This window comes from Sylvia atricapilla, chromosome 10 (genome assembly GCF_009819655.1).
Source record: "Sylvia atricapilla isolate bSylAtr1 chromosome 10, bSylAtr1.pri, whole genome shotgun sequence".
Lineage (NCBI taxonomy): Eukaryota > Metazoa > Chordata > Aves > Passeriformes > Sylviidae > Sylvia > Sylvia atricapilla.
This window is the reverse complement of record NC_089149.1, coordinates 24,429,472-24,501,560: the sequence shown is the minus strand read 5'-3', so window position 1 is coordinate 24,501,560 and position 72,089 is coordinate 24,429,472. Positions and strand designations below refer to the sequence as shown.

Here is a 72,089-nt window from a genome sequence, read left to right as displayed (position 1 = left end):
CTTTTAGAGGACACTTTACACTGGGGCTTGCTCTGTGATCACCAGACTGTCTGTTAAAGAATGGAAGAATGATTTGACAGGCTATGAAAGACGAAACCTTCCTCTATTGCAGTTCCATTGTTCGGTTTTCTAATTTACAGATCACAGTAGTAGAAAAGGTAATTCTATTCAAACACAAAGAAATGTGTTAAATTGTCTGAAAAAAAAAAATTAAGTGTTCTACAGAGAAAGGGAAAGAGGCGTCTGCTTGTCTTCTGAAATGGTACCTGCTTTTGAAACAGCCACAGAGGAATATTAAGTGAATCAATATAACCAGTACATTTATCTGAAAGAGTGGGGACAGCCAGGGTCAGCATTATTACCGATGTTGCTAATACACAAAAAACAGCAAAAGAAAAATGTTGATTGATTGCTATGAATTTCTGGCAGCTGTAGCTTTTGAAGCATGAAATACAGTAGCATTGTATTCTAATGTCTTTGATAATTTTTCAGAATTGATGCTTGTCTTCTGAGCAAGGCATATTATTTATTTACTAAGAAGTCACTGGCTGTAAAAAATTAAACGTGTAGGAAGTAAGCTGACCTCCATTTTTACCTCAAAATGACATTTCTTTGAAGGACAAAGGAGAAAATAACTTACAGTGTTAGTGAATGATACGGGTCTAATTTCATGTTCATTGTCCAAATACCTTTGCCCTTTACAGGTTATTAACTGTAACAAGCTCCTGGGTGAATTTATTGCATCATTACACAGCAACTATAGAATATTTCTAGTAGAAAAACCTGCAGTGAAAGAGCAGCTCTGTTAAGAGGAACATTTTTGAAATACAATGCCTGGTTTGTAAGCGTAATTAAAAGAGTTTCTTCAGACCAAATCTTCACATGTTACCATAAAGGTTCTCAAATGCCATGGCTTTAACTATGCTTACATATTTATGTCTTAATATTTTTTTGTTTCCCCTATGCGTATAACTGCTTTTTCCTCTATGTATAACTGACTACTGAAGAAAATAAACCAAGTGATTTTATTCTTCTCTGATGATCTAATGTTTGTTTCTGCTTGAGCACAGAGATTACATTGGATAAAAGATGACTAATAGAAACACTTTTAGAGGGATTTAAACATTCAGAGCTGAACTGATGGTTCTTTTCAAAACGTTCTGCATGCATCTCAAAAGAAGGAAAAACTATAAGAGAAGCATGACAGAGCCAGATATCCAGCAAGAGTAGGTGCTGCAGTCATTGTCATACCTTAAGCAACAAAGATATCAAGAAATAGCAGTAACTCCAGTTCCTGACCCTCAGCAGGGTTAAATGCAGCAGTATAAATTTCAAATCAGTAGAAGAACCCCCAGCTACAAAGACTTTTTTTTACATTGATAAGGACTCTGGTTTATGTCTAAGATTTGCACTACAAATAAAAGCATGATTAGTGTGACAGAACTTTTGAATTACGAATCAATACAAATTGTATCCCAGTACAGAACTAGCAATGTCTCTGTCAGTAATATTAGCTTTATAATTAGCCTTATTGGCTAATAAATATTAGCCAATAATTAGCCTTATTGGCACTTAAAGTCCCTCTCTGCCCTTATGGTATTGCTGACTAATGTTTGTATTCACATTATTGGCAATCCAGGCCCTTACACAACCATTGTTCCTGACCTCTTCTGTACCAAAACTCAGAATTATCTGACCTGAAATTAATGGTGCTTTAAACTGCTTGGCCCAGGTAACAGCTCTAGTTGGAATGCTTGCCCATTCTGCCTGCAAGAAGGGAAAATGTTTGTAGACCCTCACTGCCCATAGTTCTTCCACTATTGATAAAAGGATGGACAACTCCCACAATTTATGGTGAGGAAATCTGCATGGCTCAGCTTTTCTTGAGAAGAAAACAAAATGCCTGCGCAAGGCATTCACATAAACCCTGCACAGCAGAGAAAGGCAGAACTGGTGATAGCACTGTTCAAAAGGGCACAGCTTCTCTGGGTGTTTGCCAACACTCAGGTCTAGAGAGCCATCACCACAGCAAAGACATGTTCATGAGGGGGAAAAAAAAGCAACTCTTTGGTGAAGTAACAAGGCAAAGGCTACAGCTTCTGCTTTTAGGCTCCAGTTTTTTAAAAAAATTGCCATTCTTCAAGCTCACCTTTAAGGGCTCTGGAGGGACAATGCCAAAGCCAGATGTCTCAGATGTGCCTCTTGCATCCTTGCTCTGTAACCAGTAAAGATTTATTTCCAGCTTATGTGGCCTCTCATGCTGGCAGAATAAAACACAGCAGCACTCATCTGAGTATGACTAATTCACATGCCTCCACCTCACCACCCATTTACAGCAGTGTAAGAGACCCTGGGGTGGGATCCAGAGAGTGGTTCACGTTCATGAACTCATATCAATATATTTAAACCTTGTTGGTACATTCTGAATCTTGTTTAAACATATGAGATTAGACTATGAGGCTAAACAGACATGCACAAGAGGGACAGAAAAATGTTAATGGAAAATAGTTTTATTTCAAAGGAAGAAATGTACATTTTGGCTTGTAGCACAGAAGCAGGTCAGCTAACATTAATTTCATGTTTTGTTTTTTTTTCTGTTTCTTCTAAACTTCTGCACACACATCACCCGTGCTGCCTCTCTCTTGAGGAAAACTGACATGTGAGTAGGTAAAACAAATTCTATAAATTCAATGCTAAGAGCTAAAATTGCAAGCTTCACTACAACCTCCACTAGCTTCATGCTATGCATTGTGAGGGGAGAATCAAGACAATTAGTATCACAGTGGGATTTTCCTTTTAGCTTGACTAAAGCATTGCTCAGCCAGGATGGCTCCCTTGCAAAAGGAAAATTTGGCTGTCATGGCATGACATCAAAACAACCCAGCTGCTGACCCTGTGGCTCCTGGGACAGCCCTCTCCCAGCCTCAAAAAAAGGGAGAAAACTCCTCTTTGAAAACATTTCAGTAGTCACTGCAAATCCCCACCATAGATTTCAGTGTCCTGTAGGACACAGAGCAGCAAAGCTCGACGTGTACATTCTGGAGGAAGGAAACCACACACTTTGCAATAGGGCACTTCTGAGGCCTTCAAAGAACTTCCTGCTGACACCAGTGAAGACCTGCAGGGTATTTGCCTTCAGCTCAGTCCCAGCCAGAGCCCCAGAGAAGCCAGGGCAGGTATCTGCAAATCTATTCCGCTCCTCCAGAAGTTGCAATATCAAACCACATACCCAACCTGTGAACAAGAGTGTACCTTCCACAGCCTAAAGGACTCTTAAACAAATTAAGCCAGCTGCTAAGAAGGTCATTTGTACTGAAAAGTCTATAAGAAACAGTAGGAAATCACAAACGATCTGCTATGGTCCTTCCCTGCCTCCTTCAGAGGGCAGGTTAGAAAAAGATTCACACCCAAGTCTCATCCTGGCTCTTCCAGGGCATGCTGGCAAAGCCCTCTGAGACCAGGAAGATCTTGCAGGATTTAGACAGGTTTGAAGCTGCCCTTGACAGTGTTGCAGAATAATATTCAGGAATTTTAATTCACAGCTTCTTGAAGTATTCAGGTGTAAATGACAAAACAAAACACGAGATAAGGAATAGGGCTCACCTGACTTCTCACACTGACTTCAAGAGGAGGATTAGATTTCATAAATAGTCCCACTTTTCCCTGTTCTGATGTTCACAGGAAAACATGTCTGAAATCATTCATGCAGGATCACAAGGTTTGTGACACTTTAATCTAGAATGATCAGTTAAAGAATTGAAAATTTAGGAAGCCAGCCTTCTCCAGGCACTGACTCCCCTATTTCAATATCAGCAGTAGATCCTTTAGATACAAACAGCCTAAAAACAAAAATTATATTTAGCTTTTAATCAGAAGATACTTTTGTTATTTCAGGCTGTAAAAGTCTAGTAGAAATAAAAACATCACGGGCAGGGTGTTATTTTGCTGTTGTTTTGTGGTGGTTTTATTTTGCTGTTTAGTGGTAGTTTAATTTTGGCATTTAAATGCTTAGATGTTGCCGGTTTGTTTTTTTTTTTTTAATAATAGAAAAAAGTTAAAACTTCCAGGAAAGGTTTGATGCTTATTTCATTTGCTCTAATTTTGCATCTCTGTAATGCCTTAAGGCATATCTACAATCTGTAAATTGTTCTGTAAGTGTGGAATAACTTTACTAAAGACAGCAAACTGTAATTTACATTTGTGTAACTAAGAGCTAGGTATATCTGCTAGTTTTTAATGGCCTATCAGACTTATTCTAAACGCTATTAAAATGACAAAGTAAAATAAACCAAAACGAAATGGAGAATTCCTCTGTCTCAATCTGCACATTACAAGCAGATATTCCATAAAATATATTTATCAGCACTGTGACCAGCTATAAAACGTCGTCAGTGCGGAATGTTTATGTACTGTAGCACAGTAAAATTGTCCCCCTGTTAACTCTAAATCAGCTTCTGAACAGGTATTGGTGCTTCTTCATCTGCAGGCTTGCTCAAAGGGAAATGTCATTTATGATGTCTGGAATATCATTTTTGCTATGAAGGATGTCACAGTTGACTTGCAACTTCTCATAAAGGTAAAAATTGCTGGATTTGGTATTAATAAATCTCAGAGACAGATCACAGCAATATTTACCTTTTGCTTTTCTAAAAAAAATGTTTAAAGTGAAGAGCTCAAGACCTGTAAACTTCAGTTTGATTAATATAGTGCATCATCTGCATAGTGCAGCAATAGGAATTCACGCTGCTGCTTCACCAGATCTCATAAACAAGAGAGTGCCAGGACTTATCTGTGTGTCTTCATCACATAGTCTGGGTCACTGTCAACTGCATCCAAACATCTCAATTGGCTTAGGCCAAATCCAAGTGAAAAGCAAAAGAATAACTAGGCCTCAGTCTTGTCGTTATTTCCCAGCTCAACCAAAGTTTAGGATACATTGCCAATACTGAACAGATGGAAAAAAATAGGTGATAGGGTTCACTTCCTCCCTCCCCAAAGCAAAAACTAAAAGTATCAGAGATAAAAAAACTCCTCTAGATAACAAAATACTCTTTGTGATCCTGAACTGGCTTTTGGCAGCACTGCTTTTTCTCTGGCATTCTCCATGCTCTCATTGGGAAAACTAAAATTCAGCAGTAAAGAAAGCAATCTGTGTCCTACAGTTGCATAAACACCAGCTTCACAAAACTAACAAGTTCAAATGCTCATTAATGTTGCATCAACAACAAAAAAACTTCCAGTAGCAGATCCAGATGCAAGCTGACACCTCAGTTTTCACAGTACATTGAACCCTTGGGGCTTTGCATCAATAATTCTTTGGGAAAGAAGTCAAGATTTTAATTGAATAAAATTTTTTCCCTTTATTTTGTATCAATTTGAACTAGCAGCTGTAACAAATACTTTAACTCTCATAACTATATCAAAACAGTAACAGAGCCTTAATTCTTTAAAATTTTGCCTTTTTCAGTCATGTAATGCTTTTAAGTACTAGATTTTCAGTCTTAGTAACCTTCCCTTCCTTCCCCCTTCTTTTTAGTGATGAACAATATCTTGTTATTCTTTCTTCCTCAAAGCCCTATGGATAGAAATTATTTTAAGCTATATAATCTCAAGAATTTTTCTAGTGTGGTATAATAAAGCCAGGTTTTCCCTCTCTATAAGAGTAACAGAAAGTTCTCTAACAGAGAACATGCTATTCTGTGCTAGCAGCATAAAAGCCAAACACTTTGATTTATAGCGAAAGCTGGCATCTCAGAATTAACTAACATCTTCCTTGAAAATGAAGATTACCATTGACAATACATCCATTTATTTCTGTGTCTTAAAATGCAGTCCTGTGTCTGAAACCCAGACCTGCCGTGCATTGCCCAGGCCAATTAAGAGAATACATGAACCATCCTCCTTAGCCAAGTTCAGCTGCTCAGTGTTCACTCACACTTGCACTGGCTGCCTCTCAGAACTGCCTTTGGACACAGCACCCCAAGACTTACACAGCCTTCAGTGCACTGAGGTACAGCCATGAAAAAAATCACTGAAAATGGAGCTGGTACCACCACTGACTTTGGCACAAAATGTAGTTATTAAATATTTAATGTCAATGTTACATAAAATTTTTAAAAAGGTTATGTTAGCAATCCTGATTTAGGAACTTCCTGTTGATTTTTAGGGACTTCATAGAAATAGGGTAGGGGTGTTTTTGATCATAAAGTAATTTCAAATATAAAAAAAAAGCTTGTGGCCATAATTGAAATAATTTCAAAAATAAAAAAGGCAGAATTAGTCGTATCACTTTTCTCTTTCTTTCCCAAAGCTTTGTTATGTATATATAAATAAACACCACAAAGCCTTGCATCACAGTTGGACAACATCTATTTTAGCTAGGAGGACAAGTTCTGACAGAAAACTGCATAAACTAAGAGTAACAGGGACAGTAGTTTAGAAAACCTAGGGTTTTTAAGGAAGCTAAACTAAGGTGGAGCTCTGAACTCTCAAAACCTTTCATCACTTTTATTACCTTAGGTAAGAGCACAATACATGACCACTACTACTCCCATTGTAGACTCGAGGCACAGTCCTGGGGTAATAGCAATAGTTTATCAAAAGCAAGCCTTCAGCACTTCCAAAAAAACCCAAAACAAACAACTCAAACCCTTACGAAAACCCCAAACAAGCGAACAAAATATTCAGGGTGTAGATACAAAAGAGACATAGTTCAGAGCAACCATAATTACTTTTTTTGTGTGAATTTTCTCTGACTGGACAAGCGGAAAGACCTTTTCTAGCTGAACAGAGCTTTTTACTCCACTTTAAAAAAATCGCTTCATTCTTTTTTCAATCTCACGAAGTAATCAGAAGGCATGAGAGTTGAGTGCTTTTTTACTAAATTAAGAAGATCATTTTCCACTTTTCTAGCACAGGAAATAGCATTTCTGTGAACTGTAAGCTTCCACAGGACAATGGCAATAAGCACTCATGTCCCTCCTCCAGCAGAGGGTCCTGGAGGCACATTTCCCACCAGGAGGCTGCTCCTCCTGGCTCCAGGTGCTTTCAGGGACGAAGATGTCTCTGCCAGAGCCGCACTTGTTCCGGAGGGGCACAAGGGAAAGCGTGGCAGGTTCCCTGTCAGCCTGCACGGCGTTCCCCATGCCTTTCCTTCTGTCCTGATTAAAATTTTATGTGACCTTTGCACAGCAAACACCATTCACTACACCCAAGCAGGCAGAAATAACCAGCTGGTATTTCAAGCCATGATCTTCTCCCAAGAGACTGACGTGGAGCACTCCCAGCTCTACACCAGCACTTCCAGCAGCAGGATCTTACCAAAGGAGGTGTGGGCATCGCTTTTCCCCCTTTGCTGTTTTAGTTCACCTCATCTAAGTTTTCACATTAACTCCACTTTTTCTGGTCAGTTGGATTTTTCAAGTGCTAATGAATTTTTCTTTGCCTTTAGGAAATTCCCTGTGAGCCTCAGGCAGATTCACCTCAAAGGCCTCTTGGCTGAACAAATGAAGCCAGAAGGGTTCACAGTGCCACCAAATTGACTGTACCAGATGTGACACAGCACAAAATGAGCATTGCAAGGTTGCTCCAACCAATTAGACAGTTATTATGATTTTTTTTAAAAAAATCTTCCTCTGGCTACAGAGGTATATTCTCTTCTGTAACTAATGAATGGACTGCCAAAATCATCTATTTTACAGCAAAGGAATTATTTTAATTTAGTAGCCATTTACAGGTAGACTGATGTCTAATTTCTAGCTTGAATGTGGTTTATTTATTAATAAACTAATTAAAGTTAAGATATAAATGTTAATTTTGAGAACAGGAAGAATTACACAGGGAGAAGGAGAACTGGATGTTGGTCAAAGTGCTCAAGTGAATCTTAATGTTAGCAGAGTGAAAGCAATTACATTGTCAAGGTCTGTGCTGGAAAAACTACTTTGTTTCTTATTTTCATTTGGAAAAGTCTCATCTGTCACATTTTCTGTCTTTCTTTTCTTACAGGTGCTCATAAATTATGAGCTGTGATGCATCTTAGACCTTCAGCACTCACAGTACTCTTCTGTGACCTTTTCAGTCACACCATTGCACTGATAAATTAATCCAGAGCACAACAATGCAAAAGGAAGTATTAAGGCAGGCATATAAGGTCATAAAAATAATTGGCATGCGAAGTGTTACGTCTATGACTTGGATTATTGAATCTGATATCAGGATTTTTCAGATCTGCAAAGCGCTGCACTACATAACTGACTTACGTCCACATACACACAAATGGCCATTGTTTGGGGGGCTTTAATTAAAAAATTCCATTAACTGCAGTGCCAGTCCAATCCCAAAATGCTTTGTACTCATTCTAGATCAGAATCATACACTCAGACATGAGCTAACTTCTCTAACTCCATCCAGGACCAGCAACAAGGGTATAATGTTTCAGTAGCAACAAAGTCACCAGCAAAATGTTAAAATAAATTTTCAGATAGCTTAGTTAATAAATAAAACTCATTGTGAAGATTGAAAATTGGCTTCCTGTTTATTCTAGGCCCTAGGTAGATCTGATGGAGCTAAGCCTTTGCTGTATTTCAACAGCATATTCAGAATTGTGCCCACAATTCCTAGGAAAAGCAAAATCTGCAGCTCTCCAAAGATTTCTTATGAGGTGTATCATAAGTCAGTTGCACTTACTTAACTAGCACATTTTCAGGAATGGTGAGCTTATGATCTCCATGATTAATAGTGATATGCTTACCAAATACAAAGAAAGGAAATTAACTGCTCTGTCCCTGAAGAGTCGCTGGCTTTACCAGATAATTAGGAAGTTCTGCATTTTTAGCTTATGATTAGCTGCAATCAAAAAGATGATCTTTATTATCCTGCTTTTTTTTTTTTTTCCCATCAAGACTTCTGCAATAGATAATGAAGACAGCAAAAGAAAGAGCAGAGCAATCCAAGGAAATGAGTACATACAATGCAACAGAGCACAGTGATACCCTTGTCTAGTTCCAGAAAGAAGGTCTAAATATTGTAGTATTCTAATAACTACTTTAAACTGCACACAGAACTCTAAGCAAAGATTGTACTTCAAAATCAATCCTCCAGGAATCAATTTTCTGGCATCTTTTATAATTCACATGAAATCTAAAGGCAAGGGTTGATTAGGAGATGAGGTACAAATGGAAATGAGGTCAATAAAAGAAACTTGAAACATGAAATGCTGTATGACAGATTACTATTTGGACTGTACATGTTGCGTAGCAATTCTATGAAATGCTTAGATCTTTGCATTTTCCCGGTACTAAAGAACACCCTTCACTTCCAGATTTCAGCAGTACAGGTTGTTGGAGGTTAGTTCCTTTCAAAAAGTTATTGCTGCAAAATGCAGTTCACAGAGTACAATAGGGAATAAGCCTTTGTTGTTGTTAATGTGTTTCTTGCTTCAGGGAAGACACTTAAAGTCCTTAGTTCTCAAGCATTACTTAAATTGGTGACAAAAAGACATTTTAATTGTTTTCAAGACTGGAACATAAGATTTTAGAATCTCTAAATGTAACATCTCTGTAGCTGGAGGTATGCATTATTTAACCAGAACAATAGTTCTCATTAAAACTTAACTTAGTTTTTCAGCTTTCTCAAAACATCTGCTACTCATGGGATCTGGTTTGGTGACTATAATAAACAAAATTTCTCTAGTGATGCTCCTTTATTGCAAAAACAAGAGGTTTCTAGGACTTCTTCATAGCTTTGATAAACTAAACCTTATTACAACAGAAAGAATCAGTAGATATTTGTTGTTATTTTAAATCTATTAATTTAAAGGTGGATGCCACAGCTCTTGACTTAGTTACCATAATGCTGTCATTCAAAACAAAATTCTGGCAATCATGTCTTTAGAGAGGTTTAATGAAAACAAATTCTTTTCTAAGGCATATTTAAAAATTAATACATGACAAGTCACAAGCATAATCTGAAAGGTGTACGTGTGCCAGGGACACAGAGGATACAGATGACAAAACATCGAAAGATTTGGGACAGTTTGTAATACTTGACAACAAAACTATTTGAAAAGGATTAAATACTCTGGAAAGAGGCATCATAAGCATTTTTTATAGGTTTTGATAGCAATTTTCTGGATTAGCATGTTTGTCAGCTTGCCAAAAATATAAAATAGAAAATATAGTGCTGATGTGGTGACTGAGAGTTGCTGCCATCCCAACGTGAAAGTTTCCAGAAGATACAAGCCAGGCCTGCTTTTTTACCTCAGAACTGATTTACAGCAAAAGGATGGAAACTTTTACCTGTGAGTTTTGGATACTGCTCTCTTTCTTTTTTGCTAACAATAAAAACCGAAAACCAGCATCCATGCTAGGGAAATTATAGGATAATGGTGTAAATGTTGATTCTCAACCACACAGTTTTCACTGATAGTCCCTGTCCCCAGTTTCAATCAAGGTAACATTAAAAACCATCCAGATGACATTTTGCCTACATAGTACCTGTACAGCCTAGGTAAACTGATCCTGCCTGTGGAAAAGGACAGCAAGAAGCAGATATTTGTGATAAGAAACACATCCACATCATTTCTGGCATATCCCAGTGCCTCTAGACTCAATCTTCAAGGAGCACAAACCAGCAGACATACTCACATCCATATTGGATGGAAATTTCCTATCATTATCTCTTAGTGAAAAATGAGCTTTGATGAAACAGGATGAAGTGTTTTGCTAAAAAATCTTCAAATACAAAGCTGATTGAACTTTTCCAAATGAAAGGAGTTCTACCATATTTCCATTTCTTTTTCTTTTTTTAACAGCATTTGAAACTGTGTGCACATCTTTTAATCTTCTCAAACTGAGCTCCATCGATTCCTTCATCTGTACTTTTCACTGGTAAATAAGGTTCCATCTGGGCTGTAGAAGTAGATGAGGAGGGCCCAGTGGGACTGAAAGCTTCCAGCTACCAATTGCCCTGAAATGTGCTTTGGTCTCTGAACACACTGGACCCAAGCAGATAAGAAACCAGCTGAGGCAATAATCATCTTCTTTTTATTATTTCCTTCTATTATGCTTTCTATTTCCATCCTGGGTCTCATCACCAAGCAACAGATTAATTCTATTTATTTTCTATTTCATTTTATAGGCAAACATGCTATTCAGATTTAAATATTCCACCTTCCTGAGGTGTCTTGGTAAATATCACAAATGCCATATAGCAGTGTTAAACCTAATGGACAGATTACATATGGGCTTTAAAAGTGGATTAACAGATACAAAACTGTGACAAAAAGATAGCACTATCTGCACTATACTGGTTAAAGAGGCACAGGTTTACATTTCCATAATTATCTGGGCCACAGAGGCTGCAGCCACGCAGTCTAAATCTTAGAAACGCTGTAGTCACATTAAGGGAAAAGTCACAAGCTTCATTAACAGATTCAGGGGACAAGAATAAAATGTATGTGTTGCCTGTGCAGCAGAAGTTATGGACAGAAATCTTGCAGAAAGTTTCATGTTTTGCAGTGAGACTGAAATAGAGCACCACTTAGGAGACTCTTTCTGCTTGGCCTCTCTCCCTGCTCCCACCAGGATCAGCCAACCCACCAAGAGAACTGAAGAGAAAAAGGTCAGGTGGACATTTTGGGTTATATTTAGTCATTACCTCCAGTTCATCTCTTCCTTCCAGTAAAATCTCTGTTAGAACAGCTGAACTGAACTGAACTTCTCAAGCCTTTAGACCCTCCCTGGGGTCTAAACAAGAGGAAAAACAGCACAAAGAAATGCACAGAAGTGGCTCCTGCACCAGAAGCACCACAGTGGGAGTCGAGGTAGGGAGTCATCAAGAGCTGAGTGAGAACATCCCCTGGCTTTGGTACCCCAGTAGGTTGGTACTGACTATTTCTCTGCCTCAACACCTCCTGCTCCACATGGATTCCATAATTTGAAGATTTCCTAATTCTGTGGTACTTTTCTCTACTTCCTGTGTTGAGGCAAGTGAACAACACTTAAAACCTGCCTGGTCTGCTAAGTGTATATAGAGTTGCAGTATGTCACATTTAAAATCTTCAGTGGTTTTTTGTTTGGTTGGTTTCATTGGTTTTTGGGAGGGTTTTTGGGTTTTGTTGTTGGGGGTTTTTGGTGGGTTGTTTTTTTTTTTGTTTGTTTGTTTGGGGGGTTTTTTTGGGTTTTTTTTTTTTTTGTTTGTTTGTGGTGGTTTTGGGGGGTTGGTTTTTTTTTTTTCTTTTTTTCTTTTTTTTTTTTTTTTTGGTTGGTTGGTTGGTTTTTATAAAGTTATTTATTTGAAAATGTTTAAATCACTTGGAAGTTAAGCCAGGACTTGCTCTCCTGCCCCCAAACAGAAGTCTGTCTTTTTCTCCAGCAGCAGTCACAAACTGCCTCAGGACTCCCTCTGCAGAGCTATCAGAAGGCTGATTTTACCTGTGCAAACATGAAAGCTGCTGCTGCCCTGCCCAGAGGCCACCAGGAGCCCAGGGACTGCCACTGCCCAGGGGAGGGACTGTCCTCTCCCAGCTGCTGCCAGGGGTGCACACCCATGTCCTCAGCAGCACCTCTGGCCAGTGTGAGAGCAGGTTTGGACACAGCTGCTCAGGATGCTCCTGGTGAGCTGAGAAACCCAGAGTCCAAATCTTGCACACAGACTGCAACAGGATTTTGTGAGGCTGCCTAGAGGCTAATGAAACACCATCTTTTTATGCGAGCCAATACACTAAAAATAAGAATGTGTTTGTTTATTCTTTTTCCACCTACTGAAAGCTGAGTGGATGGTGAATTATGTTTGTACCAAATTGCTATTAGCTGTTGAAAGCTACTGTTTGGGGTATTTTCTTTAACAGCTTAAGCCAATATTAAGGATAAAAACAGAATAAAAATGGCTATGCATTCTTTCACATTGAAGTGAAGAAAATTATTTTGCACAGCAAGTATTGAGATCAATTAAAATCCTTTACTTCAGATATAATTAACAAGCCTCGCAAGTATAAAGTGATTTAATTTCCTGTATCAAACCAAATGCTGCTTTCTATCAGTAAATGACTATTCTCTTACAGCACTACACATTAATAATTCATCATTGCTGTATATTCAAACAGATGGGACTCAATGAAAACTTTCTAATAAAAACAGCATTAATTTACATCTAGTATGTAGAATCTTTAAAGGAATAGGATTTTCTTAAATGTTAAGGTTTTTCATTCCACAATTGCACAATTCCCTACTTAGAGTTAAATTGTTACATTACCAAAATAAACCAGTCTTATACTAGGTGAAAAACATAAAAAGCAATCTAATACAGCTATATAAAATGAAAACAAATAAACCTAAGGCCTACTCCTTCAATAAATAACCACAAAATAATTTTATGAGAGTTTATGCTTACTAATATTTATCTCTGCATTTAATTTTACTCTGAGGAGGTTCAATTAGTCTGTTGAGTGATGTGCACACTCCAGGATTTCACTCTGTGGCATGGGAGTGGAAAATTAGCACATAAACCTCACGGAGCCACGTGACTCAGATCTCAGTCACTCACACCCCACAGAGCAGAACAAGGCTGCAAGACCAAAGTTACTGCAGCTCACTTACTGCCCTTCTTTCTTCCCACCACCTCCTTTTTTAGTTCCCCATTTCCTTTTAAAATCTCAAAGGAGAGAAATAAAATGGGGGAAGTGTGTGTGTGTTATAACTCCAGTTCAATAAGGCTGAAAAAGACAGTGAGAAAGAAGAAATTTGTTGTCTGGTCTTAGGTATTCTGAAGTCAAAAGGAATTAATTGACCATAAATATTTACATTTTAAAGCTCCCTATAAAAACAGCAGCACTACTGGCCTCTAATACTATTTTAAACTTTTACTTAGGAAATCTTAGAAGACCTGCCAACATAAGCAGCAAATAAGCATAACAATTCCACAACAAAAACAAACCCTAAATCTGTAAAATGTCTATATTAACAATCCCATTTTGAAAGAAAAACCCCTCCTTTAGTTTTACAAGGGACATTCACCACAATGACACAACATGACGTGGAAACACTTTTCTCTCCTGAACATTTGGCAATGTAGCTGGCACCATTTGTTCTTACTGAGCACATTCATACAAAGAATGAATTCTGCTGCTGTTTTCTCTGTTTTCACGACTGAGGGCTTGATGCTGCAAAGTGCTGAATAAACTGACTGCTCCAAGGACATCCACAGCTCTAAATGCACCCACAGCCACAGTCGGGATGGAAGGAATATCCCATGGAAATGGTTGCATCCACACTGTGATCCCTTGCTGGCTAGACAGCACACATTAAGTACATTATTAGAGTAAGGACATAGGGCAGAGGATCTTATTTATGCAAATGGGATGAAAATATCACCATAGGATCCCCTTTCTCCCTGAGCAGTCAGAGATGCTGGGAGCAAAAATATTCGTGGTTTTCTCCATTACCTAGGATGCCTGAATTAGACATTTTTATTCTATGCCAAGTTCTTAAACTGCAAAAAGAAAAAAAAAAAAAAACCTTAAGGTAAATACTTTGCATTTTCACCAGACTAAAGAGCAATTGTTTATTCACATCTCCATAACATCTTACTCTGAAAGGGCAAGTTTTAGAACTCTAAAGGAAATCAGGTGAAATGGGTTATTTGAAACTGAGGGGAAAGGAGTGAAGAAGGAATAAATAAAGCTTTTAAGGACATGTTGAAAGTGCATATCACACAGCATTGTCTTTAAATATTATACACACAGAATGCCAAAAAAATACCTACTTTCTGTGTGGTTCTTGAAACACACTATAAGTCAAAAGTTTATTGTATTGCACTATGAGAATAAAGTGCCCTAAGTACTACAAAATATATTATAAATGCACTTTTAGATAGTCAGAAAGTATTTTTGATACAAAATCCGCAATGTCTTTCCTTTTAGATTTTTCTACATAACATAACAATGCATTTATTGGAGTTTTGCAACATGGCCCCAGAATTCCCTAATTGCTACTCTGGAAATAAGCCTCAAAGATTTGAATATCCTATCCTAAATAAATGTTTGGTTCTTTGCTTTGAAAAATATGATACTCAATCTGTGCTTTTAAAGAAAAAGCTGTAGAGAATGTGTGACATAATTCCTCTTAGTAATTTTTTTTCTAACAAGATTACACATGTGTATTTTTCTGACAGGGACCAGAAACAGCAAATAACTCCCTTTACATTGCTCCATCACAATGCAACTTCAAACAGAACAATAAATTAAAAAGTCTGTTGCCAAAAAATTGAGTTGTTTGTTTCTCGGCTCTCCCAGATGGAAAACACTTTTGTTAAATCATTGCAAGTGAAATTAGGCAGCTTGTTACTGAAGCTTAATCATCCATTAGCATTTTAAATCCTACAAAGGGACAAAATACTTGAGTATCTGACTGCCTGAATATTAGCAGATAATGTTTTCTGTTTATATGTAAATACCTAAAATCTGTATCAGAAGTCAAAGAACAGTGGGTAAAATTTTTGCTTTTTCAAAAGTTCTTAGAGCTCACAATGTTCTCTTCATCGTTATTCTTTCCCCTCATCCTTTTCATTATTTCTACATCATACCTATCTTATAACTGCCCAAAGCAAGATCTTTTTGCATTCCTTTGACATAGGTCCTGGTATTGGCTATAAATTAATACATTTCTTCCAATTCACTGATCCAAAATGGACAGACTTAGCTGAATTTGTACTATAGAGACTCAGCACATTAGTTCAACTATTATACAATAAACACAAACACAGAGACATGGAGAAGACAGAATTATGGATAAAGGCATCAACTCTTTATTAATAAAGTATAAGAACCTATTGTGCTGGTCTAATAGCAGGAAATAAATGAGATTCAATCAACTGAATCTGATTTTACCTGGTTAAATGAAGAACCCCAGCAGAAGTGGTTAAGCATCCTAATGGATAATCTAAGGAAGAAAACCCAATAACTAGTCTGTTCTCGACGCAACTATTACAAAGGCTTTGGCAAAAGCTGATGTTCCAAAAGCTGAAAGATTCCAAAAGAGTTTCTCAGAATTTGACATCTTTGCCAGATCATCTAAATTAAAGGTTTCAGTGACTTTGGCATCTGACACCTGGGGACAAGCTGAGCACCTATTTTGTATTATTCTCCTCTCTATACTGCTAAGCGAGGAAGGGAAAAAGCTTTCAACATCACAGCCATGTGTGGCCTTTGCTGATGGGGTACAAGACAATATGCTGTTTCCAAGTCAATGATGTGATATTTTTGCTACTTTCAGTGTGGGAGAGTGTGTCCTACAACAGAGAGGCAAAACTCATCTCCAACCATTACAGGCCTGTGAGGCAGAACTGTCAGACACAGCCTTTTGACCTGTGTCCACTGCACCATTAACTTTTGGAGGAATGGTTGGTTGCTGGTTAGTCTCAAAATGTACCAGAAGCTGATCAGTAAAGACTCCAGCTTCCACAAATTGACTGAGATTTCTAGGAGTGAAAGTGTGAATTGCAACAATGATGGCATTCCTAACTGAAACAAACATAATCCCTTCTTTCCTTCAGCTTCCTAACTTCTCAAGCTTTCGCTTGTAGCTTTTAAGAGATGTATGTTGAAAAAAGTCTATCACAGCAACAGCATAACCTGGTATCACATTGCTAGCAGAATCCTGGAAGTAGGAAATTGCAGCAAAATGTATAGACAAGAACACCACATATCACCCTCCTGCTCTGTGAGCAATCTTCATTTCAAGAGCTTTTTCCCAGTGCCAATACCACAGTGTTCTAAGTACTAATAGCCCAGGCAGGCAGGCTCCCACCATGGTAATTAACTCACCTAGGGGCTCGAGCTGCAGCCCACGTGCACAATTTCAAAGCTTTTCTCTCCCCTCCTACTCCTTTGTCTAATATATTTTCACTATAATCACACTCAGGAAGAAAATTTTAAAGCCAAGAATGACAAGTTTGTCTTGCCTCAGCTAAAACTATTCAGAAATAATAAAAGGGAAGATCGAGAGGCATAGATATAAACAGGTTTTTGCCCTTCTAGCAACAGAAAAGTCACTTAAACTGTTGAAGGCCACTTGATGAGGAAAATGTGTGCTTTCTGGTTTTCTGGGTGAGAGTCCCAAGGACTTCCACAGCTCATTTTCTGTAGAGGTCAAATCCAATCCATGAAATTCCCTCTAAACATACAGCCTCTTTACTGCAGCTGCACACCACAGTCAGCTCCCTCCTCCCCCTCTACAGAAGAGTAATCACCCCGGGGTGCAGCTTAATATAAACGGCTGTAACAAGGACTTTGCACAGCAATAGCAATAAAAGCCAGCCCCAAAGTGTCCACGACAAAGCCTGTGCTCAGATTGCCCTGTGGATGCTCTTTAAGTCAGGCTTATGTACACATTGCTCATAGTTCATTTCCGGTCTCTGCTTCCTAACAGGCAGGTGTTCAAAATGTAGCGTACAGTTTTCCTCCCCACTTTGCCATACAAGGATGTGGAAGTGGCTAATTTCATAAACTAGACAGGTTATAACCCAGAAATGTATATTAATTAGCTAATGGGCCTTCTGGAGCAGAGCAGAAGGCACAGCAGAAACCTATAAGTTTTCAGGTATTATTTTTACATTATTTGTAAGAGGAAAATTTCCATTTTTGTTATGTAACAGGAAGAACCCCATGCAAAATCTCTGATGATAAGAAACAGATGCCCTAACTGCAAAAAAATCTTGATTTGAAAACTTAAATTAGCGTTAGAGGAATAATTGAAAACCCAAGGCTAAAGAGCTGCTTTCATTTCCCCCCTACACTTTTTTTTTTCTGCTTTCCTGTAACACAACTGCACAGTTTAAAATGGTCAGAATTCATCACTCCAGAGAGAATAAATTTTAAAAAGTAATATCTCTTACCTCTGAGAAGTATTTCCTTTTGACTGCTTTGTGTTTCCTCCAGATGAAGGGGCAACTGGCAGGTCTTTGTTGATAGATACTGGCCATGAGTCATGTGAATCAGCACAGGTAAATCTCAGATTTTCAGCTTTCTGAAGCATCACAGAGTAGCACAACTATTGCATAACATCGAGAGAGTGAATTGGAAAAGAATTCAAGATTAATAACTTTCATATCTTGCTTTACTGTTTCAGAGAAAAATGCCAACAGTGGAATGGCACTAATTATTATTTAATCAACTTTAGTCAGTGAGCCTAATTTGTGTGAAAGATTGTGGGGCTGAAGGCAAAAGGAGGCAGTTTTAGTCAACCTCTAAATATGAACTTCAGGGAGCAGTTCATGCAAAAGCATTTGCCTTCCAGAAAGCCAAGAGGCATCTCTCCTCTATCTTTGATAACTCAGATCACTCTAGGGTGGCTGGCAAAAGGCAAACGAAGAAAAGTTTAAAATCATGAACTCCATTATGGGATTTTAAGTGGAGAAACCAAGATGGCAGTGGAAACAGTGCATCCTACTCAAACTCATTTTTCTCCTAATACAGATAAAAATTGCTTAGAGGTGTTTTAATACCACATATTTCCACTTATTAAATATAGCATTTAGTGTGTTAATACTATTGCTAAAGTTCTGAAGATCAAAATGTTGCTCATTAGCATGAATCCATTCTCATTGTGTGTGAAAGAGCAAAAAACTCATTCATAAAGGACACCTCTACATCTCTTCCCACAACTCCTTAGTATTATTTAGTTCTTTTCCAGATGTAAGAATATACTGTAGCTAAAGTCTCTGCTCATTAAGCATCTCAGTTCAGTTCCCAGCTAAGATGATCAATTATGTTAGGGACCAAACACACAGAAATTACACAAATATTTTCTTCTACTTAAATGGCAGAAAAGAAAAAAGAAAATCCACCCTAAACAAAGCTCTGCATGCGCACAGAGTTTTGTTTTCAGTAGAACTTTTCTCAGAGCAGTTTTACATTCAAATTCATATGAAAGTAGACAAAACAAACCAATACAGCCTGGCCTGAAGGCAAATTAAAGAAAAAAAATTTGAAGATTAGAATGGTTTTCCTGTTTATGATCACAAAATTAAACCAGCCACAAAAATCTCAAGAACACCAAAATATCATTCAACTGAGTATATTTAGACAGTATATAAAATATAAAAGCATCACAGATGTCAAGGTGGCAAATATTGAAAACCCAAAACCAAACTTGCCTACAGTAAGAAGGAATCGGTTCCCAGAGAAAATTAACTGAGATACTGCTATTTTCCTGCACTTTTATTGAATTTCTGTGTTTACTTTGCTGAACAACTACTGTTCATTAATTCAACATAAGTAGAACTGGAAATTTTTATCATAAAAAAAAAAAAATGAACTCAATTCTTTCCTCAGTGTCTTAAAATTTACAGTTTTACTCATGGGTATTTTTTACTTAAGTGAAATTAGAGTCCTTATTTATGTTGCTGTTCAAAGATTTGTTCATTGTATTTAGTTAAATCACAGCAGCACATAATATTATATCATGTTCTTATCAGGATCCTACACAAGGAAGAGATGGTTAAAAAAAGTGAAACCAAGAAGGCAAAGAAATTCAGTGTATTTTCATCTCCATATCCAGTTTCAATAACAGAATTATTGTCCAGCTGGAGCAACTTTATGACTCAATACATTTCAAAACTCCTTTCAGAACACAGAAAAATAGTATTATAAAAAATAATTCATCCTCAAGTTTAATTCCAACATCTAGAACATAATGAATATTTAATACTTGTCAAGTCAACTCTGCAAAGTTACCTTATACCGTTCAAATGTGGGGAAAATGGGAAACAAGGGCATATTTGCCCATCAGAGGGTACAAGACTCTTTGTATATATATGTATATATCTTGTTTAAATCAATTGTAAAAGCTTACAACACCAAGCTACTAACAAATCCCCCCCCCAGCCATGGCTAATTTTCTCCACCCAGAGCTGCTCTTTGAGCATGCCTGAGAAGGAGGAATTCTGCTCCTGCTCCCAGGACACAGGGAGTCTGTGCAGCCTCAAAGAGCAGCACATCCTACTGTGTAGGAAGACCCAGGAGACTTAACCCATTTTGATCAAATCAAATTTACTGATATAGCCGTTCTTATCTTTGAAAAAAACCCACATATTTTAGGGCCTTTGCAAGCATTAAATCAACCTAGTAGAAAGTAATCCTCCATTCCATAAGCAAACAATATAATTCAAAATGTAAAAGGCGTGAGTCATAGTAATTCAACTTTAAGATTCTGTAATTCTTCTCCAGACAAGCTTGTTTCCTCACGAGAACAAGTGCCCTGAAATCCTGGCACAGTGGAGCACTTCAGCTAGCAATGAATCCTCAGCATAATATTAAAACCAAACACATCACACGAATCTAAGATAAACACAAATACGTAATTTTATATGTGCATAAATTCATCAAGATGCCTCTTTACAGTTTTTGGTGAAACCAAATACTATTTTCCCATTCACTTTCTGTTGTTGTTGCTGTTCTTTCTAGCTGAAAAACATTTAAATAGATTCTGGGAGAGTTGCACCCCCAGAAAGCCTCATTCTAGCAGGAGCACAAAGCGCGGGGTAGGACAGGCTGGGAATCAAAGCAATAATGTGCTTTTCTTCCATGGCTGGAGCCTCCATTTGGACAAGTGGTTGAGCAGGGCTGACCACAATCCCCTCAGACAGTCTGATTAGCTGTGATCCCACTCAGTGCCCCAATCCCCTTTAACAGCCTCTGGACATTGCAAAACCAGTGTGGGGGAGATCAGGAACACTGGGGTTCTGTTTCAGAAGGGGCAAAAATGTTCATTTTCAGAATGAAGTCACACTAATGTATAACTAGCTAGTAAAGATAACACCACTGACCTCTGCTCTGTTCAAGGGCTCGTAAATAATTTAAACATAAAATCTTTGTGTTGTGGTTTGAAAACAAACCAAGTAAGAGGCTCTAAGTCAGAAATAAAATTTAATGAGAAGAAAAGGAAAATAAGATAGAATAAAATAAAATAAATACAAAAAGAAAAACCACTGAGAGTCAGAATACAGCGTGATCAGGGTGATGGAAACAGTCCAGACGAGGTGGTCTTCCTGAAACAGAAATCTTGTAGAAAGGTCTGGTAGCTCCGGTCCTCTGGGAATCCAATGGGTGAGGGCTGCTTCTACTGTCCCAAATCCCAGCTTATATCCAGGTGAGAATGCTTGGCTCCTCCCCATGGGCGGAGCATCTCACAATGGGATGATGAGTCATGGAAGAGAGCCTTAATGGCCCATTAAAGAGAGAGATAACTCCCGGAGGCAGTTATCTCTGAGTCGTGCAAAAGGCATTGATGGGCCATTAACTGAAGATGGTGATAGAATACATCCTAAACTACAGCCCAGGACACTTTGTAAGTGTCTGGTTAAACACAGGCATCTAAATCCCATTTAAGCACCCAGATAAGAAGCTTGATTTTTAAAAGGCATCTGTTTACTACCTTTCGCAGTACTTTTCACTGACCACTCATTTACATGCATTTCCTCACTTTAAGCATTGTTTTATTTTAATTCAGTGATTTACGGGGGCACCTTTCTGTGCATTAAAGTGTCTGTTCTTATTAGCAAAAAGAAAAGGGGATTGTAACTCACTGCTACTGCAACAGTGTATCAAAAAAACAGAACTGAGGAAAGACAAAACAAAACAATACACAGTTCTTCAAGATCACTGTACACCTAAAACCACCTCCCCATACAGAATTTATCAAAAGGTCAGACTTAAAAGCAGCAATTCATAAATACTAATTACCACCTTGCCAGTGATTGCATGATAACATTTACTGGTGCAAAATTGAATAGCAAAAATTTAAAAAAACAGAGAGCGTGGGTAGATTTAATAATTAATTCCTCCCACACTAATCAGTTTCTGAATATTTCTTATAATAAGCACAATTCTATATTCTTGCTTCCTTTTTTCCTCTTCTTTTTTCCTTTGTGAGTAATAAACTGTGAGTCTGTCTTTCTAAAACTAAAGGGAAGGGGAACCATTGCGAGTAACAGTAATACAATTTTGAATAGTTATAAACTTCTAAATATTTTAATTGTATCCAAATTTTTGCTTCATTGCTGAATATTACTATGATTCTTTGTTTTACAAAACATTAGTTCTTTTAAATTATCCCATTAGAATTAGATCACCTTCCCTCAAGCCTTTTTCCTAAATTGCACATCTGTAATCCAGTGCATTTATTCATGCGAGTTATTATACAAATAATTTAACAGCCACCATCCTCTACGCCCCATTATCCAAAGCAGACGGGTTGTGGGTAAGGTCAGCTCATCTCCACCTTCTCAGGTGTGAGCAGACAAAAGGCTCAGTGCTGTGCCCAGTTTCAGGGTGTAATTATCCAGATCACAGCCACAGTGAGCTCCCACATGCTTTCACTGAGCAAGGGACAAACAAGGCTAAAAGCACAAGAGCAGCTGCCAGGGACACGGCAGGAGATGACGCTTAGGATCACACATGGGTCTAGTGACTTGGGGTAGTTTGAACACAACCTCTCACAAGAACTCTTGGCTATAGGGGAAGTGTCCAAATATTAAGTCAAATCATATTTTTTTATTAAATTATTTATTAATTTTTAATTCATTATTATTATTATTATTGTTAAATTTCAGCCAAATTTTATCTTTTCACAATACTTTGTTAGAACAATATATTCTGCTGGAATGTTGGAATAATGTTAATAGAAAAATCCCAGCAGCAAGACACACGATCCTCTATAGACCACATGGAAACCAAATTGCTGCAGCACTTGTCAGAACACACAAAAAATATCCAAGATTATGACACAGTCTTCCTGGGTTTCAGTCCTGCTGAAACAGGTAGGCTTCATCCATGGAAAAGAAGACTGATATTTTTTTATTGGAAATATATAGAGAAAAACATAACAAATAAAAGCCAACCCCTGCTCTTCAAGAACTTTCAAGAACTGAAGGATAACACTCTCCAGTTAACAATCACCAAACACAGACACACTTTTCCAAATCCACTTCTCCCCCCTTCAGAAAACACCCAAAGAAAAGTCACAGAGGGAGAGGAGCAGCACCTGGCCCATAAAGCCCAGCACTGTCAGAAATCCAAACCTTGCAGTCATGTGTGTTCAACTGATATGAAATAAAATCTGCAAGAGCACAGGGCTGAATAAAATCCTTCATGTCAGATCCATTCCCCAGCAAGCACCAACCACTAGTCCTACTTTGCTCCAGAATGTTTGGCACTAAGATTTTCTCCTCTCCACTGCAAAAAAAAAAAAAAAAAAAAAAAAAAAAAAAAAAAAAACAGAATCACAAAACATAGGCATGACCCATTGAAGGGCAACTAAAAGTCTGAGACAGCAGAGTTCTGAAGCTTCATCCACCACAGCCAGAATCAGCTCTGCAGGCCTCTGGGAAAACACCAGTAGTGGTTCTGGATTGTCTCCCATATCTCACAGGTGTCTATTAGTGAGCTTTGGTGTGAATTAATGAGATAAAGGGACTGCAGAGACCTCTGGCAGAAAACACACTCGAAAGGAAGCCCTTCTAAAACCACTTTGGTTCTTCTTCTGAGCTTGGATAAGGAAGATGTTGACTTCAAGGGAAAATTGACATTAAGAAGCCTCTCTCACACGGTAAATAAAAGATGAATTTGTAAGCAGACCCACACCAAGCTGCTTGTCTATCCATATCCTGCAGACTTATGCTAGTGATTCTGGCTAAAATCTAAGAGAAAAAAAAATATGTTGTGTATAGAAAAGTACCACATAATAATAAAATCACTTTTCCTTTACCTACAACAGTCAAATATAGCAATGCTACATTCCATACAGACTATACAATTGAGAAAGCAAAACTAGCCCAATGACACTGAAGAAAAGTCACATTTAGAGCGTTGTATAATTTGGTTACTTTGTGGGCAGAGGTGTGGTATGGTTTTTCAGTTTTTGGGAGATTGTTTGGTTTATGTTTTTTATGTTGTTTGGGTTTTTTAATAAAAAAACTAAAATTGTTTTTTAAATAAGGCTCTTTATCCAAGATCTGACAGGCAAAACGTTCACCACACCAGGAATGAGATGGATTTCTGGGTCAGTGCCACAGGTCTCACACCACACAGCCTTCAGCAGAGGGGCAAAGCAGAGATGTGCTGTGGGAGAAGGAGGAGCAGCAATTCCCGCCTTTGCTAATCCCACCTGGAGTCATTGCTTGCCCTAACACCACGTATCAGCTACTTAATTCCTCCAGCGAGGCTGATTTCCTCCATGGAGTTCAGCTATTGACACTGCAAGCTTGCTGGCTTTGGTAAATGTGCTGCTGTGCAGTGCTTTGGTTGGGTTTTTTCACTCCCTTCTCTAGAAGTGATCCATTATTTCAGCATGCATGAATCCCATCCAAATACAGCTTCACAAAAACAATTCAGGAGACTACATAAGTTTATGGAAATCTCTCCAGAATTAGTGTGCAACTTCTACTTGACTAGAGGAGGAAGAAACTAACCAAGTTTGACAAGACAAAGGGCAAGCTGAGTGAAATGGAGCTCACTACACCCACCCTACCTAAAGGTGAGACACACAACTCACGTTCAAACCACCTGCAGCAGATTCACTTGCTACTGGGCCATGATCATTACTGTAAAAGTTTGTTAGGAGCAGAAGATGAAATGGAGGAGGTAAAAGCACAAAGGTGTTCAACCAAGTTATTAATATTTCACTCTTCCATGAAGGAATCTTACAGTGACTTTTCCTGGTAATTCACAAAATCATTTGAGATCTTTGGCAGAGGAAATAAGACTATGAGGAATTCTGCTAAAGTGAGAAAACAATATGGGAAAGTTTGGTTTACTATTTTATGTGTTAGCTAAAAATAGTTTAGAGAACTATATTTTAATGTCTATACCATAATGGCAACAATTAATATTTACAGAATAGAAAAAAACACCTAAGTACTGTTTAGTTTTATAGACGCTCCCATAATTCATACAAAATGCTAGCATTTATTTCAAAGGCTCTCTCCCATCCCCTGGAAACATTATTTTTTCTGAATTTCTTCAATGTTGCACTGCTATTTAAAAAGAAATATTGTACCAAAATACTCAGGCTTAAGAAGCTTGAATTTTGTGCAGTTTGCTACAAAAATTTCTACCAGAATTTGAGTTAAAAATCGCTGTTCCTTTGTCCAGCAGATAAGCCCTCAAACATTTCACAGCCCAAATAAACCTTTCTCCGTAGGAATGGTAATTTTAGTGAGTATAGCAGACACAAGCAGAAGAGTATATATATGCTGCCAGTGATTAAGCAAAGTGTTTTCAAACTCGAATGGATGAGGGGGCCTATTTAATATTGGGACTGGTTTCTGACAGTCTTAATTTACACATCAAAAGAGAAATACGCTCTAAGATTTTGTCACCGTAATGGTTTTGCTATTACATTAACTAGCAATTACTACACAATGCCATGCAAGCTGACTAGGCTTTAAATGCCAAGTCCCAATTCTGAAACCTCTTTAGGCTGTTATTTCAATGTCTGCTACACTTTGAAGGGAGAAAATTACAAAGGTTACATTGCATGGATTACTAATGGCTAAAAATGCCTACAGACACTGTTTTCTAGCCTCTGTACAAGGAAGGAGAAAAATAATAGTTGTGGTTTACTCTTTCTTCTGTTCTACCCAGTATTGGAAATGTAAAGCACAGGGGTGGAAGCTGTAGACATGTTCTCATCTTGTTCTCCCCCTGGGAAAGTGCTGGGCTTCCCTGGGACAACAAATTTTTTGCATTTGAGCACCTTTACAATAGCACATTGCACAGGATGAGTGTCTTTGGTTGTGGCAAGTGATAATGCATTTTCTTTTTTTTTTTTTTTTTATTGTTTTTGTCTCTCACAGCTATGAGGTACTGCTGACCTAAACCCAGAAACCCAGTGTATATTTTGTGTTCCACAGTAACCACAATTAAAAACTGGCAAACTGCAAATATTCAACTTTGATTTGCTGATTGTTTCATGCAAAGGCTCTGGCACAGATGGATTCTCCTTCATGTGCTTTGATTTGTTCTTTTCATGTCCTGGTTCAGCTCTCCCACTGAACACCTCCAGAGTACTTAATTAATACCTCATTAGGCAGACCCTCATCTGATACAAATTCACTGTAATTTGCTTTAATAGAAATATGTATATTTATGAAATAAACAGATTAAGGAAAGCAATAAGCATTTGTGTATGGCTTTCTCTGCAATAGCATTTGATACCAGATATTTTTCCTTGCAATCACCTCAATTTTCTGTTCTGCAGCTATTCAAGTTCTTTTTAATGTGAAGCCAGTGTCACCTCCTAAGGTGCACAGGCCAATATCTTCAATACAGTAACAGAGGCCTCCTAAAACAGAGACAACCCTTAGAGTTATGCAGCCAGGTCACACAGCTTCGTAATTAATCCTTCAAATAAACTTTCAAAGGGTTGACATTGATTTTGGTGGATGCATTTTCCAGGCTACATGATGAAATCAAGTTGGCTTGTAGCAACTTTGAAACAGAAAAGAGTAAAATAGATAATTAGTATAATGAACAATAATAGATAAAATAGAGACTCAAGGACTTCATGTACTTCTTACTTATTGCAGTTATTTATCATTCCTAACCAATATAACTTCCCATACAACGTTTCTCCATAATCACTTACGTATCCTCCCGCACTATTCCAGTATTGTCTCCCTTCATTAGATTTTCTGTCCCATCTCACTAAAATAGATTAATTCCTCATCAGAATTGAAGACCAAAGCCAGAGCCACCGGGAAGAGTGACTGGGTCAGACAGAACCCTTGGTTTAGCAGTAGCTCCTGTCAGCCAGGGCTGGCAGCACTGAGAACTTGCAAATGCTTTTAACTGTTCCCTGATGCTCCCCCAAAGGCCCTTTGATGGCCTCCCCACAATTCGTGTTGCCATTAATATTTAAATTCAGGGTGCTGAAAATGCAGCCTGTAAGGAGGTACAGATTTGAGCAATCGAAGTACATCCAACACAGATTTCTGCCCAGAAAATGTTGTGGAAAGGAAACCAAATAAACCAGCAAATCAACGTTTCATACGCAGACATCTGTGGGCCTGTGTGGAATTCACTGCACAAGGAAATTTTAGTCTCCCTTTTTGAAAAGCCCCCTGTCAAAAGAAGCATTTCTGTTTTCTCTCTGCAATGTATGGGTCCAGCTGCAATTTCTAGAATAAGGTAACAGACATTTTGCTCCCTCTTGACCCTTCACACTAGGAATTCACAGCCAGTTATGCAAAGGACACATTTGTAAACACACAAATTTCTTCTCTAATCTCGAAGCTTTCTGTACTGTAATTTTTCTCCTCTTCAGCATCAGTACAAGCAACATTATGTGACATTATTTAACTCAACACATGGCTTTAAGGTCCTTTTATTAGACAGCAAGACCAAAAGACCTTTCTGAACAAGAGAACTAATTATCCCCTCTTCCTATAAATATCTGGATATTTTTTCTAAGTATTTGTTGACTGCATTATTTCTTTCTTTTCCTGGAAATTGGAAAAAAAAGCCATCTTTCAGAGACAGTTAATTGTTCCTTTAAATTGAAATAACTGCAAGGCAAGAGGACATTTCCCTTTGTTTTTAGCTACCAAAAACATGACTTTCATCAAAAAGGAGATGATGTATATGTAAAAGCAGCTAAGAACTGTATTGATAAACATCTGCTTTTGGATTTGCTGATTACAGATATATATTTAAAAATTACACAAAGCAAGCTGGAAAAAACTAAGCTTTTTACTAGGAGATTAAATTACTTATTTACATTATCTTTCACCTTAATCTTTAATCCTACAAGAGGAATCTGTTTATCCTAATGGTGCTCTTCAACTGGGCCTTAATTTTCTTTAATTATTAATTTCCTGTAAACAACCATTCCTGGCATCTATCTAGTCCACAAACATGAAGCAGAAAAGAGTTCACTATTTCATCTTATTCCAGCTGATTATTTCTTCTATTCCTCTGTCGGTGTTGCTGTGCCGCCAGGATCTGATGTTCAGAAAGCAAACCAGGTGCCCAATTTAGTTAAAAAACACAACAAAAGCTGCCACATCTTACCAAAACAAGTTGCATTTATGAGCAGCTCTCACTAATCCTATGAAGAGGTGCAAGGCACCTTCTGTGTTCCTGCTCCTCCTCCTTCCAGGGCCTCAGGGTGCTGAGCCAGCACCCACACCCTCATTTTGTGCCCTGACCTCGGTGGCCAGGGCTGGAATCACAGCTGCAGAGCACCAGCCAGGTAGCAAATAAATCTGTTCGTGCTGATGGTCTCTCTGATGCTTTGGGTAGGGAAAAAAATAAAATAAAAAAAAGCAGTGACAAAAACAAAGAGAGCAATATCTTCATTCTAAACCAGACAATGAGAGTGTGAACACTCAGCACTTAGAGTGCTTAGAGGTACTAAGCACTACATGAAATACAACAGTGTGGTATCTGCAGGCATGGATCATGAGCAGATGAGATTTAGGAATTTAGTCATCTGTATTATTTCTCTTCATAATTTTTCTTTTAAAAGCTGTAGATTCTCATATTTATGATTTCATTGTGCTTTAATTCACTTATGCTGTAATAAGTGAAAAGGGTTCGGGGGGTTGGGAGTGGGGAAATAGATTGTAGTTATGGCTTTAAATAATTTATTCTTCAGTTAAATCCAAGCTATTTTAATGATTTATTAAACATTCTGCAGCAGTTGTATTAAACAGAGACCAGGAGAAATTAATGATTAGGTGATAATAGCTGGAGATCCTATCACCGTTACCCAGCTAAATTGATTTTCTCAGAATAGCTAAATAAAAAAATTAAAAGCTACGTGACAAATTGCAAAAATTTGTTATTAAGCACACTACATACTGCTAGATCCCAAAGGGGGAAAAAATAAGGAAACGTTTTTTCCTAATTCTTAAAATGTCAGAATACATTTTTTGTTTTTATTAAACTCTTCTACAAGATCTGACTCCCCTCTTCAGTGTAATTTGTATTTCTTTAGTTGAAATTGTTTGGTTTTTTTTAAAGAAAGTACTAAATCTCTCTGACATAGCTAACTCTAAGTTCCCTATTCATATTATCCCTGGTGCATCCCTCTGCACTCCCAGCTAACCCAGGTCTCTAAGATGACTTCATGTAATTCCCTTGTCCAATAAACTTCCCCTCCCAGTGCATTGTCCATAAATCTCTCCCCCAGCAAGTCCAGGCAGCAGAAGATCACGGGCCCTGCAGTGCCCAGCAGGAGCAGGGCTGGGGCCAGTGTGCAGGAGTGTTGTGGTTTTGAAAACAAACCAAGTGAGAGGCTCTAAGTCAGAAATAAAATTTAATGAGAAGAAAAGGAAAATAAGATAGAATAAAATAAAATAAAATAAATACAAAAAGAAAAACCACTGACAGAGTCAGAATACAACCTGATCAGGGTGATGGAAACAGTCCAGACGAGGTGGTCTTCCTGAAACAGAAATCTTGTAGAAAGGTCTGGTAGCTCCAGTCCTCTGGGAATCCAGTGGGTGAGGGCTGCTTCTACTGTCCCAAACCCCAGCTTATATCCAGGTGAGAATGCTTGGCTCCTCCCCGTGGGTGGAGCATCTCACAATGGGATGATGAGTCATGGAAGAGAGCCTTGATGGCCCATTAAAGAGAGATAACTCCCTCTGGGAGTCATGCAAAAGGCATTGATGGGCCATTAACTGAAGATGGTGATAGAATACATCCTAAACTACAACCCAGGACAAGGAGCTGCAGGGGCTGGGCTGGGGCAGAGGCTGCCGCTGCTCCCCGCATGGAGCCCCCCAAACAGGCTGCTGCTGCTCCCTCGGGGGGCTCTGCCACAGCTGGGGCAGACGAGAGAACCTTTGTTCCTCAGCCACAGCAGTTTTCAGCAGTTTTAGGTCACCTCACTGCACTTCCAGCTTGTCCACGTTCATCCCCTTCTGCCTGCCTTGCATACAGGGGGAGCAGAGAGTAAAGCCCACCCCCCTAAAGTGCTGTCCCCCCACCTTGGAGTTACAGCTGCACCAGAAATCTAAACTGAGGAAATTGCACCTCTGAGAAACCAAAAGGTTCTGAAAGCCCTTCCATTTAGGGAAAAAAAAAAAATGTTCATTTACCAGGCTTAGCATCAAGTCAGAGGTTGCTCCCTGAATAATTACTGTTATAAGAACTTCTTAACCTCCAATTAAAAGGAAATCTTACAGAAGAAATTAGCCAGCTGCAGATGAATAGTCTTAAAAAGGATTTTAAAAAAATCTGAAAAGACTGTCCTTTATACTTTCTTCACAAATATCTGGCCACTAATAACTTGCCTAGTTCAACAGGCTATGGAAATTACTTTTTTTTTTTTTTTTAATGGAAAATGGAAAACAAACTTCTCCAAATTTATTATAGCCCATTTATATTCAAGACTGTAAGTTTTGAAATTCCATCTGCAGTAAATTACCGGGCAAGCAATTTGATAAACCTCCACACAGCTCTTGATTTTAGCATGGGTATCTCCATTCTAACTCAGGCACATGTCCAAGATCCAGAATGCATTCGTGCAGACCTGCTAAATGATAAATACAGACCAGTCCAATGCCATAAAGCACTTCGGATGTCTCCCAGAAAGTCAGGTTATAAATCACATGAGGAAAATCATTCTCAGAACAGTTACACTGAAGCACAGTCAATGCTTAGCACCAGAAACGCTGAGCACAAAAGTTCAAACTTCTAGTGCAGCTTGCTGAAAGGCAGCACAGGGGGTTGGACCAGCACACCACAGCATTTTCCATTGTGCCTCATGAATTTCTGGCCTTGCAACCATTCAAACAGCTCCAAAGCAGACTGCTGCTGTCAGAATTGTAGCTGATGGGAAGTTAGCACTGAGCTCTAATCTGTGAAGTAATGAGCAGAACAAGCTGAGCAAACTCAGCAGGAGATGAAGGCCACTTCACCAAGGCAAACAATACCATGTATTCTCATGATGTGCAGAACTTCTACAATGCATCAGGGAAAAAAGGTGCCTGCCTGGAGACTTGTGTAGGGGAGAGTGCTTTTTTATCTGTACAGGTTTGGTTACAATCATCTTGGCCAGGCAAACAGTCCAGGTTCTACAATGGTATGGGCAGGAAACAGATCTCTCTAGAGGTCTCCCAGTGGAAATAATCCATTGGTAGAGGCTAAACAGGGTAAATTAAATTTCAAATTAAAACAACAGGGACTCAGGGTTATTAAACAGGGTAAACAATAGCAGTAGGAATATTTATTAGAGCTGCTGGAATGGGACCCAACAGTGTCTATTTAGTTATTACATCATGTGGTCCACCTTGAAATTTTGCTTGAAGCCATTTGCAAACTCTTGAAAACACATGTGCTATGCACATGACCTGGATTTCTAGATATTACCTCCTGTATGCTATTTTAATAACTAATTAATTTCCCCCTCTTTTCATGATGAGAGTAAAAATTACATCCTACTGGCTTTATTATAATCCAACACCCATTTCTGGGCAAAATCATAGTGTACATTCCTGAACTTCTCTTTCAGCCATTGAATCAGCCTGGCTGATTCCCCAAATTCTGTCTCAGCAGATCTGTGTATCCCAGCTGTATCCACAGGGAGAGTGCTGAAGTTCTTTGAATTAGCACTAAGCACATTCATTATTTAATAAATTGATGAAGGTATTTTTAACAGCAAGGAGAGCACAGTATGGAAGAGAATGACTAAAACTACCTTAGAAGTTGTAATCCCTGTGTAAGAGGAGCCCCTCTCAGTCATTTATAGGGAGGGCAGAAATCATTACCTATTTCACAAGATTTTTTCCACATAAAGCAGACTGAGAACAGCTGAGCAGATGATAACTGATATATGCAGCTCAAGTCTGTAGCCCTGAGTTTTATGTACTCTGTTTTTAGAGTACATAAATAATAAAATTCATTTGAGTATGAATAACCATACTCAAATCAGAATACCTAAACGTATATAAGGCCAATCAGAATGAGGTCTTATTAAACATTCATTAAATAAGAGAAGCTAAGACAGTCTGAAGAGCAGATATCTGGTCTGAGTGGAGTTTTGAGGTTGCATTCAGTAAGACTTAGTGTTTTGAATTGCCAGCATATCGGACTGGTTGAAACCATAAACACCTTATATTTCCTCAAATAGCTATTCTGGATTCTTGAAAGCTATTGTGATAAACAAAGTACCATTACCAGGGGGGAAAATAATAATAATAAAGAGTAATTCCTGCATCTCAAGCATTCCTATTTGGAAAACTGGAGTGAAACATAACCTGTTTTCATAACTGGCTGGTGAAATTTATCCTTCTCTAGCAATTTATTTTGGAGATAGAAGGATGAAAAATAAATTTTTAGATAGTTGTGTAGTTGGAAGGAGGAAATAATTGAGACTCAATTGATTGGATTGCACACTTTTTTGTTTTGATTTTTTATTTGTTTGGGGGTTTTTTTGGTTTTTTGTTTTTAATTTAAAGTGAAGATGTCATTTACAGTAACTATTCTTCTTTTATGTAGAAAAGGTCATGGGATGGAGAAAAATATTTTAGGTCCCCTCCATGAAGATGTATGTGTCTGACACAGTATAGACACCTCCTGGAAAAAAAGCATGCTTATAGCTGGAGATAATCCCCAACCTCAATGACTGCTATAAACTCTTTGCCACATCAACCATTGGAGCACTCTGAGACTTTAGATACATCTAATCTACAAAAATTGATATCTTCTCTATACATACTTCTTTGGGCATTCTACAAAATCAGGCTATTTTCAAAGATTAAAAAAAAAATTATATTCAAGTTCTCTCCATAAATATATTCAAACAGGGACACCTATATCACATCAATATTGCTAACTTTTATTATAGCAGAATTATAAATTGTATCTCCCCTGCTCTTTGCAGAATTGTAAGAAGACATTTTTTGTGGTATAAAAGCTCTCTGACAAAGTTTTTTTACAAGTGTGTATATGTGTGTGTGTGTGTGTGTGTATGTCTGTGTGTTTTTCCCTTACTTTTTTCCAGTTAAAGCCTAAACATAAACAGACGAATAATCTAACTTTATTCATGTTTTTCTCACTCTTTTCCATCTAGATTTTATCTATATGCTTAGAACAAGATCAGAACTCTGGAAAAAAAAATATTTCTGCAAAACATACTCTAAATTGTGCTCTAGAAAGGTCACATTGCAATGCTGCAGGCTGCTTCTGTGAGTAAGATTACAGATGTATGTATGATTAATTTGCCATTTTACCAAAATTTTTGAGCTGAAATATTAAAAATGTCATATAACCTCAAGAAAATAAAGTGGTTATCACTTCACTGATCTACAGATAGATATTAACAAAAAATACCAGTGACACATTATCAAAATAATCTGTGATGAGAAGCTACTCCCATGTATTTCCATACCATGAGAAAAGTCAAATTAACCAGCTCATCTCATACCAGAAGGATTGATTGCCTCAAACCCCACTATAGGATCATTAAAACTAAATATGTGGCCATAATTTCAAGACATACACATTCAAAAGAAATGTTTCTTCAGACAGTAAGTAAACAAAGAAGCTCCAATTATTTTTTTTCTTTGAAAAAGTTTGCTGCATGAAGCCCAGGAACCACACTTTCACTCTTCCTCCATCTCTGCACCCCGTGCTGTCTGCCTCAGGCTCCTCCAGCTGATGTTGAGAAGCTCCACTCTGGTACATACCCTAAGCTGAAGTTCCCAACCCTGACTCATGAGGGACAAGGAAGCACAAGGAAAACTCACCTCAGTTTTCCCACCTTGGCTAGGGCCACCACAGGATCGGCTGGTGGCAGCCCTAGGAAAATGGAATAGATGAAGGGACACAATCCACAGGTATGACCTCAAAGAAAGACCCCTACTGTGACCTTCCAGCCCAGGAGAACCCACTCAATGGACAGCAAAGTTCAGATCAGGCCTCAGGAGTTTCTGTGAAATAAAGATGCTAACAGCCTTCCAGAACGGAGGGTGGGGTGGGCAAATAATTCTCAGGTCCAATATATTTTCATAAGCTCAAAAGTAGACACATTTCTGGAAGCCACATAACGTACAAGTGCCCTCACTTGACGAGCAGCACTGTCCCTCACCTTGGAGCACTCAGTGAGCTGATGGTGTTCACTGCTTTAAACAAGTGCTACTGCAGTGCCCACCCAGACACTGGCACACCAGAAACACCTCACCCTCTCCTCTGCTCTTTACTCACAAAATGATAAAAAAAAAACCTTCTAGCTGAGCAGCAAGGCCAAGGCCCTTTAGCAAAACAAACTCACAGTTCCTAGCATGCTCCCCACTTTTTATGAGACACTATTGGCATAATCCTAGATGCATATGATACAGCTATCAGCTAGTACTGGAACTAAATGTGTGTAGAAGAATTTCAATAAAAAAAGCTCGGTTATCATTTCACAAACCAGCACGGATCCAGCTCATAAACAGCCACAGTTTAGTTTTGCATTATCCTGATTGAATTCTGAAATATCTTTTGTTTATGGCCAACCCTGTCTCTGGATTTTGCATAATAATTGACAGAATTTGCTGTACAACGAACCGGACGTTTTTTTATTGTAGGTACTTTTTGCTATTCACATCTTTCAGAAGTTGATATCATAATGGAAATCTCCAGCATCAAAGAAAAAGCAGCCTTTACATTGTGAAATTCTTGCAATTAAAAGAAAATTGGATGCATCCATAACATTAACTTTTAGTTAATTGCTAAACATTCTTTTTTTGTCCATGGCAGGAAGGCTCATCTAGATGCAAATGTTTCTCCAGAGAATCAGAACGATTATTTTTATGACTATTTTTGTTATTAATGCATTACTGTTTGGGGGGTGTGGTGTGGGGAGTGTTTCTCTCTGACCAAGAAGAAAAGCAGCAGTATAATCTTAAGGGCTCGTGACTACGGAAGCACCTACAAAACATGTTTTCCTTTGTGGTTTGATTTTATTTTTTTTAACTCGCCATGATGATTGACAAACATATCTCCACCTCAGTTCACACTTCAGTTTGTTACTGGCCTATGAAGGAATTCGTTCTCCTCAGCTCATCCCATGGCTTCCTGACACAGTACAGTTATAATATGTCAGATTTCTTCAAAACTCTGAAGTGACAGTTCTGATACAAGGTCATGCCTTTTAGGAATAAGGGTTGAGATTCACAGCTTTCAAATACCTTGAATGATTAGTTTCTGCATTAGCATGATACAAGAACATCTGAGTGACCTACTTTGTTTATTTAATGAGACTGCGAAGAGAATGCTTTGCATTTCTGACAAGGATATTTTTCCATTGCCAAAGAAGGAAATAAAAAATGACAATATGAAATGCAAAGGTTTATTTTAATTGGAGTAACACAGCATGCATTACAATAAAAACAGACTATAGCTGGTGTGACTGGGTGCTGTAAAGCAGACAGATATATAAAGAGTCAAATAAGGCAATTAAGATTATGGGAAGATAAAATAAAAGATAAACAAGAATCTGTGAGCTCTTTTACTTTCAAGGGCTAATACCGTTCAAGACATACCCATTCGATACATTTTAGTCTCAAACCCTACAAAAAAAAGGCTACAAAATAACAGTAATTTTCCCATTTGTTTCCCATCAAAGCATTTAAATATTTAAAATGGTAAAGTAAAATATTTCTAGGCAATAGCACTATTAAAAAATACTAAAATATTAGTACTATTAGGTTCTTTGTCCTTTTCAGTTAATAATACCTCAGTTATTAGTGGTTTACCTGGCATTTGAGTAAAACTTAACTAAACTTCACAAGACAAGCACAATAATTACAGAGAGAAAAAAACAGAACTGTTGATTTATTGCTTCTCTTCCCAAGATGTCCCAAACCCCTTTCTATGCTCTTTTGAAGATATTTTTCTTCATTCTTCACTCACAGCTTCTGAGGTTGCCTTATTGCCACCAACTCTTCTTAACATTTGGGTTTCCCTGGTTTTGTGGGACTGAGTTCCCACAAAAAGCCTCCAGAGAGCTGCAGTAGGAGCACTCTATCCTGCAGAGGGTAACACTGATGTCCTTCAAGGTCTCCAACCATTTCATCAATCTCCAAAACCACTTAGGACTCACAGGCTGATTCCTTTTCAGACTGCCTTATGTACAAAACACTGACAGGACTGAGTTTCAAAATATGCCAATGAAAAAAAATAAACCTACTTTCATGACAACAAAAAATTGCCTCTGGAATAAAAACTGTAATTAACTCCAGTATTAACCTACGCAGAGAGAAATAACAACTAACAGACTGGCTTCTATAATCACAACATTCTCATCTGTTCAACAAGCAGAAATTAATTCCTTGCACATGACTTCATAGACTGCCTCTCCTGTAAATGTCCCTCTCCAGAGGCCTTCCAAACCCACCTGGACAGGGTCCTGTATAACCTGCTCTGGGTGACCCTGTCCTGGCAGAGATATCGGACTGGGTGATCCCCAGACATCCCTTCCACTCCTAATAACTCTGTGATTCTGCAAATTTAGGAAGTCTTTTTCTTCAATAGAATTAGCACTTTATCTGTAGTTATAAGTCCTACTGTTTTCATAAAATTTCATATTAAGAGAGATAAAATATGGGTCCAACATCCAAATATTTCATACTACCTTCAGTAAGGACCAGAAGCTCAAACTGACTTACTAAACTTGAAATACAGTCCTATTATTCTATTATTTGTACATTTAAATATTCTTTATGATGTCAAAACAGTTAAAGCCACCACATTTTCACAACTAAAACTGTGATACAGTTATTGGACTTGGCTAAATTCACTTTTATGGGCAGCCTAATCTTTCCTGCAGAGGTTAGAAGATACTAACATACTTTAGGGCTTTGGAACTGGATGATCTTTAAGGTCATTTCCAACCCAAGGTGTTCTATGATTCTATTCTGTGATATTTTACTAACAAATACATCACACAATTATAATGAAAGTGCTCTGAAATGACCACAGACCACCTCAAGAACTGAGACCAGAGATGTATTTGAAGTATGATTTGTGGCACTATGTCCTAAGACACCGAGAGTCTGGGAGACAGCAGCAGATAAACACCTCAGGATGTCTACTGTGACCCCAGCAGACCAGAAAATCAACAGATACTGTCAAAGTCCTTGGGATTAGAAAAAACTAATGGGATTACAAGTTGTAATGTTATTTGGTAAACTAAAACCTCACTGATTGCCAGGAGACCTTCTGGACACTTATGAGCAGTCTGGCACTCCTAGAGCTTAAGCTGATAGATCACAGTTTACCAGCAGAAAAACAGGGTAGTTCAAGCACAGTGCCTATGGATATTACCAAGAATTGAAGATCCTTCACTGCTTTAATAAAAGCATTTTAAATAGCCCACTGTAGACCTCCACATAAGTAAGTTTCATTATATGCAGAACTAAATCACGTCAGTCATCCAGGCAATGCATAATCTAGTACAGATATAGGGGGGATTAATTATATAAAGTATATATTGTTTCCAGAACTAGTACAAAGAGAATAATATTTTTCAAATTAATGTAAAAATGGCCACTGATCACCCTTTTAGATAAAGGCGTTTGGCTTTCCCTTTTACAATATCACCTCAGTTCATATGTCTGGAACAGATGGTACAAATTGGTCTTACGAGTTCCTCCCACTCACTTCTTGTCACTGACTGGTAGCAATCATATGAAAAAATCTTAATAAACCTTTATTGGCAGGAAAGGTTGCCTTAATGAGAGACTAAGACCATTCATCAAATCAAACACCACATCAAAGAAATGGCTTGTAGCTTAAGTTTGCCCTTTTTCACATTCATAAGCAAGAAAATTCACAGTAAGCTCTGTATCAGGTTGACATTTCATTGATGTTGCTTTGACTCCCCACCTGACAAAATGCTGCATTTTAAAATTTCACACAGGATGACATGGCTAAATTGAAAAAAAAAAACATTTCAAGCCATCACTAAAATGGATGAAGCTTCTTAGTGAAGAGTCCTGGGGAAGAGCTCCATCTCAAACTGTGTGATAGGGCCTGGAGCTGTGCTGGGTTTGGTGTGGGATTGCCTGCCCAGCCTCTGGAGCCTGAGCCTCTGCTCTCCTGCAGCCCATCAGACACTGGAGCAGCAGCACAGGTCTTGGGCACCTTTTAGGAACAACTCTTGGTGTCCTGGGCTCCTGACTCAAGACATCTGCACCCTCAGACACAAGGCTGATGTACACCTCACCTGCAAATACTACCAGGACAGAGATTACATAAGCATCACGTGTAAAAAATACATATCCAGTGCCACCAATTAACAAGCTTCAATGTAATTGCACTCAGGATAATAAATGCATTTAGGTCTGGAAAGATCTAGCTTTTCCATTTTAAATAGAAATGAATGAGATATCACAGCACAAAACTACATCTCGAATTACAGGCATTAGTTGCAACAGCAATCAGTTGAAAATGAAAATTAATTGAATACAGCATTGTTCCAAACCATTTATCTGATTTGCTCAAGGTATCATTAACTGATTAAGTAGCAATGTTTGAATGTACGGCTTATTAAAGCACAAGGTCGTATGAAGGCCACACTGTCAGCAGAAAACATGGTTAAGGAAGGCTATCTTTAGAAGGGTTTAGGCAAAAGTCATGAAAGTGCACATTTACCAAGTGCTTTCAGAGTTGACCACTCAGTTAAAAAATTGCCAGTCCTTATTTAAGGGAATGAAGCTGTGTAATTATTCTATTATAACCTCTACAAAGCTTTTCTCAAAAAAAGAGTTCTTTTCAATGCAACATACCAATGATTTAATACTCTTATTTGTGTGTTTCAAACACAGTCCTTAAGGAGATGAGGGCTACAGGACTTGTCCATAAGCTAAAAGTGATTCAGAGCCAAAAACTGGCAGAAGTTTGCTCAGAATCCCTCCACAGACATTTCGGGCAGCAGAGGTGGGGGTGTCTGCGACATCATTAGTATCTACATTTCAATATGGGTTTTGGAACATTGCACCTTTTTCTTGAAAAGGTTCCACTGAGTTCCACTGTGAACACACAGTTAAGACAATTTAATTTTCCTCCATTTAAAACACACAAACAACCAAAAAAAAATCCCACCTAAAGTACACAAGAGAGCCTGGCTGTTTCAAACAAGTGACTGATGCAGTATCTCTGCTTCTCAGAATTCATTTCCTTTTTCATCTTCACTTGGTTTGGGTTTTTTATTGTTTGTTTGGGAGTTTGTTTGGTTGGTTGGTCTTGGAGGGGTTTTTTGTTTGGTTTGGGGTTTTTTTTGGCGGGGGGGAGGGATTTTGTGACTTTTGTGTGTGGTTGTTTTTGTTCTTTGGGGTTTTCATTATTGTTGTCTGTGATTTTTTTTCTTTTTAAGCACTGTGTTGAAAGGTAAGGGCTCAGTGAATGACACAGTTCCAGTAAAACATACATTGCAAAAGCAATTCCAGGAAATATAGACTTAAGGAATGAAAGTAGTGTGTGCCTATGACAAGTAAATTGCATGACTGTGGGGTATAGTTCAATTCTACAAGAAAAATCCTGTTATACAGTTGAAAAATTAATTTCATTCCCCATGGCCTGAAAATATTTTTTTTCTGACATTTGAGAGAATTGTAATTGCAAAAGTACAAAACCACATCTATCTTGTCATTTGCTGGGTTCTGTTGTGGGCTGAATATTATCACGTACAGCCCTGCGGTCCCTGAGCTGCTTCTTGGGAGAGCTGGGATTGCCATCCCTCTTCCTGACACCAAGATCTGAAAAAAGAATCTCTTTTTCCAGTGAGACAGCTCAAGAAAAGGTCTTTTATTTTTGTTTATAGGACTGGCAAACAACAGCTCAAGTTTTTGTTATTTGCCTCCCGTTTCTTTAATGCCATGATCTGTTTTAAGCTGTGGGTGCCAGAGTGGCCATGGCTGCTGTATCTGAGGAGTGAGGCTGCCTGTTGGACCAGGCAGGAAGATTGCCTTCCTCCTTTCTGCCCCTGACCTGCAACAGCATCCTCGGGAGCCTCTCCTATGCCAGCTCCAAAAGCCTGGAAGAATACAGCTCAATAAGTGTAAAAAAGGAATGCTGGAGAATCAGCAATGAAATCTGTACTCAAATCCATGCAAAAAGAATTGAACTTGTTGACTTCCCCATGCCTTGTAATTAGCTGCCTTTTTTTTTTTTTTTTTTTTTTTTAATTCTTATAAAATGGGAGAAGTAAGTAACAGTGAATAGTGTCCTGGGGTGGGAGTAGAAACTCCTTCCCCCAAAATAAAGTTCAGCTGAATCTCAGTAACAAGCCAGTCACTGAAATTACTAAAAAGCCTTGTAACTGGATGTCTCATACATAACTGGATAACAGAGACCTCAGTGACTCTTTATATAAGGCAGTGGATATGGAGTGAAAATGAAAATTGCCTCACTTTAAAGGCAGACCTAAATGCAGATAATCACTACCAACAGTGAAACCTGGAGATAAATAAATAAATGCTCTGGTCTAGAAAGGCACTAGGTACCCAGCAGACATTTCCTTGCCTAAAGGTAAATAATCACATTTTAAAATTGTGTTGCAATCACTAAGCTAAAAAGTAGAAAAAGCCAAGAGCTGCGGATGTGGAACATAATTTAATATTCCATATAATATAATGGAATATTAAATATAATTCCATATATTCCATATAATATAATATATCCACATAATTTAATATGTGGAATATAATTTAATATAAATAAAGTTACACCCTTCTTCTTTTTATTATCAGTAACTACAGCCCTGAAACCAATTGGTGCTTCTGTGCTTAGAATGAAATATTTGTAGTCCCAAACAATTATTTTTCATCTTTGAGGCACCAGAAATACAAAGTAAAATAAATTATCCAGATTTCTCCAGAAGAATCGGATAAAAAGAAAACAACCAACTAGGTAAAACTTTAAACAATTATCTGTTTCACCTCTATGACTCAGCTCTTTATGTTAGGATTCTATCTTGAGTACAAATCAAGTTTATCACTCAGATTCTAATCAGGAAATTAATTAGGATGAAACGAGAAAGCAAAAGAAAGATGATAAAACATTGTACTGCACATCAAACTTTTTAAACCTGACAATTACACTTTACGATTTCATTTCCATGGCAATACAAAATATCTGCTTAGCTGATTGAATCATTTGAAAGAAACAAACTCCTTAACAAGATAACTCTAGTGATGTGTAAGCTGATTAACAGGGGTGCTTTGTTGTTTACCTTCAGGCAGGTTTGTCTGGGGTTTTTTTAAGTGAAGAGTTGATTAGGAATGATTTTGGAACACAAAGGCAGGAGACTGACACATTCATATTGAATGAACTATAGGGATAACATTTTCAAATTTCATTCCAGAAAATTAGCTGGGAGCTTGTTTAGAATGTTCCTTCAGAATCAGTATAAGTGGCATACATTCTTGTTGATTTAAATGTCCGTGTTCTTAGACCTCAAAGTATTTACCTCATATTTTGCTCTTGTTTGGAGCAGGATCACTTTTTTAACAGTTGCTGAAAATTACTGACTTAATGCTGTTTTCTCTTACAGTCCCTTGGCAGGCCCTTGACTGAACCCTTTTTTATTTCTATTCAATTAATTTTAGATTTTCATAAGTAAGTTCAGTGAATGGCAAATGATATGGAACACACATTTCTCCCCATCACTCATGGGCAATAAGATCCTCTTCTTCCCCCAAGGGAAAGACAGGCAATATCCCTACTCTGTTTCAAGATGTTGGCGTTGGTCATGGCTCACTGAGAACATTACAATTATTGCCATAATGGAACGGAATTTAGTCTTTAATTTACATTTTGACTTCTTGAGAATAAATTAAATTATCCGTCCATTCAAAGGGCCAGTTCATGTCTTGCAGCCTCCAGGAGGGAAAAAGCTTAAGCAAGAGGCCAATGAAGCACAGTCTTTGTGAATTTGCTTTTCATAAACACGGTTTTCAGTCCATTTATGAGCATCTAACTGTGGGGCTGGAGTTTGTTTGCAGAATAATTCACGGGAAGGTTTTCCCTACAGTGAACACGTGTTTACCTAAAAATAAATGGGATGATTCATCATAAAAATATGTAAGAGCAGGATGGATATCACAGGGCTTACTTTGGCACGAGGTTAAGAAGGACATCTTTAAGTCAAAAGCATTTTGCCATTATTCATTTAATCAGCTCAACTTCACAGCAACTGGAAATTTCAAACAGTAAGCGAATTCAACCTTCATGGATTATTTGCAATGAAAACCAAGCCAGCCTGACGTTCATTCAAGTGGCAACATTCTACACCAGCATGAAGAAACTGAAATCCTACATCATTGTCTGCTTATAATGTGTAATCTGCCATAGTTTGCACAAAACAGGAAAGCTTTTTCTCATCTCCTAGACAAACATGACAGGATTTAGGCTCTGGCAGGGCTAAAACAACTCAGTCAATTAGTTTCTGTAGGCTGCATTCACATCTGAGCTGGGACCACTGCCACGGATTGGTTACATTCAACACACAGTTTCCCTGAAGCTTTTATTTTAATTAGTAAAGTTTTACAACAAGAATCATTTAGTCATTTTTCTGGATTGATTAGGTAAATTTTAGCGAATGATTTTTTTTTTTTATTGTTAGGCTGCACTTCTCATACTTCATTAATAAGGCAATAAATAAATACCACGGTTATTGAATACCATAGCTGCAAAGCTGATTTGTGATAATTCATCATTATTGGCTCCAATGAATTACATGGATATAGTTTGTCTACTGCTGTCATTTCTTTCAGTATTTTTTATGTTTGTTACCGAAGAAAAACAGACTTGCCTCTTGAAGTAATATGTGGGATTTTTGCTTGTCACTTGAAAGTAATCTTTACAGAACAACAATATTGGCAAGTTGAAGTTTGATTATAGTCTTTAAAAAAATCCCAGCAAACAAAACAACAATAACAAGAAAAAAAAAAGGAGTAGCAATCTTTGTTCAAATCTCAACAAAAGACTTGTCTCAGAAAAATACATAAATATCTAAAGCAGCCCCTTTAGATAAACATTCACTCTAAATGTTTATTTGATTGTTTAACCAATTCGGTGCATCTTCACCAATTTTCCAGTTCCATTCTGGAACCAGAATAAAAGGATCCAAATAGCCCTCACACCAATGTCAAATACAGGAACTCCTGCTCGTACTAAACAGTTCCTTTTGGTAAATCTAGGACTAGAATAAGGGCCTCAGGGCAATTTTACCCTGAGAGATCATAAGCTGTTCATCAGCCATTATCACCATTCTATTGCTTTTTCCATAACTGTTTCCCAGAACTCAGTTCCTTTCTCAAATGTTTAACCTCTGTTAGAGCATGACCAAACCAAAAGTCCTCAGACAGAGAGAATGTGTGGCTGACTGAATTCAGCTGCTCAAACCAAGCAGAATGGCTAGGACCTGAGGCGGTTGTTTAGCATTCTCTACTTTTCCAGAGATATCTGTATATGTAAATGATTAAACACTACTTTTACTTTTTACTTTAAATACTACTTTTTACAAACTATTGAGATGAACATTTTTCTGGAATCTAGGACTATTCAAGTACAGTGACCACTTCCTATTCAAAATTAGACTTTGAGATTACCATAAACTGCATCCTATTACATAATGCAAGTTTGCTACAGTCTGCATAATTAATTTTATTGTTTATTTAGGCTGTGTTACAGTTAAATGTTGAAAACCCCTTGTGTCTATGATCTAGCTTTAGCAGAGTTTTTAATCAATTAGCCAAGTTTGGCATCGAGTGAGAATGTCTTATAAGGTTAGTATGACACTACCGTCTATCCAAAAGTCCTGCTAATTGTCTCAGATCTTATTATCCCTCTTAACTGCATTCATCAAGGACCATATTCGACACTCATTATTCCCACAGTCATACTGGCCAATTCTAATATTCAGATAAATAATCCTATTAACCGTAAGGAAATACTAAAGAAACATCAATCTTCTCCCAGAATGCCAAAACTTTACTGTCTGGGAGCTCTGGGTAAAGAAACAAACACAAAATCCACTAAACCAAAAAAACATTGAGTTCCAGAGGATTCCTTTAGTGGCTCTCTAATTCCTTTGGATACTTGTTATCTGCAACTGCTAATAGCAAAGAACTTGACTTTTACCAGCCACAATTCAGCCTCATTAATAAGTAATTCACCTAGTTTGAATGAACTTTGTTACTGCCACATGCTAATGTGAATTTAAAAACAAAGGTGTTTTAGGTAGAGGAGAGAGTGCATAAAACAGGAATTCCCAGTATGGCATCTAGAACAAGATAAACTGAGGACCATTATTGGCCTGACCAGGACAGTAACCAGATCATTGCTGAATATGATTATTAAGTTCAGAGATCTAAAAATACTGAAAGCCTTCAGAAAGCCTAAATAATGTTAAAATGAATGCATAAGGACAAATATTAAATGGAAGACCATCTTCTAGTAACAAGAATATCAAAGACTGAAATAAACTCTGTTTTCTCAAAGCAAAAGTCACAAGTGGGTTTTTTTACGGTCTTCTTATTTTAGAGAAATATAAAAGCAGATGCCAAAAGTAACTTTTTTAATCACAATCAGAGATCTGTGAAGGGTCTTTGGCCACAAGACCATTTGTATTAGATTAATCACTCTGGGCTCAGAACTCAGTCACCCCAAGGCTACATATCTGCACAGTCATATGCAAAATTCAGCTAAATCTGTGAAAATGGAAAACATCCAGGACTGGCATCAGAAAATCCTCTGCCACGATCTGCCTTCCAAACAGGAACCAGACTTGGATGCATTTAGGAAGGAAATTGCACAGTGAAATAATTAAGCCTACTCCTCCCTCTCACAGCAGGCTGATGACAGTAAGCAGAGATTACAGAAAACCACATTTCATGTCAGCATTTGAGAAAAACACTGTAGTTTCACAACTACCACCATTTTCAGGTGTTTAGGCTCAAAGCACAAAATAACCCTCCTTCACCCACCCCTGCCACCAGGTTCTGCTGGGCTCACAGTCTGTCCTGCTCCCACTGGAAATGGCACTTTGTGACTCAGGAGCGGAACAAAGAGCAGCTGATGCCAGCACAGGAAGGATGAACATTGCAGTGTCTCTCCTGATTTATGGGCACAGTCTGTGCAGCTGAAAGGCACCTATTGTTTAGCATATGGTGCATTCAACCACATCACACAATTTTGTATAAATCTGAGGCTTTAAAGACTGCAGAAAGGGGGAAAGGCAATACAAGACAGAGTAATCTCATTAGTTGTAGACATTTTTCTACTATAGCTTTAATGAGTTCCAAAGCAACCTGTCCAGGCTCAAAGTAGGACAGGGAGAGAGGGTACCTGGAAAGAGCTCTGGGATGATGCATCCAGAAGGCAGAGGAATAATAGAAATACTACAGGGAGAGATAACACTTCTCTTCACAATCAGCTTCATTCAAGAAAGATGAGATTTCTCAAATACCTGTCCTGTGATGACAGTATACGAGTAAACATTACAAAATTCTACAAATTCTATTCACAGTCTCTTGTCCTCTCTCCATCAGTGTATTAACTCACCCTCATGTGCATAACTTTTTTAATTCCCAAAACTCTTTTTACCATTAAAACCTGCATGGCATTCCAATGATGTTAAAAATGATCCAATTTTGCAGCACTGAAGAGTGAAATCATAATTTCTTACATTCTTAAAAAAGTTGTGCAAAGCAATCAAAATTACCATCTCTACCATCTTTATGGCAATTCACAACCAGGACAAACAGCTGCTATTTAGGAGATAATGAAAGCAATATTGCAAACATTGAGGACCCCATGTTATTTCACTGGAAGAAACCACTTAGGCCAATATTCATTCCCTCACAAAATATAATACATTACCTCACAAGAGGTAGAGTAAGGTCTCCATTCACCCCTGTCAGTCCAAGTAGATCTGGTACATCAAAGTCCAAAACCTCAAAGTCCAATGCAAAATCTTCAACCCTGGTCTTAAAAAATCAAACTGAAATAGTAAGGTGGCCTATTGCAGACGCCCTGCACATGTATAGGACTGTAAAGCATAAATAAACTCCTATCTTAAAGCTACAAAAAATATTCAGCTTTTCAGATCCACAACAACAGTAGCTTAAAACCCACTGTACACGGCCATACCAAATATTCCAGCTTTTTTTTTTTTTTGTGAGTGAGAACTATCCCTTCATCACTTCATCTCCCTTTAACACCCACAGCACCCCTCCTGAGCAGGACCACCACTGCTCTAATATCTAGGGACAACCAGCAGGGAAATGAGCCCTGTACAAAACACTCAGCTGCTTCACAAGGAGAACACTGGCACCAAACCAGCAGAAAGATTTAACGTTCATGTGGATTAAGATACTCTGATTAAATACATTTATGGTGAAGTCCAGTGACAACAAGGGTTGATTTCAGAGACTTAGTTTTGTCTAAACACAATGACATCCCCCCCTCCTCAGCAAAGAATGTTTCTTTAATGAGTTTTAATTTTTTTTAAGAACACAACATCAGGAGCCAAAGAAGGGTCTTGAGCAGATGGTCAGTCAGTGGCACCTCCAGCAGGACAGAGCTGTCCTGTGCCATGGCACTGGGCTGGTTTGGTTAAGCCATCCCAGCTGAGAGCAAGACATGGCCAAAGAAGTCATTGCTTTGTTCATGTGGATGTCTAGGAATAACAAGTTTTATGTAATCTTCCAAATGCTGCCACACTTTCAGTTGCTGCAATTTGCATGTTGGGTGCACACTTGCTTGGATTGCCAGTGGAGCTCCCAGTTCCTTGGACAGGGAACCAGGGGAAGCCGTGGCATATCAAAAGCAGTGAAAGGGCCCTGATCTCACTAAAAAACAGATGTTCTGAGAGACGTCAGCAACTTACTTTAAATATTTATGTTTTGAAATCATTAAGTGTTTGTTTAGGAAGAAAATTATCCTACTAGACACATTCCCTTTGTCTAGGTTCCTGCTGGAACTCATTCCCAGTCTCTGCTCCAACATGTCACTGCAGGAGCACAGAGCAGTGCATGGTATCCAGCAATTCCAGATTCCCATCAGCCTGACAGATCCAATGCATCCACAGCTTAAAAGAGACATCATCAGCTGCTTCTCCTCAGACTTCACAACACTTTCTAGCTGACTCATCCCTTCCCTGCCATAAACACACTATGCTACCCAGCCCTGAAACAGAGGTCATAATAATAAAGGGGGAAAGTAGAGTGAGAGACAATTCCTGCATTCCTATCTTTCCTTATAGCAGCACCAAGTGTCCAAGTCATGGCTCACTGATCATAAAGCAATGCAGTAAACAGGCAGAAACTCAGGATAAGTGTCAAAAAAAGGAAAAAGTTGGTGTTCAGTGGAACTCCACCAAGTCCCCTCATTCTTGTAAAGAGGGTAAAGGAATTGCCTGTTTGAAACTACCAAACCCATCTGTGCAGCCAAGTTACACTGAAAAAAATTACACCAAAAAAAAATTAACTGTAGACTGAAGATCAATAAGAGCATGGGCATGGCTAATGACTAAATAAATACTGCTGGAAAGCTTGGAAGGAAATTTGGAACATGGCTAAGAGTTCCTGGTTTATTGATTATGTATCTGTAAGATTGTGATATACATCTCACTGGCAGAGGCAAGTTTTTACAAATACTAATTACCCAAATGTTTTTTTAGGCACAGAAAATATAGTCTTTTTAATGAACCCAGATCACAGCCATTTAAAAACACCTAGTAATGATTCTGGGGGACTGGTTCAAGTGCAATTTAGAAAGTGTAGCAATTCAACTTGCTTACTTACAACTAACAAATGCAACTATATAGCCACAGAAAGCCAACTCCTAATAGTAAAAAAGAAGTATGATAGATATCAGTGAATTAGGCAGCAGTAAAAACATTTTACCAGGAAAACAAGTTTTGATAGCAATTCTACCTCTAGACTTTTAAAGGGTATTTTTTCAGTTCCTCAGTAAAAAGAGGGCCTTAGTTCAAGCCACAAATCACCCAAACAGGGCTACACACAAGAATCAGCTTAAGCTGTACGAGCAGGGCTGCCTTGATACCCCACCTCCAAAACGGGACCCTCAGAGTCTCACTCAGGCAGAGACCTCTGAGCAGTTCAGTCCCTGCCTCAGCTGTGCCCCTTGTTCTTCCAGGTGAGGTTTTCCATGGCCAAACTGCTCTTCAGGATGACCTGCTGAGGCAGTCTGCACGCTCACAGGATCAGGATTTGCACAGGACAGCGGGACAGGGCAAGGAGCACCAAAAAACCCTGAAACAACACAACAACCCAACTCCTCACACTCACTACTGCAATTCCTACCCTGGAAGCAGCGGGTGCCTTAAGGAAACGAAGAGCAAGCTGTTGTGGTTTTGAAAACAAACCAAGTGAGAGGCTCTAAGTCAGAAATAAAATTTAATGAGAAGAAAAGGAAAATAAAATAGAATAAAATAAAATAAAATAAATACAAAAAGAAAAACCACTGACAGAGTCAGAATACAACCTGATCAGGGTGATGGAAACAGTCCAGATGAGGTGGTCTTCCTGAAACAGAAATCTTGTAGAAAGGTCTGATACCTCCAGTCCTCTGGAAATCCAGTGGGTGAGGGCTGCTTCTACTGTCCCAAATCCCAGCTTATATCCAGGTGAGAATGCTTGGCTCCTCCCCATGGGCGGAGCATCTCACAATGGGATGATGAGTCATGGAAGAGAGCCTTGATGGCCCATTAAAGAGAGAGATAACTCCCGGAGGGAGTTATCTCTGAGTCATGCAAAAGGCATTGATGGGCCATTAACTGAAGATGGTGATAGAATACATCCTAAACTACAACCCAGGACACAAGGTCATAAGAACCCCCAGGCAGATAAAGCAGGCAATGCCATCTCATTGCTCTCAAGACTGGCTCTATACCAGGGGAGAACTCCAGCCCAGCCCTGTAAGTGCTGCTGACTGAGGCCAGGCCAATGCTTTTCCCCTGCACTCAGAAGGGATTGAGACATTTGCATTCACCAATTTCTAGTCTGACTTCAGGGAGAAGAGCATTTCATTCCGGGGCAAATGTCAAGGTCCATTGCTCTAGAACACTAAATTTGCTTTTGAAGTAAGGTAGTTGTTACAATGCTGTGACTAAGAAAGCATCACCTAAATTATTAAATAGGTTAAAACTGTTTCTTGCCATCTCAAGCCCAATGAAGAGATTTTCAACAAGCTCTGGTGGAGACTTGGTGGTGAAAAGAGCACAGAGGTTTCTGACACAGCAGAAGTTTTCAAAATGAAATAAAAAAATCATATTTGGGAAAGGAAATAAAATTAAATAAAATAATTAAAATCAGAATCACATGGAAACTTTCTCCTTCAATGATTCAACTTGCACTAGCAATCTGAGGGCAAACTGTAGTTGCAATTAATATTTTGTAAGGTACTCAATGATGTAGCTGCCAGACTCTTTTGGAAAACGTTATTTTTTTGCCAAGCTTTCCTTTTGCTTTACAAAGCTATGAATAAATATTGTAGAATGTTATACAGAATGGCTGTTTGATAATACCTTTTTTCTTGGTAGATCTAACTTTCATCAGACTTCTCTAATGTATAGCTGGCATGTAAGAAAAAAAGTTCAATTTTAAACAGAAAAGTCAGATGGCAGTTGAATAATTACTCTCACTTTTTCTATTGAACTTTGTAGCATAAACTTTGGGCTGGAGCTGACACATTTTTAGATTCATGCAGAGCAGTCTGCAGTACTGCATACAAAACAGAGCAAGGAAACCCAGACCCATGTGGAGTGCAAACTCAAAAAATGTTTGACCCATCAGCTGCTTTATGTAGTAGTTGATCTGGGGATCAACCAGCTGGTTTTGGCTGCCTCTTCACCAGAACTGAGCTATTGCCAGACGCTGTAAAGGAGCAAAACAACTTTGTTTCACTCTATTAAGAACTATAAAGGGACAATGTTGCCAAAAGAATTCAAAAGAAAGGAATAAGGAAGTTAAAACCTGTATTTTACAAAAAAAAATCACTTTGGAGGAGAAGCCTTGTCTTCATACAAGTAGGAAACATGACAACTTAATTTTATTTATAATTTAATAACTGAAGAAATAAGTCTGTGCTCTCATGTAATCATATTAATTGGGTAGATTCATATTCCAACAGAGGCATTTACAGCATAGTAACTTCAGAGACCATTAAAACCATAAGAGGGAAGTTCCTCCTTGTCTCTGCATGCACACACTTTCTCAATAACCATCCATAGCCCTTATTAATGACCATCTTTTACAGCATAATAATACTTTCCATTACAATTCCTAAAAATCACACTCTAATTCCAACAGAAACAACTGCTATTTTTTTTTTTTCAGGAAGTACTAAATATTTATTTTGTTATTAGCAAAAAGAAAGCAAAAGCCCTAATAATATTGGTCCAATGATTACAGACAATGGATATAAGCATATGTGCTTGCCTAAATCGGTGGAACATTTTTAAGGATATTCAAAAACACACTGTGAGAATGCATTAGTAGAACATCTCACAGCCTAGCCCTGAAAGAGTGCTAATTAATAGTTTTCCTGAGCTATTGCACTGACCCACTGTTGACAAACCCAGGTTCTGGGCTGCAGCAATCACCAGCTCTCTACACCGAGAGAGAAAACACATTGACACTCTCAGGCTGACAAAACTTTGCACCCTTCACTGAGAGCAGGAACAAGATTAGGTAATAAAGAGTTTTCTTTGAGCTGCCTCACATTAGAGCAACATTCTGCCCTGATCTTTATGCATTCTTTAGAGGTTTATATTGGGCAACAAAACAGTTTTCATTCACTGCATTTTGTATCTAATTTTAACTGTGAAAATGCCTTGAAAATTGAGATCAGATGGAAATTAAGGCCTAATGGGACTTTTCTAAAAATTTATATTAATTGCTTACCTCTAACAATTTATTTCTACCTGTAAGCTACCTAAGTAAAGTTTAAGATACAGCAAATTAATATCTGTTTAGAATGACCTCCTACAAAAAGCTTACTGAAGAGGTAAAATTTAGAGATATTCAGGAAAGACAGACCTACTCTTGCTGTTCTTCCACTATGTTCAGAGAAAGAACATGCCCAAACTGTGTTCTAAGTAAAGAACAATTTCACCACTTTCCTTTTATTTCTGCAAAAACCCAAAGCAACCAAACATTTTCAGCTAGTGGCTTATATCTGAATAATTAATATTTATTGATAGGTATCAAGCCTTTTCCTCTTAGAGGGTCTCAGGACATGTGTTGCTCAGGCTGTACACTTATACATGCTTGCACTGATGAAATAGGGTATGTGCTGAACATCAACCAGACACTGCTCTTGGGTATTTAACAACCAAACAGGAGAACACACATTGTACTGTCAAAGAGAAATCCATAAATAACTATTTGCCAGGCAAGTCACATCCTCTGATACCATATGCTCTGTGACAGTAAAGCAGGCACGGCACAGTAACAAATTTGATTACCCCAATTCCATTAATACTTAGAGAAAGCTGACCATCTACCACTCAGCAAAGTGCTGTGCTTGTTCTGCCACTGAAGTGTTGGCACTTCCCACTCCCCCATCCCTTCAGTCTAGGAACAAACACACAAGATTAGTCTTTGTAACAGACTGCACTAAAATATCTGGCATCCTTACAATTCATAAATGTTTGTCAAATAACATGTATGCAGAGATATCTTAATAACAAATGCAGCAGCTGTTTGCTATCTTAGGATGTAACAGGGAAACAGTGAGAAATTATCTGTTACCATTGCGTTACAAAATGAGAGTCGAGACAAAAATAACAAAGGCACTGTTTATGAGACAGCTTACAAACAAAATAATGTCTTTCAGAGCTTTAGATAAAAAAATCTGGATAGGCAGAAACCCACGAGGCAGTGTCCTTAAATAATCAAAACAGTCTAGCAGCAAATGAAAGTCAACTTCCGAATGTGTGTTTCTCCATACTTATTTATTTTTTTTTTTTAAACATTCAGATCAGAGTCCCCACGGACACAAACATCAGAGACAACAAAACCCATTGTGATCCCAAATTCACTTGTCATCTCTCAGCTGGCATGTTCAGTGCAGCCAGCTCTCAAAGAAGGGTGCAGCGCATAGATCCGCCAACAGGTTGAAAGAGGCAATTCATTTGTAACAGAAACTGTATTTGAAATTTTGTTTCATTTTGCTTTTCTTAGGTCACAGAAATCAATGACGGCAACCAGCAAAGGCAGACTAAACCTGTGACTCCTACCAGATACTGGATAAAAACTGGCTACATTTTCCACTGAGTTTGTATTTTCAAGCGTCTCACAGAAAGATCGAGCCCAAGTTATTGTAAAAGCGACATTGTCAAGAACGGCAGACCTGAATTAGACTTGCCTGACATGATCTGAACTATTGATTCACATATCTACACCACATTTTAGCAATGTGGTGCTCTTTGAAGTGTTTCAGAAAACAACATTCTCCACAATCTCAGTACCATCCTGCCTGTTTGAAAGACAAAAGTTCTGCACAAATGTCAATACCTATTTCAGACATGCAGTCACGATGAGAAAGTATCACCTCATCAGGTCTGTCCATCTCACACAATAGCAGTCTGGAGCTTATAGACCTCCCAGGCCAGAGGAGGTATTGCTATCTCAAACTGAATTCAGCTCCAAGCATCAAACAGTATTTTACCTTTTCTTGTTGCATATTTGAGGGGGAATTTAGCATGCATGTGTGGAGAGGCCACTGGGCTGGGTGAGTGTAACTGTACTGCAGCTTAAGCAGAGAGGCATCAGAGCAGTACAAGAGATTCCTTTGGGGATTTCTTCCCTTCCATTTCTTTTTATAAAAGATGCACTTTAAATGCAGTCAAAAAACAATGGCATTATAAAAATGCCTACATTAGAGAGAAATCCACTTACAGCCACACTAATGGCACCAGCCTTTCTGGTGATTCAAAGCTTCTAAGAAAATCTTTTTTTTTTTTCTACATAAAAATAGCAAAAGTTCCAAGCAGTTGTGTAACTGTGGAATGATACTTAGGCAGCTGCTAAGGTGTAACCTCACTTTGAAGTCACACAGGTCATCTGGAAATACAGTTTGTAGTAGAAATTTGGAAACCTATCTCTAGTTGGAGACAATGCCATGCAGGCTTCCTCAGGAGTCCCTGAATTATGTTCAGTATAAAAAAACAGTACATTGATAAGGTCCCTAAAAGCCAACAGCCTTGAAACAGAAGATAACATCCATTTTATATGCCTTCCTCCAAAAGGGGGAACAGCCAAACACAGAGTGACATATGTTGAGTGTCAAATTCACCACATGAAATGACAATTTCATTTACATAAAAGCAGCATTACAGAGTTTTAATTAGTACTAATGGTTGTCAGAGTCTCAGGAAAAAAAAAAACCCAAGATATGGTAGAAAGTGAGGAAATACAAGTAGGGCAAGTGTAAAATACACTGCAATATATTCTTTGTTCATTTGACAGGTATAGTTCAGTTTATACCATATTCCATAGCATGATATGAAGTGTCCTGCAATACATTTTTTTTAAAGGATAATCAAGTTCTAGTGCCATTATTACAGTAATCTGTACTCTGTAAGAGCCTCTAGTCAACACCCACGGGAAGCATTTCAAATGACTACACTTTGTTTGCACAACACAAAATCCTGTTTGGGGTAAAGCTGATGGATTCAGGATTCCATTTCCCTTCCCCCAGGCAGCTCAAGTGGGTGGCAGACCAATAGATAATTTCAAAGTCATCACTTTGAGTTTCTGAGCACAGTCAAGACTCAGGCCTGAAAAGAGTGAGGATAGCAGGATGGGATCCCTGGATTCTGGGAGGGTCTCCTCTTCCTACCACCCAACCTCACCACTCTTGCCCTGGAGTCAAACCTTTGACCAAGCCAATTTAATTCATTAAACAGCAAGTTTCTCAGCAGACAGCTTTTCTGGTCTAATCTTAGTGAGGTATGGGCACACAGGCAACAGAGGAACACTACAAACTTGGAATTTGGTCTGCTCAGTTTTCCAAGCCTGAAAAAAAAAAAAAAAAAAGTTGGGACTTCAAAGTACTGTTGTCAATGAAGGCACCCAAATTTTGAAGTTGGTCTGAATTTTTTTTCATAAGATTGGTGAAGGGTTTGCATATAAGAAATGTATGCATAAATTATAACTTCAAGGGTTTGATTTAACAAGGATGTGGTCTGCCATAAAATACAATGGCCTCCAGGGATCACTACCTACAATTGCCTTACAGAACCATTGTGGGTCCTCAGGGTTTCAAGCTGTTGTATATTATATTCATAAACAAGAGAAAAGGTTTAGAAATACCTGTATCCAGGGATAATTTGCTTTACTCCTCTTCCTTCCATGTTTTAAGCCTGTAACAACACTATTCACATCAGTCACATCCCCCCTACTGACAGCACAGAAAGTAGGAATAAATCCACTGAGAAAGACAGACACTAGGTTTTGATTATCTTAGTCCAGCAGTGGTTTTACAGCATTATAACACTGCTGACTTGCATTCTGTTCCCTTTGATTTTAGTGAAATCGCAATCATAAAACTTTTGTCACTGGCAAACCTGCCAGATGCCAATACATCACTCTGTGTTTTAGGAGAGTTTGAGAAGCATGTATTTCATCAGGTCTTTTTTCATCCTTCCTTACAGATAAAAATAACAAAAAAAAAATCAGCTAACAAAAAAAACCCCCTAAAAACCCCACAAAAATCCCAATCTGGGACATGTTTAACAAAGGCAAGGAAAGATAAAAAGTGCAACATGACCTGATCTATTTAGTAGAATATTTAAGGAATGAGGTGGTGGAGAGAGAGCACAGTTCATGTGTGGAGAACTAAACAAGAGCCAAGAGATTCAGCTTTTAAAGACTCAGGATTACGTGGGGTGTTCTTGGGACCAGCTGCACTCCACCAGGCACTTAAACACTTCTTATGAGCTTCATTAGTCAGAGTCAGGCTGCCTTTGCTTTTCAGTCTATATACTTGCTTGGCTAGGTATAATTTTACTTAAAATTATTCCCTGTTCCATCGTAACTATCCTTGTTTAATACACACTTGAATACAAAACCACAGAGCTCAAAGACAACATTCAGAGATTTTTTTTTTTTTCCCTGATCAGCTAACAGTAGGAACCAAAAAGTAACTGGAAAATTTTAGTTTGCCAGCCCAGAAGAAAAACTCAGACCTTGTAACCATTTTCACCCTATATGTTTAGAATATGTTAACCGCTGTAAGTGTATACCACACTAAAGACATTAAAGTTCTTTTTTCATTTCAAAACAAAAGCATATTTCCAACAAACTGCTAGAATAGATCACCTTGATTCTTTAGGTAAACTACATACTAGTGTAAAATGTCCAAGAAAACATATTAAAAGGTCAGTTAATTATTTTCTGCGAGTGTCAAAAATAAGTTAAACCATATACCAAAAAGGAAAAGAAGAAGAGAAGAAAAGAAGAAGAGAAGAAAAGAAGAAGAGAAGAAAAGAAGAAGAGAAGAAAAGAAGAAGAGAAGAAAAGAAGAAGAGAAGAAAAGAAGAAGAGAAGAAAAGAAGAAGAGAAGAAAAGAAGAAGAGAAGAAAAGAAGAAGAGAAGAAAAGAAGAAGAGAAGAAAAGAAGAAGAGAAGAAAAGAAGAAGAGAAGAGAAGAGAAGAGAAGAGAAGAGAAGAGAAGAGAAGAGAAGAGAAGAGAAGAGAAGAGAAGAGAAGAGAAGAGAAGAGAAGAGAAGAGAAGAGAACTATTTCTTAAGCACTCTTGAACACAAGTTTCGAAATTACTTCAAACCAAGCTGTGTCATTCTCTTAGAGCTTAGTAAAAAATTCTGTGGCCACAAGGAAGAGGAAGGCCAAAGCTTTCCAGGCTTGGATTTAAAAATTATAAACTCCGACTAAGTACCGTAAGGCGAACTGACACACTGAAATATAGTTTGGGAGTCTGTCTCTTTTTGCCATGTCAGCCCAAGTCCTGCTGTGTTTCCCTTGTGCCCAGTCCTCAGCCTTGGCAGAGTGCAAGGCAAGGCTGAACAGGGCGATGTCCTTGGCCAGGGTGAGCTGGGCCCTCCCAGCCTGCTCATGACAGCACAACCCACGCTCACCCTTCAAGGACATGCTGCTTTTCCTGGAGCTCCAGGGCCACAGGCGGCCCTGGGGCTGCCAAAACAGCCACACAGAACAGTGACCTTCCTTGCTCCTCTAGTTAAAGCTGTGCTAGTAAACTTCAGCATCAACTGATTGCATTAATACAGTAATTAGTCGCAATTAGAAACATCAGCTCTCACACGCTAAGGCCAGCTCAATGGCAATACAGGAAAATATTATACCTGAATATGGAACACTCAGACTGAGAAACAAGCCAATGAGTTTACGATGCTTAAAAAGCATTTATCCCAAGCTGGAAACTTGTCTGAAGTTTATACTCAGAAAATCACTCTCTAATACACCTTCTTAATTCCCTGTTCCCAAAGTTAGGCTCAAACACAAATTTGACTTTTGCAGAAACCTGTAAAATTGGAAAATACCACTGTGAAAAGCCCAAACGGTCACTGAATAATAAACTTGTTTAAAATTAGTTCATAAGGTCACCTGCAATCCAGGCTTTTCCTGCTCTATGAGGGAGAAACATGAGAGCAGTTTGATAAGAAAGGGAAGACAAGAAAAATGGCTTTGGTTAGAATCAATTTCTATAGCAGAAAGTTATAGGTAAGTAGATTAATGCAGTTCAAGTGCAGCTTTGCAATGAGAAGAAAAAAAAATCTTGCTTGCAAGAAGTTCAAGGACGTGAAGTGAGCCACAGAAATTTGTTGTTGAAAACAAGTGTTTTATTCCTGCACCTGCAGTATTGTCTTGCCAGACACACAGACTTGGCCAGGCAGATGTCTTGCCTATTGTGCCAATTTGGTAACCTAGCTACAGTATCAAGGATCCATGTAAAAGACAAAGGGAAACACTGCATTTTCCTGGGCAAAATGAGCTGGTTTTGTTAATAAAAGCAGCAGACTTGAAGTAAACAGTTCTGGCTTTTTTCAAAAATATATCAGAAATAGACAAAATAATCTACAAAGTAGGGTTTATGCTTTCCCTATTTTTTGCACATAGAAGAAAGTTCTGAGAAAGCTGTTTCAGGAATATGTCAGAAGGATGAATTTTATTTGGGGTTGGAACCCAGTTTACACATCATCAGAAAAGAGTCAACAACTGGGTATATAAGTCAGCTTGAAATAAAAAGGTTGTCCCCATATTCTGGTGACAATCCACATCAACCATGAACCACAGATCTGACCCCCAGACTGAACTTGCACACAAATTAAATTCATCAGCCAAAATCAGATATGGTTTGCTCTTGTGGTCAAGGATTGGGTAGAAAATTGTATGTTAATAAAAAGAATTACTTTCATTACTTACCCATCAGAACCACTCAGCTTAGGGGACAAAACTGCAAATGAGCTGGCTTGCGCCATAGATTTTCTGCCACCTATCTGGCAGAAACACAGGAGTAAAGGCAAATATTCTTCATCTTAACAAAAATCCTTGTGAGGAAAACCATAGCCTTTTCTGTAGTTCTTCAGAACACAATGCTGGAAGAGGATTTCAATCCTGGTAGTAACTTGTCATCTTGATGGTGAACAGAAATGTAGAAAAGTACTAAAGTTCCAGGAAGAAGAGGACACCTAATCTTGTGGAGCCTAAAACAGTTTTCCACCCATACAAAATTTCTCTAAATTAAGAGTTTCACATAATGCCAAGAAAAAAAAAATCAGGGTTTATAGAAAGTTTTCTTTACAATAGTTATCGTCTTTATCTGTTCTTAACTGACAGAACAACTCTTCCTCATGTTGTCTTTCCACTGTTTATTTACAGTGCCTCTGTGAACAAGGAAATCATCAGTTTTCAAACTGTAGTAGCAGTAGTAACACAAATGGCTTGTATCATGCCATGGTCAATTTGATTATTGTCAAGAAATATCAAGTTTTCACTGACTGATCATATAAACCAATAAAAAAAGTTTCACAATGACTTTGGGACAATTCTGTTAGCTCAGATAACACAGCACTTCCAAAATCATGTCAAAAGGCTTCTTCAAAAATGAGAATAAAGAAGCAGTTTACATTGTAAACATATTCAATTTACAGATTAGAAATATGACCACTAATCAGGTCTCTCAGGTTCAGTGTATTTAATCAATGCCACCTTTACAAGCTCTCCTCCCAGCATACCAGTTGGTTTTGATACAGCTGCTTTCAGAACTGTTAAAGACCTTAATGAATTACAGAAACATCAATAACTGTAGGCACTAATTGGTCAGTTAGAACCATGAATTTTCACAGTTCTCAAGCAGTTATCAGTTTCTGCTATTCCTTATGTAAGTTCCTATTCCAAATATTATGTATTTGCTTTGCTGACACTAAAAAAAATGAGGTTTCTTTTCTGAATTCTCAGTATTTCATTCATGAGCCCTTTTTATGCAGCGATTCCACACCTGACAGCAGGCCCTAAAGCAATCATACACCCTAAACAATTACAACAACTCATAAAAATAAGCAGTGCATAAAATGTAACAGAAGAACATTACCTTGCAATACTTGACACCCTCAGGGGATCCATTTTCCTTTCACAAACACATAGTTCCCTTTGACATTAATGGGAGCTACATGAACAAGAAAAAAAAAAAAAGCAATAGATGCTTTGCTTGAAAAACACATTTGTGCCAAGTGGGTATTGGCAACCTGTTTAGCCCAGGTGATTGGTGGGGGGCCTGCCCAGAGACATTTACCTGCAGGCTGCTGCTTCATATTCCAAACAGCTGAAAATCACAAGTGTCATTACTGCTCTGAGGATCACTCCTTGATTTACTGTCTTGGTGCCTTTCATTCACATTTAAGGAAGAGCATTAATTGGGGTATGTTGTATAAAGTGTTCCTTCCGATGTGTTTAAACACACTGGTACATTCCAGTGTTAATTATAGCAAAACGATTTCTACAGCACTGGGGCAATTCTCTGCCATTGGGAAATATGCAGTAAATTAGAGATAAACTTCTAAGTTTCCAGATCTCAACACAGTTATACGCAATTAGATGCAGCTCATTAAAAAAAAAAAAAAAAAAAAAAAAGTCAGAACTACTTTGTATTTTGTATTTTCCTTCATGTTCTAGAAAATAATTACGCAAGAACAGAGGTAAGTGAAAAAACCAAACAGGTTATACCTTTCGCATTAACTGTTAAAAAATACAGTATCTATATCTATGATATATATCCATATAATTATATTTATATCTATTTGGTCACAGAATCCTAGAGACCAGCCACCTCATAATATCCTTCTATGGCAGAGTTATGAACCAAGTATTTTGAGTCCATCTTTAAATCCAGCTTGAATTTCTGATATGGAGCCAAATGCAATAGCTTTGTGAAGGTAAGACAACAACAGAGAAGCCACCAAAAACCCAAACAAAAACAACTAAATAAATAAGTAAAACCAACCAAACAAACAAAATCCCCAAACCCCCAAAGAAAATCAGAAGGCACAAGAAATGTGTGGTTGTCTAATAAGCCTCAAAAACTCACCCACTTTCACAAAAAGAAAAATAATTCTTATGCCCTGTTCACACATCCTTAGCCATCCTGTCAAGCTTTCCTTTTCTGACTGCTCTCCCATAGCTCAGTTTCTGTTTTCTCTTCCTCACTGATGCCTGGAAATGTTAGCTGACTTTCAGTCACCTCTGTATATTCCACATCCTCTGCCATTAACTTTGCTACCTAGTGTAGTATTATTTTCTGGTTCTTTCCAGACCATTAATTTTTAATAATCAAACAAAATATAGATTTGTATCTAGATCACTTTTTCTTATTACCAGATGATGCACCCTCACTAACTCTGGTTGTCACAGTCACACCACAATTTCTGTAGGCCTTTAAAGTGGGAAAGGCAGAGGCTGCTTAAGATTTCCATGGTTCTAGATTAAGGACTCTTTCAGCCAGCCTGACTGCCTAACCATGCCTTGTGCTTGATCTTGTGTTAATACAACAGCTCTCCTCTGAAATGGAGATCAATTCTGCTCATATCACAAGACTTCTGTTTGATTTTGTCATGAATCTTTATGAGCAGGATGCTCAGATGAAGCCATTCTGCTATGTAAGTACATTTGTCTCTTAGAAAACTGACAAGAATCTTTCCACTATCTGAGATTAAATTTCTTAACACCACTAAAAACAGTCGCTGATCCCTACAAGAAAACACACAGGACTCTCTTACAAAAAGAAATGAGAAAATCATCTTCTACCATTTGGCATCTGGGACAGCAGAGAAACCTAAATGTCCCTGTTAGGGTTAGAAACCTAAATTACTGTTTAACAGAATAACTCTAATTTCACCATCTGCACTCGAATTTACTCCATATCAAGATACTATCACACAGGTAATGTCCCTTTCTGTTCCTACCATACAGCTGAAGAGCCAAGACCACATATCTACTACAACAGAAGTTCAGTGGGCTTGAGGAGGGAGGGTTTTGGGAACTGATGCTCCATCCTATTGGCTCTTGGCAACAAATAGCAAAGCTTATATCTCTAACAGATTTGAACTAAAAAAATTCAGTGTCTGTTCTGAAAGCATGCAAATAGACCCTTGTCATTTAAGGCAACAGTGGTGACCCATTTTTAGACTCATCCTGTAAACAGGATTTCATGTACATGCCTTTCTTCCTCTTCTACACGTCTGCTTCTTTCTGCTTTGCATTAGCACAGTAGTCGAGCAATGGGACCCTGACCCATGGAAGCCATTCCCAGTTGTTAACCTGATAGAATCATATCAAATAGGAAGGCAGAATACGCTCCTTTTCCTGCTCTAGGTGTTGTGGACCCCAGAGCTGGGCACAGCCCTGCAGGTGTGGTGTGAGCAGAGCAGAGGGGCAGGATGCCCTCCCTGCCCTGCTGCCCTCGGGGCTCTGGAGGCAGCCCAGGACACGTTTGTCCCTCGGGGCTGTGAGTGCCCGTGGCCGGGCTGTGCTGAGCTTCTCCTCAGCGCTGCTCTTCACCCCCTTCTCTGCCCAGCCTCTGCTTGGCATTGCCTGACCCAGGTGCAGGACCTTGCCCTTGGCCGCCTTGAACCTCCCGAGGGGACACGGGGCCACCCTCCAGCCTGTGCATGTCCCTCAGGATGGCCTCCCTTCCCTCCAGCACGCTGACCACACCACACAGCTCAGTGCCACTGCCAAACTGCCCGAAAGTGCTCTCCATCCCACCGTCCACGCTGCAAACAAAGATGTTAAACAGGTCCCATCACAGCCCCAGAGGAGCACCATTCATCACTGGCCTCTGCTTGGCCACTACTGCTGACCACCACTCTGTGTCAAGGGAAGTTCCCTGTCACATCCTACCACCTGAGCTGGGACCAAAGCCCCTCACAGCTACACACCCCACTCACACAAATCAGACCACTTTTCCTTGTTGGCTTGACAGCAGGTTTCCAGCAGGAAGTCAGACATCCAGATCATTAAAATAATTTAATCATGCTGTAATAATTAAATATCAAAACAACAAAACGGCTCCAGCTGGTACCTCCAAGAAGGGATTCTGAACAAAGGAAGCCCTGGGCTCTTTTACAGCCACAGGCTAAGCAAGGGGAGGGCTGGGGTTCGTGGCTCCTGCCATGTCTCCCCAGGGTCTGCTCACCTGCTCACAGGCCCCCAGCACCTCACCTTGCCTTGGGCTCCCACCCCACAGGGAGTGGCTCACAACCTCAACCTGTGGCTCACACCTGCACTGAATATGCTCCTCAACATCTGAGTGGTCCATTTGTCAAATCCATCTCTTTCCATTTCCGAGATAAGGATGTCATGCAGGACAGGGGATATCAGTCAGCTTTAAAAACTCAGAACTGTAAAACTCATTGTCCTTCACCACAGTGAGGCAACTCTTGACCTTTTAAAAAGTTAACTCGGCTATCTGTAGTTGTCCACTTCAACAAAGAATTCTGCAATATTTTGAATTAAAAAACACTTAGGGATAACACACAGTTCTAATCCCAGAACACAAAGGAATCTTTACTTTGCAAGCAGTTTTTGAAATGTACATTTTTATATTGTCACCTTGACCTACCCACTCCTGTCTGCCCATTAAGTAACTTCAGCAGGGATTATTTTTATCACATCCCTCTAAACAGATACTTCTCTAGCAATCATAGAAAGAAGGAAAAAATCCCACACCATAAAGAAGGCCTTATCCCAGTCTCACATCAATATCAAGTACAAGGCCAAAAGGATTTTTGATATCCAGGAAAAAACAGTTACAGATTTGAAGTCAATTTTCTGCAATCCATAAACTAAAATATTAATTAACATTTGCAGATACAAAGATGAAAAATGCAGTTAATGGGCAATCTTTTAAATGAAGGGAGGTCAACAAGCTCCAAAGTGCAGCAAAATAACAGCCTTGCTCTGTGTATCCACTCCTCACACAAATACCTACAGAAACATGTCAAAATTGCATCAGATTTAAGAGTAACATGAACCAGCTAAATAACTGCACTAGGCTGCGCACAAGTATTCTGCAGCTCTGTAAATCATTTCCTGCAATGATATACTCCTGCCCGGATGCTCAGCCTCTCTGAGAAGAGCTCACAATTCAGTTATTAAAACACACTACCCTGAGACAAGACAGACGAGAGCTGTCTCACACCTATTAGAACTCTGTACTGACTTTAATTATGGCCCAGATTTCCTAATGATTCTGGGTACCTCCTAATAAAATGAAGATGATGCATTGATTTCAGCCACCAAGGACTTTACAATTATGGGATTTTTTTCTAGAATGAAGAAATGAAGGAGGGAAAAAAATGCAAAGGGTGATTCATTGGGCCACAAAGAATCAATCTCAAAAGAAAAAAAAATATCATGTTTTCCCCTCTTCCCTTGTGGAAAGAATGAAAAATAAAACCATTATTCTGTATTTCAATGCCTGCAGCATATGCTTTTACAGAGTAATCCCTTGTGTGCAGAGACACTTTATTACACAAGAAACATTCCAGAAAAGAGCAAGAAAATCCAGTGAAACGAAGGGGTCACAGTAGGGTAACTTTTATTGGGCACATTCTTTACATCTTTAGGGCAGTGAAGCAGTTAATGTTTTAACCCTTCAGTCCTGTCATTATTTACAGGAACTCATCCTCCTAGCACTGAAAGCCCCAGAACAAGCAACAATCAAGTCCATGACCCTCTAAGATAAGCAAGCACACATCTGACATCAGCCAGATGCAGATAACCTTTGGTAAATATGCACAGAACATCTTTTGACTCCTACACTGTGATTTTGCTGGACTACAGTAGAAAAATACAAGAAATCATGTACTCAGGGATAAATTAAACCATTTCTCTTGCACATAAATGTGGGTTTCATCCCTTTCTGCTACTGCTGAATGAAAGCAGAGCTAATAGAGACGGAAATTATCACAGTGAGAAGACGAGATTTCTTAGTTGACATAAAACCCAAATCTAGCTGGATGGATCTGCACAGGTGCTCCACATTCAATGATTGATATTGAGTCTCCAAGAAACATAAACGGCAAATTTTACAGGCAATCCTTTCTCTGGTTTCCGTTAGAGTTACAAAACGAAAATAAAACAACAACAAAAAATCCCAAATCCAAAGAAACAAAGAAAGCAAAAAAATGAGCTGGAAATAAATGGGAGAGCCACTGCAGTCACTGCTGATAAAATGTTTAGATCACTGAGCCACTAGAGTGATACTAAATATTGAGAAAGGCAGGATGGCCATAAAAGCAAAGTGGCTTAGCTGGCAAGTTAAAGCTACTCTCATCCAAACACAAGGTCAGACATTTGGTAAAGGAATTCAGAACTGGAAAAGCAGTATCTTGAAGAGCAGTACCAAAAAACTATTCAAGTAACGTATTGGCAAATGTCCGTATTCCAGAATTCTGGTCCCATGCAGAGAGAGACAGGGACAGGTGAAAGCATCTCAAAACCTGAGCTGAGGTTTGCTTGTATCATGTATCACCAACTTCTTCAACCAAGAACACATTTCTGAAGCCTATTTTAAAAATAAACAAACTACTTACAATCCTGAAAAACAATTTAGACCCTGATTCAACAGCATTTAAATATGCATCTAAACGTCAATAAATTGCACTGTAAGACACAGACAAACGTTTTCCTCTTCTAGAGTCTTCAGGCTTATTTCCAGGAATTATCATTTTTAAAGCAACCATTTTCTCTACAATTCAAGCTGGGCATGCTTCTTTCAGACAAAAGAGAACTGCTGGCCACACTCTCACAGGGCACATTGAGCTCAGAATAAATAGCTTGCAGCTCCAAAGCAAGGTCACACTTCCATCAGCACAGACTACAGCAATGCCAACAGGTCAGTGTACTCTTACTGAAAAATACGTCACATTAAACTCAGTATTTTGCATATTTCTTTTGTCTCCAATGAAAAAATAGAAGTATTTGTCTGCAAACATCTGTTGTTGTTAAGATACAGAATTCAGTATGAACAGCAAGAACTGCTACTTGTACAGTATTTTATTTAATAAGAGGGGGTTTAGTCTTTTTAATTATATATAAACTTATCCAGATAATTTTATAATAGGTGTTCTCATTATTTTCACTCGTATTAAAGGCCACATGCATAGCTAGCAGAGGAAAATGAGCAGCAAACCCCTACAGAGCTGCAGGCAGGGGATGGGGCGATGCATTTTCCCCTAAATGCTCATCTAAATGAAGCAAACAATTCATCCTATTCAGATTGTGCAAGTATTTAGACTGGCCTATTAAAATACACCAACAAATAATTTCAATGTCACATCTTCAAGGTTAAGTTCTCCACGTCCCCATTGCAGCCGTGGTGGGCTGACCCTGCCTAGATTCCAAGTGCCCAACAAAGCCACTCTATCACTTCCCTCCTCAGATGGACAAGGAACAAAATAAAGCAACAAAATGCTCTTAGGTCAAGATAAGGGCAGGAGAGATCATTCACCAGTTACTCCCACAGGTGAAGCAGACTCCACTTGGGGATATTAATTTCATTTATTACCAATCAAATCAGAGTAGGATAATGAGAAATAAATCGTAAATCTTACCACACCTTTTGTCGATCTCTCCCTTCTTCAGGAGCTTAACTCCACTCTCAAGTTCTCTACTTCCTCTCCTCCCTGCCAGCAGGGCAGGGGAACAGGGATGGGGGCCACAGTCAGTTCATCACACATTGTTTCTGCTGCTTCCTCCTCAGGGAGAGGACCCCTCACAGCCTCGCCCCGGTCCAGCACGGGGCCCCTGCCCTGGGGACAGTGCTCCATGAACTTCCACAGTGTGAACCTCCTGCATGGGCTGCACTTGAGCAACTGCTCCAGCGTGGATCCCTTCCACAGGATGCTGCACTACAGGGTGGGTCCCCCGTGGGGTTTCCTGCCAGCAAACCTCCTGCAGGGTGGGCTCCTCTCTCCACAAGACCACGAGTCCTGCCAGGACCCTGCTCCAGAGCGGGCTTCTCACAGCCCCCTTTGGGCTTCCAGCTGCTCTGCCATGGCTCCTGCAGGGGCTGCAGGTGGATCTCTGCTCCCCCAGGGACCTGCAGGGGCTGCAGGGGCACAGCTGCCTCTCCATGGGCTGCACCAGGGGCTGCAGGGGAGCCTCAGCTCCAGTGCTGGAGCAGCTCCTGCCCCTCTTCTGCACTGACCTGGAGCTCCGCAGGGAATTGTTGCTCCCACCTGTCCTCCTCGTTCCCCTGGCTGCTCTCTTAATGATGCTGTCACAGAGGTGCTGCTGCCACACTGACGGGCTCTGCCCCAGTTCTGCCTTGGTGCTGGCAGATGTTGGCTCTGCCAGATGTGGGTGAGGCCTCAAGCAGCTGCTCACAGACAAGGGCTCTTGCACAGACTCCTGCCATCAGAACCCGGCCGTGCAAAGCCAGTACACACCCAAATACCAACGTGCAGTAGTAGGGCTTGTGAGACCTTGGTTAATTAGGTGACAGAATAAGCCAACCTGCTCCAGGGGCCTTCTCAGAATTTTGTCAGAAGGTGCGGAACGCGATGAAAAAGAAAACATTTAATTAACATTTCATGCTTCAATTATAGTCATTATTTTACTAGGAGAAAGATTATGAACACGTACGGTACTCTAAAAGTATTCCTGGTTTGTAACTAAAGAAGTTATTTTCGGGATTTATAACAAACCAATGAAATACAGACACTTTTTATTTGGGATCTCTCATGTAGGCATTTTTAACTTAAAAATATTTTAGATATTTAAACAACAAAATCCTTCAAAACTCAAGGTCAAATATGGCACATTCCAGTATTTTCCATGTCTCTGAAAGGTGGAAATTTATCTCCAGTGTAAGGATCAGGCTTTTTCTTGCAATAAGACAGACAAGAATAACTCAGAGCTTAGCCAGAAGAACCCACATCACTTGTACCAGAAGCCTAAAGCAGCAGCATCTGACTCTTTTCTCCTAAAAGCATCTTATTTTTGCTGTTATTAAGGCTGAATTGTTTGTAACGTTAACTGTGTGATTTCACTAGTTCTCAGTAAGTTTATCACTGTATACTGACCATTCAAAGGTCTACAAATACAAGTATTGATATACTTAAGTCAGAGAAAACAGAGTGAATAAAACCTTAAGTAAACCATTTTTTGAGCAGTTGAGAAGCCACGTGCTTGCTGAGGCAAGGTTATCCACCTAGAACACAGGTTTTATGAATATAATACCAGAACTAGTGGCTCAGTCCACCTACTTTAAAATAAATAGTTCAGCTGCTAATACCTTCTGAAATAAACAAATGTATAGGATACGGACAGTAATTAGCTCTCCGAGGAATCACAAGTCTGCTTCATATAAGGTCAACCACAGCCAAATACTAAAAGACGATATAATGGGTATAGGAAAAACCGATTTTTAAACAGATCAGAAGGGAATCTTTGATAAAAAAAAATATTAAAAAATCCCAGCCAAAAATACAGTCAACATTTATTCTTATATTCTACTTTTTAATAATCTGCTATAAGAGTCTTAGAGTGAAAACAAACTTTTGGTATCTTGAAATATGCACTTATACTTTCCTGTGGATTTAGTTTTTCTTCAGTGATCTTCTGCTTTCAAAGTCTGGCTGTTCTCAAAAGACTCGTACAGTCCTCTGTGCAAGTATAGTAGAGAGAAGCCTGAAAAAGCAATTTACTAGGTGCTGGGGCCTCAATCCATGAACCAGAAAAGGCAGACATGAGAAGTGTCTGTATATGTTTAAATCTAAAGTTATAGACAAGCATTCCACTAAGTAAGGGGAAACCAAGTGATTAACACGCTTCACATCTTTTCCCAGGGGCTCTCTTTGGCAGTGACAGCACCACAGAGTTAATACAAGCTCAGTAAATTATTCCAGTGGCATCTACACCCTCACCATCTTTTTTTCCCCCTGCAGCTTTAACACCCACATAGTCACACAACAGAAATGGAGCCCCAGCGTTTGAGGATGTCTGTGAAACAGCAAAATCAATCCGTTCTGTTGACAACCATCAGCTCCAGCCTGCTTCCTCGTGTGGGGTGGGGCAGGATACCAAACCCACATCTCAACTCCATGAGCTGTCACACTGAGGTGAGGCCAGACCTACAGCACAGGTCAGAGCTGTGTGCTCAGGTCTTCGAAATGGAATCCAGTACCCCAAACATGTGGAACTCCCCTGGATCCAGAAGGGGCTTGTCCAGATCCTCTAGCGAGTCAGGCATTACCCACACGACGTGGGGATTGTCACAGCACCTCCTTTCCCCTCTGGTTTCTCCCCAGAGGCAGTCTGGGGAGTACCTTACACAATGATTTTGCCCTCGTCAGTAGCAGTGTTCTATTGAAAACATTGTGCACCGAGCCACATTACCCTTGGGGACACTTGTCACTGTTACGGATGTGAAAAAGAAAGATGACAAGAAATAACGACTGCCCATCATGACAGCCTTCTAAGGGTCTAAAGTTTTCTGACAACATGATTGTCATTAATGCACTACAAATCCTAATTAATGTGGAAATGCATGCCTTGCTTCTTCTTCCTTTCTCTAAAAGCAGTCACCATTTTCAAGTGCTGTCAAAAGTGGCACCATTTAAAGGCCAAAAAGTTGACAAAAATGTGAGCAATTAGCTGCTGTCAAGTAAAAATGACGGTCTAAGGGATTACACTGCTAAAAGACTGTTGTATTTGCAGAAAAAATGGAATTACATCAAACAAGTGAGGCTTGATCTGTCCATATCTTTTATTTTCAGAAGTGACGACTCACAGGAAACCAGGTCCTCTGCTGCTGTACTATCTCTGGAATCAAACTGCCATTTTTTCTGGATGTTCAGTTACTAGCAATGCTCTCTTTAACTCAAAAGGAGAAACAGAGGCAGACTGAATTTGTACAGGTACCTTTGCATACCAGGCAAACTGAGGAACAAAAGGGCAAATTGAATCCATGCAAGTGGCTTGGCCCTGCCTTTCACTGCTGAACACGGCCCAAATTCAGCTTTCAGTCAGCTCCTGCCCAGAGGGAGCTTCACCCCCATAATTGAAGCCCAGAAGGGGACAGGCTCTCCTTTCTGACCACTCTTCCATGTGCGGGCTTGGCTGTAAACTAGACTGCACAGGCCATGGATTTAATAAAGCTCCCTCATGATTCTATAGATACACAATAACACATTTCCTAAGTACTTTGAGTTCTTCAGCTGAAAAACAGTGCAACCTCAAGGTATTACTTCTGTAATATATTAGAAAATTCTACCTAAGCTTTTATTTTCAGAAACAATTTAGAACCAAAGCATTAACCAACATCTAAGACATTTAAAAATCTGAGAGATAGATAACCTATTCTAAAAGTTCCATCTATATATGGAATCCAAAAAGAGAAGGAGATTAACTATTGTATTTTTTACAGTTTTACTGCAGCAGTCTAAAAATATCATAAAGTGTACCACTATTTAAATAATAACTTCTATAATAATTCAGAAGAACATAAAAGAAAGAATCTGATCCATTAGAGTTTGAACAGAGCTGGCATGTGATAAAGGTTACAGTCGCATTCAACTGCATTTACTTTCAAACATATTAGTTGTTTTTTTTCAAAAAAGTTTTTTTTAAAAAAGAAATATATATATATATTGCATCTTTGATTGGCAGGATTGTCACACTGAGAACCAGCTCTAGCACAGGATGGAGAGAAAAATCACTCAAAGAGCTGGAATTACAGGTTTTCTGTGCTTCAGAAAAAATAAAAGATTATGCCCTGTTTTTTTCACTAGATAGGATGGCAAATAGGTTTTATTTGCTGTATTACAATTATTTTTATTTACCAAATCGATCTCCAGATAGCTGCATTGATCCTGCTACACTTGAGGCCATTTAATCTAAGGAAAACTGTTGTTAAGAAAAATGTTTTAAAAAAAAGCCAACAATAGCAGCAAAGGGCATCTTGGGGAGTTTTAATGAGATTTTTCTGTTCAGTGCAAGTTTAACATTCCCACAGAAGAGATCAATACCACTTTTTTTTTCCCAGTTACGTTGGGGAGCATCCTGCACTTGAACCCATCCAGGAAGATCAATTCCCCCTGGCACTTTTGACTCTCTTCTCACTGCTCTGCAGCAGAGTATTGGCCACACAGCTGGCAGGAGTGCCAGAGAAGACAGGTATCTGCAGCCTCCCACTCATTCCCAGTCATTGTCAAAAAGGGAGTTAATTCTGGAGAAGGGAACACTCTGGTGTCCAGCCTGGAAAGCATGTCTTCTGTACTTAATTCCCCCCGGCACAAATATCAGTGGATAGATTAAAATCCTGTCTGGTAGTGCTGGCAGCTGTTCTCCAATCACAAGTAGAGCACAGCTTTGAGAGGGCTTCTAACTCTTTGCAATGTTAAAAATCTAATTTAGTTAGGGCAGCAAAATGCAGCGATATTCAAGGCTGAAGTCGTGCTGTGTTCTCCATCCAGTCATTTAATGTCTCCTGGCTACTTTTAAATTTCCTTTGAAGTTTTTCATTCTCATTTTCCCATTTCACTTTACCCTTTCAACCACTCACAATTTTTTAGGACACAGTGTGGGAATTAATTTTTTTTCCATTTCTTTATTTGTAAACATAGCTTTCCTGAGTTTATAAGCAAAGTTGGCCAAAATTATAGGAGACTTCAACTATTCAGTGTCTCTTCTTATTTCCTAAAGTAGGTCTTCTCACGATTCTGTATTTCATAATAAAAAATGTCTATGAGAAAAGCAGGTTAAAAGGACTAGGGTTAAAGCCACCCACAAACATAGCTTCTCACTTGAATGCAGTGCTTGGCATTTGGTACACAGCAGAAAAGCCTTTTATTTCCTAATTTGAAAAGAGAGAAGGTACTCTGAAGTGAATTGATTGTCCTTGATCTTTTCCACCCACACAGCCCTTTTTCTCTTTTCTCTAGTTTTCAGTTCTCACTTCCATGCTGTATTGATACAAAGTGTGTGAAGTTGATCCTTTTCCCCTCACATAGGTACTGCTGTCCCAAACTCCTAAAAAAACCCAAAAAACAAAAAAGACCACCAAAACAGTAGCACAGGCATGACCTCAAAAGTTTCTGGCTCCCCTGCCACGGCCACAGACAGCAGTATGCTGCTAACCCTGTCTGCCCACTGCCTGTGAGACCTCCTTGAGATAAATCATTTCTTCATCCAAACCATACAGCAAGTGCAGTGATAAAAATAAGAATAAACAATCACCAGCTGAATTCGTAGCTGGTTTTTAATGAAGATGCTTAAACTCAGTCCTAAGAGGTTTTGCACTGTCAAGGATAAAAGCAAAGAATGAAACAAATCACACATAATAGAACTGATTTAAAACTATCTGCATACTCAAGAATGTTGTTTTCAGAAACAACAAAAATGGCATTAAATACTCTTAGAATAAAACATCTCTCTGCAAACCCTCTCCCCATCTCCATTTGTGCCAAAACTGTTGCTCCTATTACAGTTCATACTCAGTGTTAATTGCAGTTGTAATGGCAAAGGTCAGTATTGATCCATCAATCCATCTACCCAGCAAGACTTCACAACCTTATTCTCATTCATACAGAATATTGAACAGTATTAAGAGCTATTGACAAGTGAAAACAGGGTCAAGGACTATGTCTCAGCTACTCCCTGCAATATTATCCCACCTCAGGCATTCCAATAAGCTTTTGGACTGAGCAGCAGAATAAGACCAGAAGAGATCCAAAACTGCAGATCTTCATGAATTTTGCTGATTAGATACTAATTGTCAAACGTTTGCAATGTTTGAAAATGCAACTTCCCAACAGAAAAAGCAAACTAACAAATCCATCCCTCCACAGGATTCTCCTCATCAAAGGGTGTAAAAGCAGCAGGTCCATCCTTGGGTGTTCTCACCACATCCTTTGGATTGGCATATGCCAAATTATTACCAGTTCATGATTCAGTACAACTCCTAGAGTATGTGCATCAATGACTCCCCATTGCCTATGGCAGAATGTCTGTCAGGAGCCAAAGCCTGAAGACTCTTGGAGAGGTGAAAACAAATCAGTTCCTGGAAGGTATGGGAAATCTTCATCCTGGAATCTGAACCAGATCAAAGCTCATATGCTCTATATTCATGAACTATTTATCCCTATTATTAGAAACACCTCAAAGGGACCTGCTTGCTGGAAAGGTGCTCCTTACGTCAGACAGTGTGTCAGAAGTAGGTCACTCTAAACATTCATTACTTTAAGAAGTACATAATTCAAACAATTCAACAGATTAGTGCTTTGGCATATATTTCATACATAGTTGCTAATGTTCAAGCTGGTGGCTCCCAAAGGCTTTTAAAAGATTAAATACTAAGCCCAAAACAAACCAGAATGGGGCGCAGGAGCTCTCAGAAACTAAGAGCTTTCAGAAGCTTTGGAAAGATTTTCCTACCACTCTCTCTCTTATCCTGCAGGATTTAAAACCCTCCTACTGTAAAGAAAAAAGATAATGAAATCCAAGGGATGAAATCCACAGTACCTGGTTGGTGGTGACATCTATATATGACTAAAAGTTTAAAACTTTAGGATTAAAATTACTTTGTGT

At 38.8% G+C, this 72,089-nt stretch overlaps 1 long non-coding RNA gene across 1 annotated transcript; it reads right to left on the bottom strand.

Moving 5' to 3' along the window:
* Window positions 1-33,143: 33,143 nt before the first annotated feature.
* LOC136365807 (uncharacterized) lies at window positions 33,144-58,744 on the bottom strand. The gene is made up of 3 exons (XR_010744415.1): window positions 58,591-58,744; window positions 33,751-33,802; window positions 33,144-33,187 (listed from the first exon to the last, which is right to left on the bottom strand). It is a non-coding gene; the product is annotated as an uncharacterized lncRNA (long non-coding RNA).
* Between the last annotated feature and the right edge of the window lie 13,345 nt (window positions 58,745-72,089).